General features: G+C 34.5%; 6 protein-coding genes and 1 long non-coding RNA gene across 8 annotated transcripts; 1 reads left to right on the top strand and 6 right to left on the bottom strand.

Moving 5' to 3' along the window:
- Positions 1-17,792: 17,792 nt before the first annotated feature.
- On the top strand, positions 17,793-32,573 carry LOC132598521 (anaphase-promoting complex subunit 11-like). 2 transcript variants are annotated; one of them, XR_009566591.1, is made up of 4 exons: positions 17,793-18,416; positions 20,786-20,815; positions 27,577-27,600; positions 27,681-27,695. XR_009566591.1 is itself a non-coding variant. In XM_060311449.1 (4 exons), the coding sequence occupies exons 1-4, from the start codon at positions 20,736-20,738 to the stop codon at positions 31,931-31,933; spliced, it is 339 nt and encodes a 112-aa protein (XP_060167432.1). In that variant the 5' UTR covers positions 20,721-20,735; the 3' UTR covers positions 31,934-32,573. The 2 variants fall into 2 exon arrangements, 1 of the variants encoding a protein (XP_060167432.1); XM_060311449.1 differs by lacking the exon at positions 17,793-18,416 and adding an exon at positions 31,818-32,573 and having other exon boundaries at positions 20,721-20,815; positions 27,554-27,577; positions 27,681-27,799.
- Positions 23,444-24,184, bottom strand: LOC132598519 (agamous-like MADS-box protein AGL80). Its single transcript, XM_060311448.1, has one exon. The coding sequence runs from the start codon at positions 24,182-24,184 to the stop codon at positions 23,444-23,446; it is 741 nt and encodes a 246-aa protein (XP_060167431.1).
- Positions 30,376-31,657, bottom strand: LOC132598523 (uncharacterized). The gene is made up of 3 exons (XR_009566592.1): positions 31,520-31,657; positions 30,934-31,040; positions 30,376-30,724 (listed from the first exon to the last, which is right to left on the bottom strand). It is a non-coding gene; the product is annotated as an uncharacterized LOC132598523 (long non-coding RNA).
- Positions 32,574-33,248: 675 nt separating the features above from the next.
- Positions 33,249-34,984, bottom strand: LOC132598522 (hydrophobic protein RCI2A-like). Its single transcript, XM_060311450.1, has 3 exons — positions 34,820-34,984; positions 33,746-33,849; positions 33,249-33,546 (listed from the first exon to the last, which is right to left on the bottom strand). The coding sequence occupies exons 1-2, from the start codon at positions 34,898-34,900 to the stop codon at positions 33,766-33,768; spliced, it is 165 nt and encodes a 54-aa protein (XP_060167433.1). The 5' UTR covers positions 34,901-34,984; the 3' UTR covers positions 33,249-33,546; positions 33,746-33,765.
- A 4,352-nt stretch (positions 34,985-39,336) lies between these two features.
- On the bottom strand, positions 39,337-41,937 carry LOC132644570 (uncharacterized). The gene is made up of 3 exons (XM_060361160.1): positions 40,654-41,937; positions 39,561-40,481; positions 39,337-39,473 (listed from the first exon to the last, which is right to left on the bottom strand). The coding sequence occupies exons 1-2, from the start codon at positions 41,935-41,937 to the stop codon at positions 39,753-39,755; spliced, it is 2,013 nt and encodes a 670-aa protein (XP_060217143.1). The 3' UTR covers positions 39,337-39,473; positions 39,561-39,752.
- A 2,949-nt stretch (positions 41,938-44,886) lies between these two features.
- On the bottom strand, positions 44,887-46,270 carry LOC132598524 (hydrophobic protein RCI2B). Its single transcript, XM_060311452.1, has 3 exons — positions 46,113-46,270; positions 45,372-45,475; positions 44,887-45,176 (listed from the first exon to the last, which is right to left on the bottom strand). The coding sequence occupies exons 1-2, from the start codon at positions 46,191-46,193 to the stop codon at positions 45,392-45,394; spliced, it is 165 nt and encodes a 54-aa protein (XP_060167435.1). The 5' UTR covers positions 46,194-46,270; the 3' UTR covers positions 44,887-45,176; positions 45,372-45,391.
- Positions 46,271-56,608: 10,338 nt separating this feature from the next.
- On the bottom strand, positions 56,609-57,710 carry LOC132598525 (hydrophobic protein LTI6A). Its single transcript, XM_060311453.1, has 3 exons — positions 57,533-57,710; positions 56,981-57,077; positions 56,609-56,883 (listed from the first exon to the last, which is right to left on the bottom strand). Exons 1-2 carry the CDS (start codon positions 57,617-57,619, stop codon positions 56,994-56,996), a joined length of 171 nt encoding a protein of 56 aa, XP_060167436.1. The 5' UTR covers positions 57,620-57,710; the 3' UTR covers positions 56,609-56,883; positions 56,981-56,993.
- Between the last annotated feature and the right edge of the window lie 14,379 nt (positions 57,711-72,089).

Raw genomic sequence — 72,089 nt, forward strand, 5'->3', positions numbered from 1 at the left:
CTTGTGTTGAAGATGACTTTGTCATCTTTTAATAGCATATATTGAACTCCCCTATGGGCCTTGGCCGACCACTTGGCCATTTTTTTTTGTATCTAGTCTTGTAATTCATGAAAAATAATTTTCTAAATTCCGAATATGCCCTTAGCCTTCCTCCATATTTTCATGAGTTATCTTACGTATTTCCCTTTTTACCCCTAGCCTTTCTTAATATTTTCACATCAAAATTTCATAAGCAACTTGTTTGCTAAAAAAAATTCAAATATAACCTTGTCCTTAACTTTCCGCGATTATCTTGAATTATCCAAATGTACAAAATGCGGGATATAACAACCCCGTTCATCTTTCGATTATCTGAGTTCGAGATGAGGGGCTTCAAGTAGCTCGCCATGCCCACCGGGCGAGAGAGAAAGCTGCAATCCTCGAAAAGGGTGATCATAGACGACCTCGTCCTCCTCGGCTCCATACTTAGGCCGAAAAGGTTCGGACCAAGCTATCCCTAGCACCGGACTCGGTGGCCCGACCAACCACCCTCGTGGCTTGAGGGATTTGGAAATGTCCGAAACTAGCAGTTTCGCTAGTTGCAGGAGAAGTGTTCGACAACATGTCCTCAAACTAATCCGACCTCGAAGCCGGAGTTGGAGAACCTGGAGCGTCCTCAGCAGTTTCAGCAAAAACAGGAGGCTTCGTAGTTGCAGCAGTCTCATAGTAGGGTAACGGGCCAGTGGCCGTTGGAGCTTCGCTCCCGGGGGCAGGCTCGATTCTTTGATCAACTTCCGTAGCCCCTCCCCCCCCCCCCCCTCCATGATCTACCTTCCCTTTGCAATGGGGTTTCTTCAGAAGAAGCTTCACCTGAAATGTCGACGAAATCAATAGACTTTATAGGAGTCGGGTAAAGAATCCCTTCCGCACCTGTGGGTAACGTCGGAACCAAAGGACCTTCTACGGATGAAGGAAGGGGTGAAACGGTGATACCCTCTTCCGGAATAGAAGTTGCGGAGGGGCCGCACTGATACTCCAGACTAGGAGCTCGGGTTCTGCTTCATCCCGTAAAGTCCTAACGACGCTCCTCTCCTTTCTCTTCATTTTATGACCTTTGTCCGAGGGCCTTTTTCTCTTGACGGCAGCAGCACCGAGGATACGAGATGCATCTGCTAAATTGAACTCTGGTGCCGACGTTGTGGGTTCGGCTGCCGACGCTGGTATGGGATCTACTGAGCCCTTAGGCAAACCTAAAAATTGAAGACACAATGAATATGGGTAGTAGAAGATGCAGTGAACACGGGTAGCAATAGAGTATTACCGTGGTTCTGGGCGACCCATCGACCACGTGACAGGTGGCCCCAAGTCCGGTCGTTGTGGACATGCTGGCTAAGGAGTGTAGTAACCCATTCGTTCAGATTCCGGACGACCGGGGGAATCCATCCATTGGCTAATATAAATAAGAAAAACAGTGAGAAAGTGGAACCAAAGTTTGACAAAACATACAAAAGCAATTACTTAGAGTTCAGGCTTACGCTTATTGTTCCACGTTTTTGGAAAAGGCATGTAATTGTCCGAAATGATGTTTGAGGTCCTCACCCGTACATATCACTCCAACCAGCCCCTGTCTCTATCTTCGTCCATTTTCGAGAAAAATGGATTCCAGCTACGATTTGCGAGTTTTATTACGCCACCTTGGAACAACCTCGGGGAATATAAGCGTATCAAGTGAGCCAGCGTGAGCTCCTTCCCGACATTGTTGGCCAACAACCGTAGGCATGCCACGACCCTCAAAACGATCAGACCAATTTGTGCCAAGGTCACGTCATAGGTCTGGCACATGTCCAAGATGACCGGATCGACCGGAGGGTCAAGCTTGAGAGTGAAAGGGTAAGCATACACATATAAAAAACCTTACCGGTGGTCAGTGACTGATTCACTTGGCCCGGGGGCAAAAAATTGAACCAAACGGGTGTCTCACCCGCAATCAGCCCGGACTAAGTCGAGTTTTTCCTCAGTAATGGATGAGGGATATCGCCTCACATAAAACCCCCTATCAAATACCAAATAAGGTTTTTCGATCTCAAAATCTTTATTGAAGTTAGGCTTGGCTGGTATAATATCCGAGGCAGTGGGCTCGAAGGTGCTTTTTTGCTTTAGTTGGGGAGGCAGGTTCGGTTCCTTGAGATGAAACCGAGGGAATATCATGGAAAGTGGTTTCAGACATTTGAAAATATGAAAATAAGAAGTTGAATGGATTCAAAAAAGAAGTTAAAAAAGAGTAAGGGAACAGACGGTTCAAGAAATGACAGAGTAAGAATCATCAACACTCAAACAAGAGAAACTAATAAAGATGGTGGGAAAGTTGCTTCCTTTCACGTGGTATAAGCAATGAATCAGCAACAAACTTGATATGGAAGACAATTAGATATGGTGAAGATGAAGAAATGCAGTGAAGAGTGAAGATGAAGAGAAGTGAATCGTAAAAATGTTTGAATGAAGAGGTAAAGAGCCTTATATAGGCATGAGAATGGAACGGTTATCGATGCCAGCCAACCAGAGGGAGCCACGTGTCCCATAATTAATGAGGAGTGACCTGAAGCGATGTGTTTTACGGTGGTTGTCAGAGTTGACCATCCGGAATAAGACATGTGGCCGAAGAAAAGGGGACGTGACACAATTGTTCCCGCCAAAATGAGAAGATAACAACGGACAAATGGAGTCGCCGATTTCTTGACGCATCCACTTTCCGTTACTCCGATAAATCTACGATCCGGGAAGTGTGGGGGCTAGCTGTATACGATAAAAATTGGACACGTGCTAAACCAGTGAGACCCGAAACCGGAGGAACGCTTGGATCGGAGCCAAGGAAGGGCATCATTTGATCCAGTTTCCTCATGGTCGAGCTGGTCGTTGCCGTTGGTCCGTTTGGTCGTGGCCGTTAGTTCGTTTATTCATGGCCGTTGGTCCGGGATATCCGTTGCGCGATTGTCACGCGTCGATAACGTCCTGCCATGTTCAACTACCAATCGTACGGGTGTCAGATCGTATGACCAACCTAACCCAACCAAATCCAAGTAAGAGTTTTTCTTTATTTTTAATTTTCTCTTATTGTATGGAGCCCATGAGGTTCAACTATAAATAAGGGTCATTGCCCACTTTTAAGGGGTTGGCTCCTTAACATCAAAAACATTCTTTTGTACTAGAAATATATACAAATCTCTCTCATTATCGTGTTGCAATCCGAATTCATTGTGTTCATCTCTATTACATTTGTTCAATCAAGTAGCACTCATATATTAGTAAACACACAAGTATATAGCAAACCACCGATCGTTAGTCACTTCTTCATAGCACCTCACCCACAAATTTAATTAATTATCCAAATTCGCGGTAAACACTAGTATTTAATAAAACATAACTAATCTAAGAGGAATTGAGGAACACATAATTGATTATTCTTCAATTCCAGGCAAGATTCCGGTTGAACGAATAAATTTCACGGATTTGGTTCTTCATTTGAATTCAAGGCCTCCACAAGAAAGCCAAATTTCCATATACTTTCAATACTCCATTTTATGTTATACTAGTTTCTAATTAAATCATTCAAAATAGATTACCTTTATATTTCTTTTGTTACGCTTAATAAGTGATAACATACGTAAATATCATAACGGACTCCAACGCATAAATTTGGACAGAGGACTAACTAAATAGAATGGGAGACGCCCTAGTCACCATTCAATCTGCACCCGTTAGCAGATTGCAAATGGTTTCCTATAAATAGTAGTAATTAAAATTTCCCAATGCAGTAAAGGGATGCGTCTGGATGGGACTAATGATATTTTTGAAAGAAAATAAAAGGATAGTAATGTCGACATATATGCTGTTAAATTTACTAACAGAAGCATCTTCTTTTGTGTCTGGCTTAGCACATTGGTTTTGCCCTGAAACAATATAATACATTAATATTAATATATATATATATGATCCAAAATTCCAGTATACCTTATCACGTTAACTTTAATTATTATTCATTTAGATTCTCCACGCTACTTAAAATCATACTTCCAGAAAAAAATTGTTGCTCTTGACTGAACGTGACTATGTGCCTGCATGGTATAATGATATTTTTTAAAATTTGGATTCCGTATAAAACTTGCCTTTTCAAAAGGATAATGATACTACTTAAAACACTAGGCACCGGCTTGTATAATTTTTAATGATACCCATTAAGTGAGATTGTTAGTGGAGCTTTAGATTCATTAAATGTGATAATTAAGTATGTTTATGAAGGTATCATTTTTGTATAACACGAAGGAAATGAATTATCAAATACTCGTTTTTTTTTTGTTTTTTTATTATATATATATTTGGTATAATGAAGTCTATCTAATTGCACCAGCCAATAAAAGGTATGTAAAGAATCAATTAACCATGCTTCTCTAGTGCCATACTTTAGATTCAATATTTGTTTGGAACATTTTTATCTTGTCAATAATTAATTGATATGGCGGTAAAATGTGGAGTATCAAACAGAAACAAGCTTTAAAGGAGTACATATAGTGAAAATTCAAATCGACATGCTTTCATTTGTCCCTTTGGCTATAATCTGTTGAATGTCAAACAATAAGCTAATATGGCTAGGAAAGAGACGTCTATTATATCCAGAATGATAAGTTCCGTTTGGGTTATAGTTAGGAGTTAAGTAATATATACTGTCAGTTTAGAAAATTCACGCCATCATGTCATTTTCATTTGTTGTAGCAGCTATCAGATTCCATTTTTAAGAATCCAAATAACACATTTTAAAGAAGCTCATAAAATTATCATTTAAATGATCTAATAGTGTAAAAAATTATATACATTGATTATGTATAAAACTTTGTTAGGATGGGAAGTACGGATAGTGCGCAAATAAAGTCAAGAAGCGTTATGATGATAATAACAAAGATAAAGAAATGGTAAGTTAAGAAAATAAATTAAGGAGATACATGCATATTTAATGTGATTCGTTTAATATAACCTACGTCCCCAAACGAAGAGAAGTAAATTTACTATAATAACCGGTATACAAAATTAGATCAAAAACTCCAATGATCCCCAAAATATATCCCAAGAGAATATCTTACCGTTGTCACTTCAATTAAAGAAGAGGCTCACTCAAAAGTATATATTTCTCAATACTAACTCTATGGGATATACAAGACTCTATTACAAAGAATACTCAAGATACATTCTAAACAATTTATGGTATGATTCAAATGAAGAAAAGAAGATCAATATATTTATTTAATTATAAGAGAAAGTTCTTGGTCCCCCAAGTAAGGGGAAAAAGAATAAAAGAAATTACTTTTATTCGTTGGCTCCAAGATTAACCATTTGCACATGCCCAATTTAGATCATATTTTACAAATCTCCACCTTGTTAGTTTAGCTGATCATGTGCAAATGGAGTTAGCAATTTACACTCCAGACAAGTCGAAACACTAAACTATTTGATAACCCCTAATCCCTTATCATGAGCTGATACATCAACAAAAGAGAATCCGAATTTAAACACACGGTCACACACCTTGCCTTAAAGATATATACATGTAGCTCATCTTAATTTCCAGTATACAAACAGGAAATATATATTCCCCATAATTACACGTTTTATAACACAAGTGTTAAGAACATTCCCGGAGAATAACTCGTGCTTATCCAGCTTTGCTGGCTACCCTCTTTGATAACATATCCTAATAGATAACATAAAAAAATATTGGGTATCGTCTTGAATAAAGTCATAAGATGATTGTAAATAAAGCAGAGTAGCGAGAATACTGAATGCTGTGAGATCAGTTTGCACTTTGGATGGAAATGTTGAAATCCAGAGAAGGCACTGCAGCAATAATGGTACGGTGGGTCAGTGTGTAAGCTTTCAATTTAGTGGCATGCGTTCAAAGGAAACCCCTTTTAGAGGAATATTACTAATTACAAAAGTTGGATGCCCTTTTGATTTCTTCATTATATTTTGGAATCCAATAGACTTTAATCTCTTCCGAGAAGAAGAGTGGTCATTTCTTGTTCCAATTCTTGTGCATGCTACAAGGGACAAACTTTGATTTCTCTAAGGAATGCCCACCTAGAAGGCTATAGAAATCATAAAGCATTTGAGTATGGCCTAATGGTCAATAAGGTGGATCGAAATATGAAATTTTAGATTCAAATTTCAATGAAAGCATATATAAAACACGTTAGGTGTTTTCTATTCATAAATTCAAGCCTTAGTAGGATAATACGTATGTAGGATATAGTGATCACCCTTTATCTATGCACCAGGTATGAGGTTCGAGCTACAAACAAATTGGCCTGGACACGAATTATGAAAAAACACCTAGGAATCATAAAATTTCTCTTCAATTTATAATTCTACCCTCTCTTTTCACTTGATATTCATTCGCTTGATGAGAAGAAAGCTGGGGTTCTTGAAAAGCTTGAATTAAATTTCTTTCTATGAAAAAAATAATTCTATGACGATACTATGATATTAGGTGCAAGCGAACGTGCAATTTCTGGAAATGTTTCAAATGAAGTGACATTAGAGGCCCCCTTGTGTTTGGACTTCATGCCTTCAACAGTATCTTGCCGTGATTTGTTTTAAGTAGCTTTTTGTCATCTAATTATTGGGATTATTCAGAATTGTGCAACTTGCATGAGTTAGGTCCAAATAAAAGATGCCCTGGGTCAGAATATATGTATATATATTGATCTTTTATTTGGTTTACTCTTTCTCTTTTACTAACCTAAATGCATATACTAACTAAACGTAAAAGTTTTACTACTCTTTTTGGAATCTGCATTAATTAAGAGTACCAAGCGATCACCAATAAAAGTTAAACTAAATATATATGTAAAGCTAACACACATTCTAATTACAAGTGAGCGGTGGGGGTGGGGGTGGGGGTGGGGGGAATTTGTATCAAACTTGAGGGGTCGAAATGATCTGAGTTAATAAATAGATGATTATTAACTCGACTAAATTTGTGTTGATTGGATGGGTCATGATTTTATGAGCTAACCTTGCCATCTCTACACTAAACTACTTGGTTAAGTTCAAGTAAAAATCAAGTTCAAGTATTTAACAAAAGGCGTGTAGTCATGAGAGATCTAGCTAAGCATAAACATGAAATAAAACACGTCAAGTAAAACTTTGAGTAACTTTTGAAAGACAAAATAAAGTTGAGTGACTATAATAGTCATTTACTCAAAGTTGAGGTAAAAAATAATGACCATCCAAGCTTCTATCTCATGTTTTTAGCTAATGGTATTTGAAAATAGTTTTCATGATTATTATTTCGGAAAAGGGTCAAAATTATCCCTGAACTTTAAAAAATAGTTCATTTATACCGTTCGTTATACTTTAGGGCCAATTATACCCTTACAGTTATACTATGGGATCAATTATACCCTTATGACTAACTACTGTCACGTGGCATCATCCCAACCCTTCAAAATTATTTTACCCTCAAATAATTTTTTACCCATTAAAATAACTCAACAATTTTTTTTCCAACAAAAATAATACGATTTTTTTTTCTGAAAAAAGTATCCGTATTATTTTTGTTAGAAAAAAAAATCGGGTCGGGTTGAGTTATTTTAGTAGGTAAAAAATTATTTGAGGGTAAAATAATTTTGAAGGGTTGGGATGATGCCACGTGGCGGCAGTTAGTCATAAGGGTATAATCGACCCTAAAGTATAACGAAGGATATGAATAAACTATTTTTCAAAGTTCAGCAATAATTTTGACCCTTTTCCGTTATTATTTTTTGTTAAGCCCGCAAGACTTAGCAGAAAAAAGGTTTAAAACTCCATATTTTTACATTACAGGTAAATTTTGGATTAAAATATAGGGGTTGATTCGTTCTATAGCTCACTCTTTCGGATTATGTAAATCTGTCACACATCATTATCATTTGATGCAGAAACTTAGTGGCATAAATGATGCAGAAACTTAGTGGCATAATATTAAACCACATCATTATCATTTGATGCAGAAACTTAGTGGCATAATTCACTTAAACCAAAGAGTTAGACAGGCTAGAAGATACCTCCATGAGCATTATACTTTAGACTTTGCTATAGGTGTTTTTTTTAATTAATACTTTTTCTCTTATACAGCTGTAATCACTATTGAAATTGATTGGTCCATGTATTGAGGGTTTCTTATTTCTTCTTGTACTGTTTGAAGCCCACGCCCACGCCCACTTTTCCATTCCCTAGTGTTAGTTTCAAGGGTTTGTTTTCACTTTTTATATTTTTCTTCGTCCAATATTCATGTGGAAATTTTTCTTATATGGGCTTTTCAATTTTTTCAGACGACTGAAAAGTAGAAAGATTTTTAATATTTGCAGATTTGTTCCTATCATTTTGGTCTTTGAGAGTACTCCTGAGCTAATAATAATTGCATAGCATATTTCGTAACAATTATTAATATAATAAAATAAAGGGATTCACTTGGAGCACTATATATTATGTCTCAAAACGAGGAAGTCATAGAGAAATCTTTTTTATTCCTTTGTTTCGAATTTAGTAAAGAACATCATCTTATCTCCCCCTCATTATGATTTATACTTCTAATTATATTATATGATAATTTCCTTTGTATTTTGGGAGAATGGCATCGGATTTCAAGCTAGCCATAAATAAATGAAAAAGAAATTTAGTAAATATAAGCCTCTGAGTCCTCCTTTTGAATTTTGCCTAATAAGATTTCAGAAGCTCAAAGAAAGAGAATAAAGAGATACCAAAAGAGCAACCAAAATCTGGGTGGTATAAAAATTGCTTCACCTTCAATGGTGCATGGCCACTTCAGATAACGGCTCTTTTGTTTAGTTTACTGTAGCTTATTCTTTCTCTGCACAGTGTTGGCTAAATTCCTGCTACAAGTGCTAGCCTAGACAAGGATTTAAACTAGTACTGTAATTCATTAAATATATAGCTAAACAAAGAGAATATAAGGTACACTTAGTTCATTATTATTCTTCCAACTCCAAGCAAGAATAAGGTTGAATGAAAAATATCTCACGGGTAGGAGGGGCTCTTCATTTAATTCGAGCCACAGAACATTACTATAAAAGAAGCAAAAATCGACGGACTGCATCGATTTTCAGTGAAAATCGATGGAAAACCGACAGACTATATATCAACGGATTGCATCAGTTAAAATTGACGGAGTCTATCGGTTATGTTAAAAAAAAAAACTAATGGACTCTATCAATTTTTTTTTAGAAAACAATATAAAAAATAAAATTGATATAGCCTGTCAATTTATTTTAGAAAACAATATAAAAAATAATTATATAACAATCTACCCAATTCGTTAATTTTTCAAAAACAAAGATCTAAAAAATCATCGAAAAACCTACGGATTTGCCAGTTTTTTTTGCAGTGGAAGAAGCTAAAATTGTCACATAATATAAAGAGAATAATCAGTCAATGGGAATCCCTAGAACTTATAGCCATTATTGATCAATCTTAGACCTCTCACATCCCGTCACTAGCAAATTCCACATGGCTTACTATAATTAGTAAAATTTCTCAAGGTACAATTCCCAATGTCCCAAAAAATTATTCTTTTTTTTAAGTCTGTTTAAAGAGATTGTTTTTTTTTTATATATTTAAAAATAATTTAATTTTATGAGATAATTTACAGTCATATAAATTTTTAAGGCTTGTTTTGAATAACATATTTTAAAAAAAATCTTTATTTCTTAAATTTTATGTCAAATAAAAAAAAATCTTTTGGGACGAAAAAAGTATTAACCTTTGATATTATCGTTTGGATCACAACAATTAAAATTAATGACTTCGAGCGAATATTGGAGGTGTCAAAAAGGTGTTGTAGATCTGGTCTAGAATATTTGACGGATAAAAAAGGTCAAGTAATAGGTTGTTGGTTCAAATATGTATTCAGTAGTGAATTTGTCACGACCAAAACTCATGGCAAATATCGTCCATTTGGGGCACCGTACAAATTTGTTATTTGGGCTACATCACATAGCTAAAAGCTTTTACTATAAATTACTTTTCTTGGTTAACAATAATTATCGTTTTTTTGATATTTACGGATCTTTTAATTTTATTTCCTCTCCATAAAGGAAATAGGGTAATTCGGTGGTATACCATATATATATATATATATATATATATTAGAACTTCTTCTAATGACTTAAGTATTTTGTTATCATGAGAACTTCTTCTAATGACTTAGGTATTTTGTTATCACGAGAGTTTACGTTATGCCTTACAAAAAAATTTACTTTCCTCTTCCATTTCGACATAAAATTCGTTCAAAGTATCATACGCACCCCTTTTTCATAAATTTGTTAGTCTAAAAACATGTCAAGCCTTCTCTGTGATCTCCCCTGGTTGGCACATCCAACGTCATTTTGCACACCCAACGTCATTTTGCCTAACTCAAGACAATTTCTCAAATAATTTCTTATTGCAATTGGATCACAAAAAACTCTACCTCCTCTCTATCAAATTTTTTATTCGTTATTTTAAGCTTTTAGATAGACAATTAACTACTCTTTATAAGTTGGATAATGGATTGAGAATGATCTACTCGATTTGTTACTCTTTTATTCCTTTCTAGTCCAAAATAACGAGTCAATTAGGATCATTAATCGTCGTGACATCTTTTTAATTAATTATTTAATTGACGCAAGCCGTTGGACAAGTTGGGTGCATAAACTTAGTCTAATTTTATCAACACTGAGAAATTAATCCTTCTAATGAATATAAGCTTCTTTTTCTTAGTGACAAATAGCTCTGTGTAGCTGGAATAAGGTTCTGAGCTTCATTAATTTGACCATCCCACTTGCGCAGTTGCATTACTGAAATAGTAATAGGAGTGTGTGAGAGAGGAACGAATGATATTTTGTAAAGAGAGGATAGGAATGTCATACTTACTATAATAGTATTTGATTATCAAAGTATTTTTGCATGTGGACTATCGGTTGGGTTTTAATTAAAATAAATAATTTTTTGTGTGAGAGATATGTTCCAGAAATGCCAGTATATACGCATTAGCACTTCTAATAGCATCTTCATTCCATGCTCCTGTTTGAACGTGACTTTGTGCCCACATAGATTATAATTATAATAATTTTACAAAAGTGTATTCTGCATTAAAACTTGACGGAGACTTCAAACCACTAGGCAATTAACTTGAGAAATTATTGAGAAAATAATCAAAATACCTCTCTTGACCAAAATCTCAACTACATATCTAACCTTTGCGAGGGTCCTATTACCCCCTGCACAAATTTTTTCAGTATCAAAATGCTCATTTTTTGCTGATGTGGCAGTTCAATATGACAACTCCCAATTATTAACAGGCGCTTGTCTACACACGCCTGACTCACGTGCCACGTCATCATCGTCTTTATTAGGAGTTAAAACAAAAATCACACCAAATCAACTCAAAGAATCACCGACCAAGCAATAAGTAGCAACTCCAAACAAGCAATTTCCAATCAGATTTTCTTTAACAAGATTAGATTTTTCAACTTTAATTTTTTTTCCAGATTTTTCGTTTTTTTTCTTCAGTTTTTTTTTTTAATTTGATTTGGGAAAACAGTGATTATAATCCAAATAAATCCAAATTTGAAAGGAAGCTTCCTAACACCAAATAGAACAAAGTTCATCCATTAATTTGATCAAACAATCAAGAATTTAAAGAAACTCACTTGGTTCTTCATAGCTTTCTTCACAATGGAGTTTAATTTTCTCCCCAAATCAACTCAAAAAATCTCCAACCAAGCAACAAGTAGCAACTCCAAACAAGCAACTTCCAATCTCAAATCTGTTAACAAGATTGGATTTTTCAACCTTGTTTTTTTTTCAGTTTTTTTTTTAATTTGATTTGGGAAAACAGTGATTATAATCCAAACACGCCCAAATGTGAAAGGAAGCTTCCTAACATCAAGTAGAACAAAGTTCATCCATTAATTTAATCAAACAATCAAGAATTTAAAGAAACCCACTTGGTGTTCTTCATAGCTTTCTCTACAATGCAGTTTAGTTTTCTCCCAAAATCAACTCAAAGAATCTCCAACTAAGCAACAAGTTTTGATAAAAAAAAATGGAGATGGGTATTAAATAGGGTGAAGAAGACGATTAAGTAGCCTAAAACTGGAGGGAATTTAAATTATCTACGTGGCATCTATGTGGCGGCTGAGTTGGCGCTCCAAAACACGTCAGATGCTGTTTTTTTAAAGGCTGTCACGCACCACTGGGCGGTGCATTCACGCTCACTGCCACATTAGCAAAAAAAAGACATTTTGATACTCAAAAAATTTGACCGGCGGGAAGGGGGGGGGGGGGTAATAGAACCCCGCAAAGGTTAGGTGTGTAATTGGAATTTTGGTCAAACGTTGAGGGTATTTTGAGTATTTCAATTGAGAATATTAGTCGGGGCATTTTACTTAATTTTCATGTATATGTACTTTGATATTTTTTAAGCTAATGCAAAATCTATCTGCATTCTAAAGCATCAGAAGAAGCTAGTGGCCCGACATTTATGAAATTGTATTTTGTTGCTTAATCCTCGAGTGCTTAATCTATTTTTTTATTATTATTTTATTTTTTAGCAAAGACTCATCCTATTGTGTGCTTTTCCTATAATCCATTGAACATCAAACGGAATATATGAATGGAGGTCAGTATTGCTATCTAAAAAATTGATACACTAGTAATATTTAACTATTGGAAAGGCCTTTACATAAGGATAGATACACTCATAAAAAGCAGAATAGGAAACCGAAGAAACGAAAAAACTATTTGATAATTAAAGACATACTCATTTTCGTCAATTAAAGAAAATTCTTGGGAGAAACTCACGTTTATGCATATTTGATTGCTATAATGTCGTGGATAAGATATATTAATACAAATTAAATCATCAAAAATGTTTGTTACAAATAAGGTTTAAACTTTGATAGTATGATAAGATTATTCTGTAAAGCAAACTTAAAGGTGGCCCGAAAAATCGCCCTCGTGGCTCGAGGGATCTGGAGATGTCCGAAACCAGCAGCTTCGCCGGTTGCAGGAGAAGTGTTCGACAACATGTCCTCAAACTAATCCAACCTCGAAGCCGGAGTTGGAGAACTTGGAGCGGCTTCAGCAGCTTCAGCAAAAACAAGATGCTCCGTACTTGCAGCAGTCTCATAGTAGGGTAACGAGCCAGTGGCCGTTGGAGCTTCGCTCCCCGGGGTAGGCTCAGTTCTTTGATCAGCTTCGGCAGCAGCCCCCCTCCCCACTAGATCTACCTTCCCTTTGCAAGGGTGTTTCTTCGGAAGAAGCTTCATCTGAAATGTCGACGAAATCAATCGACCTTAGAGGAGTGGGGTAAAGAATTCCTTCCGCACATGTGGGTAACGCCGGAATTGAAGGAAGGGGTAAAACGGTGATACTCTCTTCCGGAATTGAAGTCGCGGAGGGGGTCCAGACGAGGAGCTCGGGTTCTGCTTCATCCCGTAAAGCCCTAACGACGCTCATCTCCTTTTTCTTCATTTTATGCCCTTTGTCCGAGGGCCTTTTTCTCTTGGCGGCAGCAGCAGCGAGGATACGAGATGCACCTGCTAAATCGAACTTCGTGCCAACGTTGTGGGTTCACCTATCGATACTGGTCTTGGATCTACCGAGCCCTTAGGCAATCCTTAAAATTGAAGATGTTATGAATACGGGTAGTAGAAGATGCAGTGAACACGGGTAGCAGCAGAGTATTACCGTGGTTCTGGGTGACCCATCGGCCACGTGACAGATGGCCTCACGTCCGGTCATCATGGACATGCTGGTTAAGGTGTGCAGTAACCCATTTGTTCAGAATTCGGATGACCGAGTAAATCCATCCAATGGTTAATATAAATAAGAAAAGCGGTGAGAAAGTGGAACCAAAGTTTGATAAAACATACAAAAGCAATTACTTAGAGTTCAGGCTTACGCTTGTTGTTCCACGTTTTTGGAAAAGGCATGTAATTGTCCGGAATGATGTCCGAGGTCCTCACCCGGACATATCGCTCCAACCATCCCCTGTCTCTATCTTCATCCATTTTTTAGAAAAATGGATTCTGGCTACGCTTTGCAAGTTTTATTACGCCACCCTAGAACAACCTCGAAGAATATAAGTGTATCAAGTGGACCAGCGTGAGCTCCTTCCCGGCATTGTTGGCTAACAATCATAGGCATGCCACGACCCTCAAAACGATCGGACCAATCTGTGCCAAGGTCACGTCATAGGTCCGGCACATGTCCAAGATGACCGAATCGACCGGAGGGTTGAGCTTAAGAGTAAAATGGTAAGTATAAACATATAAAGAACTTACCGGTGGTCAATGACTGATTCACTTGGCTCGGGGGCAAAAACTTGAACCAAACGGGTGTCCCACCCGCAATCAGCCCGGACTAAGTCAAGTTTTTCCTCAATAATGGATGAGGGATATCGCCTCACAACAAACCCCCTCTCGGATACCGAAGAAGGTTTTTCGACCTCAAAATATTTATTGAAGTTAGGCTTGGCCTATATAATATCTGAGGCAGTGGGCTCGAAGGTGCTTTTTGCTTTAGTTGGGGAAGCAGGTTCGGTTCCTTGAGATGAAACCGGGGGAATATCATGGGAAGTGGTTTCAGACATTTCAAAATATGAAAATAAAAAGTAGAGTGGATTAAAAAAGGAAGTTAAAAAAGAGTAAGGGAACAGACGGTTCAAGAAATGCCAGAGTAAGAATCAGCAACACTCAAACAAGAACCAGCTAGTAAAGATGGTGGCAAAGTTGCTTCCTTTCACGTGGTATAAACAATGAATTAGCAACAAACTTGATATGGAGGACAATTAGATATGGTGAAGATGAATAAATGCAGTGAAGAGTGAAGATGAAGAGAAGCGAATCGTAAAAATGTTTGTTTGAAGAGGTAAAGAGCCTTATATAGGCATGGAAATGGAACGGTTGCCGATGCCAGCCAACCAGAGGGAGCCATATGTCCCATATTTAATGAGGAATGACCTGAAGCGATGTGCTTTACGGCGGTTGTCAGAGTTGACCATCCGGAATAAGACACGTGGCCGAAGAAAAGGGGACGTGACGCAATTGTTTCCACCAAAATGAGGAGATAACAACGTACAAACGGAGTCACCGATTTCTTGATGCATCCACTTTCCCTTACTCCGATAAATCTACGATCCGAGAAGTGTGGGGGCTAGCTGTATACGGTAAAAATCGGACACGTGCTAAACCGGTGAGACCCAGAACTGGAGGAACGCTTGGACCGGAGCTAAGGAAGGGCATCATTTGATCCGGTTTCCTCATGGCCGAGCTGGTCGTTGCCGTTGGTCCGTTTGTTCGTGGCCGTTAGTCCGTTTATTCGTGGTCGTTGGTCCGGGAGATCTGTTGCGCGATTGCCACGCGTCGATAATGTCCTGCCATGTTCAACTGCCAATCGTACGGGTGTCAGATCGTATGGCCAACTTAACCCAACCAAATCCAAGTCAGTGTTTTTCTTTATTTTTAATTTTCTCTTATTGTATGGAGCTCAAGAGGCTCAACTATAAATAAGGGTCATTGCCCACTTTTAAGGGGTTGACTCCTTAACATCAAAAACATTCTTTTGTACTAGAAATATATACAAATCTCTCTCATTATCGTGTTGCAATCCGAATTCATTGTTTTCATCTCTATTACATTTCTTCAATCAAGTAGCACTCATATATTAGTAAACACACAAGTATATAGCAAACCACCGATCATTAGTCGCTTCTTCATAGCACCTTAATTGATTATCGAAATTTGGGGTAAACACTAGTATTTAATTAAACATAACTAATCTAAGAGGAATTGAGGAACACGTAATTCATTATTCTTCAATTCCGGGCAAGATTCTGGTTGAACGAATAAATTTCACGGATTTGGTTCTCCATTTGAATTCAAGGCCTCCACAAGAAAGCCAAATTTCCATATACTTTCAATACTCCATTTTATGTAATACTAATTTCTAATTAAATCATTTAAAATAGGTTACCTTTATATTTCTTTTGTTACGCTTAATAAGTGATAACATACGTAAATATCATGACGGACTCCAACGCATAAATTTGGAGAGAGGAGTAACTAAATAGAATGGGAGACGCCCTAGTCACCATTCAATCTGCACCTGTTTGCAGATTGCAAATGGTTTCCTATAAATAGTAGTAATTAAAATTTCCCAATGCAGTAAAAGGATGCGTCTGGATGGGACTAATGAAAGAAATTAAAAGGATAGTAATGTCGACATATATATGCTGTTAAATTCACTAGCAGAAGTATCTTCTTTTGTGTCTGGCTTAACACATTGGTTTTGCCCTAAAACAATATAATACATTAATACTAATACGTATATTACATATATATATATATGATCCAAAATGCCAGTATACATTATCACGTTAACTTTAATTATTATTCGTTTAGATTCTCCACGCTACTTAAAATCATACTTCCAGAAAAAAATTGTTGCTCGTGACAAAACGTGACTATGTGCCTGCATGGTATAGTGATATTTTAAAAAAAATTGGATTCCCTATAAAACTTGCCTTTTCAAAAGGACAATGATATTACTTAAAACACTAGGCACCGGCTTGTATAATTTTTAATGATACCCATTAAGTGAGATTGTTAGTGGAGCTTTAGATTCATTAACATGTGATAATTAAATACGTTTATGAAGGTATCATTTTTGTATAACACGAAGGAAATAAATTATCAAATACTCGTTTTTTTATTATTTTTATTATATATATATATATTTGGTATAATGAAGTCTATCTAATTGCACCGGCCAATAAAAGGTATGTAAAGAATCAATTAACCATGTTTCTCTAGTGCCATACTTTAGATTCAATATTTGTTTGGAACATTTTAGTCTTGTCAATAATTAATTGATATGGCGGTTGTTTACCCCGAAATTGGGAAATCAATTGAATTTGTACGCGGGTATAGGATATATGTTTGAATCTCGATATATTTGATGGATACAAGATTCGTATGGTTAAGATGTGAAGAAAACGATGATGCTTAGAGGACCACTGTGGATTTATACATCTACTAACATATAAGTATTATTTGTTTGAACAAGTAATAGAGATGAACACAATGATTCCGAACCAAATTCTAATATTGAGAGAGAGATTTGTATATATCTTCGAGTACACAAATGTTGTTGATCTCAGGGAGCCAGCCCTTACAAAGGAAGGGGGGTGTGTGTTGACACCCAATTTTGTCCCTCTTTTATTTAATTTACTCATGTTTTCTAAATTTTACTGACGAACTAAATACTTTATTTTTTACAATATTTTGTTGCTACTACTATTAATATCACTACTTTTATTTTCAACATTACGAGCATTACTTTATCACAAATTTTAAATGTTCGTCATCGTTTCATTTTTCGGGTTTGGACTCGTTAAATTAATTACAAGACAACACTTTGTAAAACCCTTATTTTTCTACACATTAATTATTAATTGCCTTTACATAATATATATTATACCAATTATTAAATTAGAAGCCCAAAAACGGAGGAAGGATCAACAATTTTCAGCCAAATTAATGGCCCATTAATACAAATACAATATTATCCCCTACCCAAATAATCAACCCACATTTTAATACCCAACCCATATTTTTTCTACCCAGACCAGCCCACATCTTACCCGGTCCAGCCCAAATGAAATTGACCCGACCCGGCCCATTTTCTTTTATCCCCTAAAATACCTTACCCTAAACCTTTTTCTCTTTTCTTTCTTTTTTTTCCCCAAAACCCGCCGCCTCTCTCTTTTCCCTTTTCTTCTTTTCCGCCTCTCCTCCTTGATTCTCTCCCTTTCCCTCATTCTCGCCGCTCCCACTCACCCCGCTTTCCCTCCTTCTTCTCCGCTCCCCACTCACCCTTGTCCCCCACTTTTTTCTCTCTCCCGCTCCTCCTTCCCTTTTTTCAGTACAAAAACAACGAAAACAAACCTATAAAAAACAGTAAATAACGACAACAAAGGGGTGGAGAACAACGAGGGGGAAGAAAGAAGAAAGGAAATCAACAAAAAAAGAAACAGAAAGAAAAGGAGGGGATCAACAAATCAAACGGGGTTTTGGGGAAGAGACAAACAGATCGACCAAGATCTGGAAATCAAAAATCAAAGAACAAAAAAAAAAAGAAAGAGAGGAATCAAAAAACCTAATCAACTTTAGAAAAAGGAACCACGAAAATCCCCAAGTAAAATCGACAAAAACAGCCAACACATCATTCTATTTTTTTTATTTTTTTTGGGTTGGAAGTTTAGTTATTTCAATCGGTTTCGGGTTCGTCCGAGTTCGAGCGTAGATTCGACGACATCGACACCCCGTTCATTGCACCTACAAAAGGTCAGTACACCTTTCCCTTTTCTTTAATTTTTAGTATTCTGCGTGTTGAGTTTTAATTTATGATGATGTGTTAGTTAACAGCTGGGTTGGCAGTGATTTGGTTTAGTCGAACTTAGATTAGTTAATATAGCGTATTCTCAATGATTGCGGCACTCGGGTATGTTAGTATAGCCAAAGACGTTTGCTGTAAATCATAATGTTCAAGCGTGTCTTATTTGTGTAAGTTTTGATTTTCTGCTTGAGAGTATGGGAGTTATACCTAAAATATACTAGATGTATACAGTTCCCGCATGCATTTGAGCTATAAGAATTTGTATATTGGATTATATATCGTGTATATCAGTTATGTAGACTCTGAATTATTAGCTTGTGCGTCATAATGATATTAAGTTGGATCTGAACTTTAATTGTTTGCTTCATTGGATTGCTCATTATTAGTTTCTATATTCTGAATATCGTGGGTATCATTTGGGTTTTTGTCTTGTTTATTAGGAATCTAGAACTATTCAAGCAAGGCTGGGTTTTACGAATTTAGATATTTAATGTCGTTTCAGTTTACAACATGTATGCGAAGTATGGATTTTGTTGCCCTGTTCTGTTTTTCATCTCTATGTCATTAAATATATCCATTTGCAAACATGAATATCCTTGTCGAATGCGTCTGTTTTATGTGAACTGGGGTTGATTACTGGTTTTAGTTCATATTTGGTTTAAGTTTTAGTCTGCAGATGCTGTTTTGGAGGATAATCTGGTCTCCTTCTGTTTTGTCTAACAATAGCAGTATAGACATGAATTTTAAGCATAAATTATTGTTCCAATGCACATTCTAAGGGATTGGAACCAAAGGAATATGTTACGAATAATTAGTTAAGTTCCAGCTCTTGTCTTAGCGGTTTTAGAGAAAAATACAATGACACATCATTATTTAAGCTCAATCTAGGTTAATAAGAGTGCTACAGACTGAAATGCCCCCGATATACATTATTTGAATTCTTCACATGTTATTCATGCAATAATTCCTTATCTCAATTCTGTAAAATGATTGAATATTGCAAGATATATCTAATCCTTACCATGTGCATCTCTGTGCGAGTGAAGTATGTGTTATTCAGTCCTGCATGTATTCTATGTCATCAGTGCACATTCTGTTTAAGGTCTGCATGTGTTGCAAGCATATCTTGTTGCATATTTTGTTTGAAATGCGTATATAGGGCCTAAACTACATTTATTGATCCAATACTTTAAGTAAAAGACTACTTGTGTTTTACCCGAATGACTCATGCTCAAACCACGAAGCCTCCGCCATTAATGTGTTGTTAGTATCAATACTACAGATTTAGGACATGTTAATAAGGTTGAACAACATCTTAGACTCGGTTTCAGTGTCTTCAAACATATGCTAAGGACTCTGCTGAATTCTGAAAACGTATTTGAGAGTCCCTGTTGATAAAATATGCTAAGTATATGCTATATGATCACTCCCTGTTCAGTTAATCTGTTTAAGTTATTTATAAGCATTGTATGAATCATATGAGTACACATCTTTAGGGTATATTCGTTTGAGCCTGTACGAATTCTGCCTCTATTATTTGCATATTTGTGTATATATAGAAGGATGATGCCTGCCTTCTGTGCCTCAACTGTTTGGGATATTATCTTTTTTTTTCTACACATGTCATTTGTTGTATTTTGAGAATTAGATTTAGCGAAAAATGTAGTTTCGATTTGTTGTTTGTTTGAAGCAGGCATTAGTGTCTGTTTTCCATATCTAAAACTATATGATCAGTGTCTTGACAATTTGGAAATTAAAGGACAAACTTGGGCTGACCATCCAGCCCTTTCAAGTTTTACAACAGACTGGGAAAGATGCAATCACTACTTAACAAGAGCATCTTCAAACTAAGACCATCCTGCAGCCATTTTTCGTGTAAGAAATTCATCAGAACATGAAAGCCCTTTAAAAGAGTCTTAAATCAGTTTTAATATCTACAAATGTTCGTCCACAATCATGCTAAATTTAATAAAGTCATAGGATGTTTTCCCGGACAACGAACATACTAACTGCACTCCATATGACTGTTTCTTGGGTAAACTCGAACCCATTTAGGCGTTGTGGGCATTACATGAGTCAGTTATATTAGAGATTGAGTTTGCCCTTGCTCTATTTATTTCTTCAGTTGCTGGAAACATGATTAAAGGCCTGGATTTATTTTTCTCTAATTGTTTTGTCGGTGTGAGCTTTATTGCCCATTTTAATTAAGTTCTATATGTCATCAGATTAGGCAAGTGGGCCTTGTCTGGACAATCATCATTTATGTGATGTTTTCCCTGTTCTCTTTTGAATTTTCGAATTCTTTTTTTTTTTGCAGAGAGCGAGCCAATGAAGGTCAAGACTTTGCGTATCCTTTTTGTAGTTATTTCACTGATTTGAAGAAGGCTACGTTATTATATATATATGTTGATTGAGCAGATAATAAGTACAGTGAATTATATCCACTGTTACCAAAATCATTTCTGATACGAAAGCATATTTTTCTGCTTTGGGATATGTAATTAGTTATTGGATATGGCTTATCTTGTGATATTGGGATTTTAATATCATTGGAGAATGTACAACTTCTTATGATTAAAAATAAGCATTTTTTACTACCTCTGAAAATCTACTTCAATTTAATAGTAGATCGATTGTTTCACTTTTCCTATGAGGTAGCTTGCATTTTCTGATTTTTTAAGTAGACCCTCCATCCCAATTTATGTGGCATCATTTTGACTTGACACAAAATTTAAGAAAAGAAAAGCAAGACTTTTGCAATTTGTGGTCTTAAATAAACCTTGGATATTTGTGTGACTATAAATCACTTAATTAAGTGTAAAAAGGGAATTTTAAAGTTAAGTTATTTCTAATTATTGAAAGTTGTCATTTTTTTGGATAAGGATGCGACGGAGGGAGTAAATGGAGGGTAAGCTTTATATTGCAAATTGATTAGTTGCTTTGACTAAAGGATATATTGACATATTTCTGTGAGAGGGACTATTTCATGAAGTTTCCCTTAACCTGTTCGATTTGGTGTTTTGCTGGGATTGTCAATAGAGTATGTCCTCTTCATGGCATTTGTTATTTTAATAGCTGTCGGATTTTAGACTAGATGGTATGGCTACTTCATCTTACTTTTTTTTTACTTCCTTATGCATTGCAGATGGCATGCAGTTTCTTCATGGACATGGGACGCTCAGGATGAAACTTGTGTTATATGTAGGATGGCTTTTGATGGTTGTTGTCCTGATTGCAAACTCCCCGGTGATGATTGTCCACTAAGTACGTCTGTTTATCTCTTCCTGATACTTTCCTCAGGCATTTAAGCTAATGAATCACCATTATCATGTAAACCAAGTGTATCTGAATATCCAATGAGTTACACCAATTCTATCAGGCACGTGCAGGACCGTGACATAGCTACCATAGGGACAATGTTTGGTTTGTGAATTTTGATATATCTCGGATTCAGTTGTAATATCTTGTGAATTGAAAATATCCTGAAGGTGTTTGGGAATCTGATTTCTGAATTCTGGTGTTTCCTCTTTTCCATGCTATTCCCTTTTTAAATCTCCGTAACATTGCATTCATCTTGGTTGTGATTATGGATAGGAATGTCATAATAGTATTTGATTATCAAAGTATTTTTGTATGTGGCCTATCGGTTGGGTTTTAATTACAATAAATAATTTTTTGTGTGAGAGATATGTTCCAGAAATGCCAGTATATACGCATTAGCACTTCTAATAGTATCTTCATTCCATGATCATGTTTGAACATGACTTTGTGCCCACATATATTATAATTATAATAATTTTACAAAAGTTTATTCTGCATTAAAAATTGTCGGAGACTTCGAACCACCAGGCAATTAACTTGAGAAATTATTAATAGTTCCAATCAATTGAAAATATTTGTCGAGGCATTTTACTTAATTTTCATGTATAAGTACTTTGATATTTTTTAAGCTAATGCAAAATCTATCTGCAGTCTAAATCATCAGAAGAAGCTAGTGGCCCGACATTTATGAAATTGTATTGTGTTGCTTAATCCTCGAGTGTTTAATCTATTTTTTTTTTTTACCAATGACTCATCCTATTGTGTGCTTTTCCTATAATCCATTGAACATCAAACGGAATATGAATGGAGGTCAGTATTGCTATCTAAAAAATTGATACACTAGTAATATTTAACTATTGGAAAGGCCTTTACATAAGGATAGATACACTCATAAAAAGCAGAATAGGAAACCTTAGAAACGAAAAAACTATTTGATAATTAAACACATACTCATTTTCGTCAATTAAAGAAAATTCTTGGGAGAAACTCACGTTTATGCATATTTGATTGCTATAATGTCGTGGATAAGATATATTAATACAAATTAAATCATCAAAAATGTTTGTTACAGATAAGGTTTAAACTTTGATAGTATGATAAGATTATTCTGTAAAGCAAACTTAAAAGTGGCATTAAGAGTTCATTAAGATATGTCAGACATGGTCAGTTGAAAAAAGACAGCCTTATGCTTAAATTAGGTATGATCCTTTGAATTAATGGGCAAATCAAGCTCATTATTATTTATTCATCATTATGTCCAAGATCTCATAATAATGCAATGAATTCATGGTGAGATCATTCTTTAGAATCATGATATCACACTTTATAAGCTCTCATAGATCTTGATCTCTTACTTTGTGTTATATAAATCTGTACATACTAATTCGAGCTTTCGACAACTGATCACCTCAAGTAATAAAGAAATACGACCATGAAGAACTGAGCAAAGTTCATGGATAGCCATTATTTGGACCACTATTTAAATTTTAACCAGAAATATCAATAATTAGAGAACTTTTTCAACAAAAGTCCAGACAGTCTATGTAATAACCATAAAAATATTTGAAAATAACAAAAGATGAAAAGGGCATGAGCAAAAATCTAGAAAAGAAATTCCATGCAGAAGGGGATCACATAACATAAAAAATAAATCTTAAGGATAGAAACCATTAGACCACATACTAGCATTGTGGTTATCATTAAAATTGGGCATCATCATCTCATCTCCATGTCCAAAACCAAGTTGCTGATCACTTGTGTTACTATTCATCCAATCAGTAAACCACTCTGCTTGTGTCCTCTGCATCCCCTGATCCAATCCCAATTCCACCACAGGCGGCTTCTGCTCCACCACTGGTGGAGCAGCAGCTGCCTGTGATACTGCAGCAGCATGCGATGCTGCAACAGAAGAAGTGGAAGCTCCTTTTTTAACCGCCTCGATCCTCTTATATATCTCCTTTAAATTCTGATCAATAACCCAACCAAGATCATTTAAATCACCCAAATTCAAATTCTGCAGCCCCTTCCCAGTCAAGCTTTGGTACATTACTTCAGTCATTTCCTTTTCTCTGTTCTCCTTGCTTTGTTTCTTCAGCTGCTCGCTTGCTTTCGCGATCCTTTGCCTTATGAAACTCTCTTGATTGACCATCTTCTTGCTTTGTTCCATCTCAGGCATCCTCTTGAACTCAGCGAGCACGCGCTGAGCTCCCATGGTGTTTGGCCACACTTCTGGTTGGTTCTCATAAGGGCTATAAATAATAGCACAAGCATCAATACCACAAAGGGTGCTCAATTCACTCACCTTCTTCATCAGACCCTTCTTCCTTTTCTTGAATGTTGCTTTTCTTGCTGAGTCATTAGTTATGAAAGCTAACTTCACTTTCTTTCTTGTCATTTTTTTTGGCTTTCTTGGATGCAACAGATATGCAAACAAGGTGGAAAAATATGGTAGATGTAGAGTTCTGTGTTCTTTTGTTGCTTGGAATGATCATGTTATATACAAATATGAAGATGTTCTCTAATTAATATGGAAGATTTTGCATTTGTTTGCATAGTTGGCAGGAGACATTCATGAGCCACATATTTGGAAAGAATTTAGTGCCCAAATATTTACGATATTGATACATTTAATTACCTAGGAGAAATACAATTTCTGTTGTTCCTCATGATCTGGGGCAGAGTTATGGTGCCACAAGGGGTTCATCCTAATTTTCTTTGTTGAAAATTTAAGCGGTATATACTTTTTTGTGCTGCTGAAGTAGAAAAACACTAAACTAGATAATAATAATTAGAATTTTTTTGCAACCATATCTGATACTCAATTTGTCAACCTGTTGAGTTGCTATATTATAAGCTAAGTTTGTATAAAAATATAAAAGATGAGTAATAAGATTGTTAGTAACACTTTCATCAGTAGAATAATAGTTGAAAAAGTGTTTATAAATTTAACTCTAAGAACTTGGTTATTATTTATTTCATATGAAGCGATTAGCTAGTACGCAAGTTTTTTTTTTTTGAAGGACCGAAATAAAATCTGCATTATTTAAAAGCAAAAAAATAGCTAATGTTTTATCTACCCAAGAAATATATCAAGAAAATCTTTACAACGGTTCTACTGCGGCAAAATACTAGTACTTATTATTAAAAAAAAATCGTGAGCAGGAATTTGTCATTTTACTTATCCATAGGCTTTAACATTATCAACAAAATGTGTGGTGTTCAACTTTCATACATCTTACGCCTAAGGTACATGTAAACATTTTAATGGATGCGTTGTATACAAGGAAACATTGGTGAGCTATAAAATCAAATTATAACTGTTATTTCTATGTGATCTCATGTAGTCATTAGATACATGGACAAAAATGTAGTCAATTGATTTGGAAATTAATAGATAAATCATATATTTCAAACACTGCATTTCTTTCTTATTAGAGGTCACAATTTTATAGACAAACAATAAATTATAATTATGTCTAGACATGCATTTCACTTGCTGAAAACGGACAAAAAGAGTAAAGAATCGGGGTGAAATTTAAATACACTTAGTGTCTCAAGTTATATACTTAACACTCTTTTCGTTTTTAAACGTCATGTTAAGAAACTCCCTATTTATATACAATTCTTAGAAATTTCAAAATTTTAGATTCATTAAACTATTTACATTTTAACTTGTGACGTATTTCTCTCTTTTCATCTGTTACTTTAATATTTTCTTTTATCAACACTATTGTATCATAATAGTCAAATCAGTAAGTTAAATTATGTATCCAATCAAATATCATCAGATATAGTAAATTAGAGATAGTAACTACAAAATTAACAGAAACAACTTAAGTGACCATACACATACGCAATAGAATGAATTTTGAAAATACTATACGAGGTTTGAAACACTAATTTGGAATAGGTTCATATGTTTGAGCGAAATCTCGTCAAGTAGGGGGATCAAGATGTTAAAACAGAACAAATAGAGGTATTTGTGTGTCTATTTCATCTTAATTTTATTTATATCATCAGAAATATTTACCCTTACAAAAGAAAAGTGCAAAACAAATAAGGGAGAATTTTCCTTAACTATGATCAATTAGCCGACAAACAAAACAATTCGTATCTAAGGATTCTATATATTTGCCTTTCTATTCCCTCTTATCAAACAAAAGTGAGAAACAAACACTTGCTTCTTTGGCTTTTGCTTATGGCTGCAAATATATTTACCAGTGGGTGCTAAAAGTCGAGGACATAAAGCTTTGACTTGCTTTTACATTACAAATTTATGTATAGCATGATGAATTAGTTTAAGCATATGATGCTTAAAGAACTATTTTAGCCAAAATAGACTTGACCAGGCTCCCCTTTAAGACTTTAATATAAAGAAATTGCACGGTTTTCCCTTCAAATGGGATGGTCTTTAATTTTTGTCCTTCAAAATCGTGCATATGCCTAGCAGGTCATAAGTTCTTTAAGAGCCCCGACATTACTTGTGGGATATTTTGATGTGAAAATATAATTTTATACCCCAAGAAAAAATTATTTGTCTTGAGGGACAAAAATTAAAGACTAGCATAAATTAGGGACGAAAGTGCATTGAAATCATTAGCGGGCTGTGTGACAACAATGGGCTAAGCCGAAGCCTGTGAAAAAAAATTGTACGGTGGCTCCTTCAAATGGACTGGTCTTTAATTTTTGGCTTTCAAATGGACTAGCCTTTAATTTTTTCCCTTCAAAATCGAATTTATGGCTAGTAGAGGCTAAGCTTTTTAAAACCCTTGGTATAACTTGTTGATGTTATGATGCGTAAAATTCGATTTGGAAGGACAAAATTAAAGACCAGCCCAATTGAAGGACATAAATTAAAGACCAGCACGAAATAGGGAAGAAGTGCAAATGACCGGGTCGGCCCATAAGATATTTTTCACAAGTTTTTTCCGCCACTTTCCAAAAAGGGACATTTCTCGCACCCGCAGATTAACGTCATATAAAAAGGTTAATTTCTCTTCCAGTATACAATTTTCGAATTCCCATTTTTTTGCAGAGAGCGAGCCAATGAAAGTCAAGATTTTGCGTATCCTTTTTGTAGTTACTTCACAGATTTGAAGAAGGCTACGTTATTATATATATATATATATATATATATGTTGATTGAGCAGATAATAAGTGCAGTGAATTATATCCACGGTTACCAAAATCATTTCTGATACGAAAGCATATTTTCTGCCTAGATATGTAATTAGTTATTGGATTTTAATATCATTGAATTCTGAATTTTGTTGGAGAATGTACAACTTCTTATGATTAAAAATAAGCATTTTTTACTAGCCCTTTGTTTTTTTACCTCTGAAAATCTACTTCAATTTATATTAGATCGATTGTTTCACTTTTCCTATGAGGTTGCTTGCATATTCTGATTTTTTAAGTAGACCCAATTTATGTGTCATCATTTTGACTTGACACAAAATTTAAGAAAAGAAAAGGAAGACTTTTGCAATTTGTGGTCTTAAACAAACCTTGGGTATTTGTGTGACTATAAATCACTTAATTAAGGGTAAAAATGGAGTTTTAAAGTTAAGTTATTTCTAATTATTGAAAGATGACATTCTTTTTGGGACGGAATAAAAAGGATAAGGATGCCACATATAAATTGCGACGGAGGGAGTAAATGGAGGGTAAGCTTTATATTGCAAATTGATTAGTTGCTTTGACTAAAGGATATATCTGTGAGAGGGACTATTTCATGAAGTTTCCCTTAACCTGTTCGATTTGGTGTTTTGCTGGGATCGTCAATAGAGTATGTCCTCTTCATGGCATTTGGTATTTTAATAGTTGTCGGATTTTAGACTACATGGTATGGTTACTTCATCTTACTTTTGTTACTTCCTTGTGTATTGCAGATGGCATGCAGTTTCTTCATGGACATGGGACGCTCAGGATGAAACTTGTGGTATATGTAGGATGGCTTTTGATGGTTGTTGTCCTGATTGCAAACTCCCTGGTGATGATTGTCCACTAAGTACGTCTGTTTATCTCTTCCTGATACTTTCCTCAGGCATTTAAGCTAATGAATCACCATTATCATGTAAACCAAGTGTATCTGAATATCCAATGAGTTACACCAATTCTAACATATTTACATGGATAAATTATTATGTTTTGTAGATTGCATATTGATAGTGCCTTATATGACTGTACTTTGTCTTTTTTTTTTTTTTTCGTGGTTTCAACTTTGAGATACATTGTTGATGTAATTGGTGAAATAATTCAAGCATCAGAGTATTTTGGTTCCTAGACTTTGTGACTGTGCCTTTCAGTTGAGGCTATAAGCCTGCTGGGCTATCTTGCCAAGAGAACAAAAGTGAAATTGTGCAGTCATCATGTCTTTGACAAAATTGGAGAACTCCCCCTGCATTAGTTTCAAGGTTTACATATTTCTGCATTGATATTACTAATGAACACCTACCGGAAACAGCCTCTCTACCTCACAAAGGTAGGGGTAAGGTCTCATACATCCTACCTTCCCCAGACCCCACTTGTGGGACCACACTGGGTATGTTGTTGTTGTTAATGATGTTACTAATGAACACAAGAAGAGGTATAAAGTGCTCCTTGACAATTTTTGTAGTCCTTCATTCTAGTGTTACCTATCACTGCCTTACTGGATGACATAATTAGTTTCAATTCGTTTGATTTGGTGTAAGAGTGGACAATGATATAGTAAATGGTACAATTTCTTAGATGCATAGTACGTGCGTTACTGAAAACATGGATATTCTCAAAACGTAGCACTACGATCTTATATAAAACCCCTTTAGTCGACAGTATTTTGGTTAAGCACTCAACGGAGAGAACAGTACTACTTTAATTGCACACTGGTTCTATTACTGTACTTACCTTAGTACACTACTTTCATTAAGTCCTGTGCTTGTCAGGAGTCTTTTTTGTTTGATTTTATTACTAAACACCTAGTCGGTGTCAAAACGTTTTGCAAATAACGTATATGAATCGAAATGAGTCATCCACATGCATTAAACCACTTTGACAGCTATATAAACAACATGTTATTTTATCTTTACCAAAAATATGAATGAAATAGAAAAGAACTTTTAATGCTTCTACATCATAGTACTTTGAAACAATCTTCTGTTTCTTTCGTTCCATAAAGTACTAAGAAGGCCTAGTAAGTAATGTCTTTCAGGCTGCCCTCCTTTAACCGTTGATTATCTGAAGTGAGAGCAGTTGGTCCTATGAAGCATGAGCGCTTGTAGGAGTTTCTCATAGCCACGTTACATGAAGTTTCAGAGATAACATCATGATCTTATAAGGGTTTCGTTTGTCCCTGTAAGATTGTTAGTAGCTGTATCAGAGACAACTTTACAATTGAAACTTGTGATACATCTGGAGCTGTCCAATTATCCTCCATTGCATCATCTCTATTTCTGGCATAAAATACGCCAACAGAGACTTTCTCAGGACAGCTTCTCCCCACTATTTGGATTTTTAGTTAACAAAAGTGCACTTTTAAGATATAGATTTATAAAGAGTGTTATCACCATAAGCTGTCAATATACTACTACAATTACTTGCCATGGATCTTGTATTCTCTGAGAAATCAGTATTAACATATTATGTGTCTCTGTGTTTTAGAGCATTTCAGCTGCTTCTACATCTTGCTATGACTAGTTCATATTGCTTTTGGATATAAATTGTTAAGTATCATTTCATTTGCCCTAGTTATGAGATGCTTTTGGTATTGAATCTATTTGTATCATGCTTTTTTCCATGGAAACTAATGTCTATCTACTCTGATGGAAGCTTGAATAATCACTTTGTATCACTATCAGCCAACTGCAACTTTTATCCATTATGCATGTTAGAGATGGAATTTGGTTTTAGGGATAAAGATAGGCTTTACGTGCCTGTAATGACTTGAATAACTTCCCATAGAAGCAGGAGTTTTTAGAAAATCACAACTTCTCAATTGTTTCTACAAACGTTTTTTTTTATTCTCAAGTCAACTGCCTTGAGATATTGATAAAGTGTGCTTCTCTTAATTTCCAGGCAGATTTCTTTGCCACTTTAAGTTTCTGCAATACAAGAAAAAAAAATTATTCTCTCCTTGTTTGGATATGTAATATTGTTGAAGTTGGATAAGAAAAAGAAAAAGTAAGGATAAATTATGGTAGTTATTCATAGAATAAAACCAGTATAAAGTACTATAAACTACTTTTCTCTGTTTTTTTCAAAAAAAATCCTGCTAGCAAGAAAGGCCAATCCTAATGGCCATCGGTTATGGAAGAGAAGAGATCGGGTTATAGGGCGAGACGTTTTTCTTTAAAAAAATCTTTGCCAAGTTCAGTGGTGAAGCCGACTGGCTCTTCTCCAAATAGGTGTTAATTGTGACCTTCTGGCTGTTGAGTGTACCTCGCAAAGGATCTAGTATAGCGTAGATTTACTTATAGGGTTAATGAAAGAAAATGGATGATTCAACTAGGTTTAAATTGTGACCTTTGGCCGTTAAGTTAAGTAGCTAACTGTCAAAGGGTACAGTATTGGAATAGAGTTTCTTATAGGGTGAACAAGGAGAAGACGGACAATTCAACTAGCTTTAAATTGTGACCTCTTGGCCGTTAAATTTAACTGCCAACATAAAACTACAGTATGTCATTTCCAGTCCTACACAAGTTGTTCATAGTAGCCTTACTAAAGAACAAAAAAAGGATAGAGAAGTGATATATGTCACAAGAATTCTAGACACCAGGTTACAGATACAAGAACAAGCAGAAGTTCTTTCTTGAATTAATCTCTTCTCTATGGACAATTTCTCGAAGAGTTTGGGCACTTAATTCTTTCTATTTCTGGACTATTTCAATGAGTCGATTAGATATCAGCATGACACTTAAACGGATATTATGTCGAAACGGGGCCTTTACATATCCACCTGTCAAACAAAGTAAAAAAAAAGAATTAGATACTCTTTCTGTACAGTAGAATATATTGTATGAACTCTAGAATATCTTCTAAGCAAATTGAGAGAATCTTCAAGCTGTTAGATCTTAGTTGAATACTCCTCCAAACTAAAATGATAGAATTATCTTGTACCCTTTTTCTATTTGGGAGTGGAAAGAGATGCACTTTGAAAAAAATTACCATAGGAAAGGTAGATCACTTGATGAGGAGTTGAGGGCCCAAAAAGCATAGATAATACCAGGTAGCCAGTCAAGGAGAGTCAGCGAGACATAGATCCAGAATTCCACCTGTTTCCCAGCAAAAAAGAAAAAGGTTCAGAGACCACGTGAAATCTGCACCTTCGTTATACATTTTCCCAATATTTTAGAACAAAAAGTAAAATTTTTACTTGCATTTGCATCCTAAACTCACAAACCCTTAGCCCTGGCCACCCTTATACCCAAAAAGGAAAAAGAAAAGAGGAGAAAAGAGTAGCCTCTGGTATCTCTCTAACAAGGCTGGTGGTATAAAAGGGGATGAAACATTCCCACCCAAGCCGGATTTGGGAGTGGCAAATCCATCAGATGCCATGTTTTTATAGGAAATACTCAAGTTTTTGTCTGTAGTAGTAGTAAGTTAACCGGAAGGAAGTCTTTTATTTAGTCGATGTATGAATTTAAATTAATCGGCCTAGAATTTGATTACTGAATATCCAAAGCCAAAGAAGGGGAAAGATTTTACTGTAATAAGTCAGTAGGAAGAGAAAGAAGGGAGAAGGAAGTAGTACCTTGCAACTAAACTTGCGGAAAACAAGGGGAGGCAAGATGATTGCCAAAAGAATCTCTACACATGTCATTGTGCTGTCTCCCATTCTTCTTCTGTTTCTGTTTCTCAAGTGTCACTGGATTTTGAAAATGAGAAGGAAGCAATTGCCATATATACAGAATGAGAACTGTGACATTTGACCTTTCAATATGGTTAGGGTTCATCGTCTTTTTGTGGATGGTGTATTAACATGGCCTCTCTGTAGTCTGGCCCCTTTTTATAAGGCTATTAATGCTTTGATAATTTACTTGTCTTTGCAGTGTGGGGGGCTTGCAACCATGCATTTCATCTTCATTGTATCTTGAAGTGGGTGAATTCTCAATCTGGTCAAGCACATTGTCCCATGTGTCGTCGTGAATGGCAGTTTAAAGAATGAAGAAAGATTCTGTGCATCTTTTGCTCATGAATGGCAGTAGAAGGTGAATTCAAAATTTAGTCCACAACTAGGATTCTCTGTTTCATCCCTCCTGAGAGAAGGGGTAAAAAGTGCTTGTTTTCCATTGTATTATGGTATTCTGGTGTCCGTGTGTGATACTCTAATATTCTAGCAAGCATAGCTGTGCTTATATGTGCTCATCCCTGTATATCGTTATTAGTTTAATGCCAACACTAGGCAGCGTATCTGTGTCAACCTTGGAAGCAGGTGTAGATGTTCTATGGGCATTCCATTCTCTGTCTTCAATACATCAATGGCCAACCATTGATTGAGAAGAAAAGGACATAGACACTTGCTTCCGCTCCAAAGTAGGCTGGCCTTTACAAACTTGCATCTCCCCCATTTCTGCCCACATGAAATTGGAAAACAAGTATTAATTGACTCTTAACATATTAGTGCCTTGTGACTTTCCATTGGCCATGTCCATGAGCTATCAGGCACGTGCAGGACCGTGACATAGCTGGCATAGGGACAATGTTTGGTTTGTGAATTGTGATATATCTCGGACTCAGTTGTAATATCTTGTGAATTGAAAATATCTTGAAGGTGTTTGGGAATCTGATTTCTGAATTCTGGTGTTTCCTCTTTCCATGTTATTCCCTTTCTAAATCTCCGTAACATTGCATTCATCTTCGTTGTGATTATGGATATTTCATTGATTTGCATGTACAATGCATTGTGAATACCTGATGACACTTTTTAGCCTGTGATGGAGATGTATTAGGGGGTGATAGGTATATGTCTGTTCTGACTCCTGGATTAGTTTATATATTTTAAATCGATTGTCCCAAAATGCATCAAGTCATTTTGATTTGAAATAGAACTTTGTCCATTATAGTAAACACTTATTTAAGAGTCTTATATGCTTCTTTTTTTTCTCCTCTTTTGGGAATGTCTGGAGTTAAGAATATGAACGAAGAGAGTGATTAGTGAGAATCCAAAGCATAGTTATTGGTGGATAGCATAGTAAGAAATGATTTAGACATAGTCAGGGCTATATTTATCATCCTAAAGAAAGGCACCACCCATTGTCGCTTGCTGCTTTGACGATGATTGATTTGTTTCTACTCTTTGTGCCCATTTTTGTTTTCTTTGTAATAGTGTAGATTACGACCACCCATTACAAATTTGTAAGTTAATAATCATCATAAGGTTTGTGGATGAAATCGGACGCGTCTTATTGAAATACCCTACCTACCAAATAGAATCAAGTTATAGACTAATGCCAGCTGTAACAAAAACAACATAAGCCACATGTTTAAAGGAGAAATCATAGTATAATAGTACTAGCAATTATTGGTATATCCAATAAAATACAGAATGGTAGTTACATTACAATCCCAAATGACTTACAAATGAAGACATATAACACGGTAAATATCTTCATCAGCAATCTATCCTAATTTCTCTATTGAAAAGTACACGAGAAAATAACCAAAAACAACTAAATATCGAGGGGGTAAACTCGGAAGAAACATATCCAATAATAAAGAAAACAGCAGCTAGATACACCGTTAAGTGAAGATATTTAGTAACGGCCTTCACACATCCACCTGTCAAACAAAGTAAAAATGGAATTAGATACTCTTTGTATAGAATATATTGTATAAAAATATCTTCTAAGCAAAGTTTTTTTTCCCTCCATACTAAGCAAAGTTGAATACTCCTCCAAACTAAAATTAAAAGACAGAATTTTCTCATACCCTTTTTTCTCTTTTAGGGTGAAAAGAGATGAAATTTGAGAAGAATTACCTCAGGGAAGGATGTAAAAATCACTTGGTGAGGACCCAAATGGCATAGATAATACCAGGTATCCATCCAAAGAGAGTCAGCAAAACACAGATCCAGAACTCCACCTGTTTCCCAACACAGAAATATAAACACACGTATTCAGTAAACGCGAACAACGAAGTATAAAATTTTCGAAGACCATAGAAATATGCACCTTCTCTGCAAATTTTTCAAATATTTTTGTACTCCATCAGTTTCTAAATAAATGATGTTTTAGGTTTTTTCATTTTGTTTCAAATACATGATGCTTTAAGATTTCAAAGAGAAATTAATATATTCTTTCAAAATTACCCTTATTTATACTCCCTCTGTCTCAAAATATTTGTTACATTTTTCATTTACGTGCCTATTAAAAAAACATTTATAAGAATAACATTTTAACTATTTTATTCACTTAATCTATTTCATTAAGTTCTCTCTCCTAAAAAAAATATGTATTCCTTTAATGATGAAATCTATTAACTGTTGGTATGTGAATTCACAAAATCAATCCATTGATGTAAATTAATGGAAGGGTAAAATGAAAAAAAGCAATTTAATTTTATCTTGGATAATAAAACGATCAATATTTTGAGACGGAGTGAGTATAATCAAGAATTATTAAATAGTTTTTTTAGAAGAAAGATAACTTAGAAAGAGGTTTGATTAGGAGTATATTAGGAACACTTCTAATTTTCAAGGTTTTTAGGAGTATAATTTCTTGATGGACGCGTATAAACTAAAAACATAACTTATTACGAAAGAAAGGGAATAACAAACCTAATAAGTACAGTAAATCTTTTACTTCCATTAGAATATCCAAAACCCGAGAAAGTTAAAACTTTACCTCACCCTCCCCTTAGGTCTAACCTCCCTTAAACCCAAAAAGAAAAAATAAAATGTTTCTAGTTTTTGTGTGTAGCAGTAGTAAGTTAAGAGTAAGGAAATTTTCGCCACTTTTGAATTAATCGGACTAGTAAATTTTGAATACTGAACGTCCAAAGCAAAAAAAAATATAAAAAAAGTAAGTTTAACAGGAGGAGAAAGAAGTAGTACCGCGCAGTTAAATCGGAGGAAAACACCAAGGGGAGGCAACAGGATAGCCAGAAGAATATCTATGAATGTTGCTGACCCCATTTTTCCCTTCTTTCTTTTTTCTTCTGATCAAATTCCAATTAAACACTAAATTTAGGAGTGTATTAAAATGTATTTTAAAAACAAGAGGAAGTAACTGCCCTATATATAGGCTGATGAGAAGTAGACAGACCTTGGTGTTTCTCTATTTGAGGGCTAGTTTCGTCCTTAATCACGGTTGCTTCATCGCTTGCTTTGCCTTTAAAAACTTTATTTGGGATTTACGAATAGAATTTGCACAGCTTACGTGCATGTCGACTGTAATGGATGGGCCCTTCCATGGAGTGTTTTTCACCCCCTCTCCACGTGGAAAGTTGGTGTTCACACTAATGGTCGACCTCTGGTCCAGCTAACACTAATGTTCTAGTTTGGCTTTCACTTTACCATTGTTCATATGACAAATAAGTTTGGGACTTGTAATTACCTTAGCAGAGTAAAGGTAACATTTTCAAATTTCTCCCCTTAAAAAATTATGCAACACAATTTTGTACTCCCTCCGTTTTAATTTATGTGAATCTATTTAATTGAGAAGGAAATTTAATGTTGGGCTAAAACGATCCAAAGATGCTCTTAACATGATGTGATATTGTCCACTTTGGGCCAAGCTCGCACGGTTTTCCCCAAAAGGCCTCACGTCATTAAGAGTATCCAACTCCTTATAAATAGCTCCCTTTTCTTTTCAGCTATCAATTTGGTACTTTGTTCGCACACCCAACAATCTCCCCCTCGAACTAAGTTCCACGTGACTCATTATCATACCACGAGTCAGAGATTCAACATATCTGTGTGCCATTCACATTGTCAGAGTATTTACGGTCACCGAAGCCCAAAGGCCGGGCCCCACTTCACACTCCACCATCTTCATACTTGTCCCGCCAAACCATTGACTCTGATACCAGTTGTGGGGCTAAAACGGTCCAAAGATACTCTTAACATGATGTGATATTGTCTGCTTTGGGCCAAGCCCGCACGGTTTTCCCCAAAAGGCCTCACATCATTAAGAGTATCCAACTCCATAAACGACTCCCTTTTCTTTTCAGCTATCAATGTGGTACTTTGTTCGCACACCCAACATTTAAGAAAGAAGAGAAAACTTTTAAACTTGTGGTGTTAAATGAGTCGCATACAAAATCATTGAATAAAGGTAAATTGTTTCCATATATAGAAATAGGTCATTCTTTTTGGCACGGACTAATAAGCAAATAGATTCACATAAGTAGTATACTTTCGGGTAATACAAAAGGTGAAAATAGTAAGAATAGTTGAATCACGCTATTACGTAGTACTATTTAAAAAAAATTGTTTTATTACATGGGGATAGGGTAAGAGGAAATGGGGGAGGGGATTACAACGTGGGATTCGAACCCTCACTAACAAGGTGAAAGTTCAGGCAGCCAACCAACTGAGCTACTAGATTCCTACTACATAGTACTATTAAAGATATGCAACAAGTAAATTGTATACACATAAATGTACAACGTACACACCTGCTGAATATTTTGTAAAGATTTCCCCCTAAATATATATGGAGTGTAATATTTTTTAAAAGGGAAAAGGGTCAAAAATATCCCTCTACTTTAAGAAAAGGGCTAAAAATATCCTCCGAACTTATTTTGGGTTAAAAATACCCTTTCGATTACGAAACTTTTCACCTATGCCCTTCTGTTAACAAAACCGTCCAATGCCCCAAAAGAACCCAAAATTTTGACCCGACCTGAATTGTACCCGACCCAAATAAAATAAAACCCCTTAGCTTCCAAACACGACTCAAACCTTCATCAACATCAGAGAGGGAGAGAACACTGTAGAGAGAGAAAAGTGGCGGTTCCATCTTTCTACTAGGGTTCCGCCGATTTGCTCTATTACAACACCATAAAGGTATGATTCTTTAACTACCCACCTTCTATTAAGTGTATTTCTCTTCATTTGCTGTAAGTTTTTGAAGTTTTGATGAGGTAGGGTTTTTTCTAAATGGGTTCCTAAGTTATTGTTTGATTAATGGTTTCTAATTTTTGTTAATTTCCCAGTAGGAGTTATTCGATTTATTTGTCTTCAATCAATTACGGGAAATGTTTGAAACAGTAGCTAACTTTGAGAGTCTAGACTTGGAAGATTTTGCTGGCACAGTGAGTGGACATTTTATATTCTTCCTAGAACAATGAGATTTTCACTTCTGTATGTTGTCCATGCTTTTCTTTCTTCTTTTTTGTAAACCACTTATGGTATTAGGCACACAATTAACACATAGATGCTTCAATAACTTTATATGTTTAGTTGTTATCTTATATTTGGATTATCTTTTAATTAATCTTTTTTTTTTGTTTATTCGTTTATATCGATTTCAGATTATTTAAGATGGTTTTGGTTGATTTGGTGTTTCACCATGGTGGTGTATGGATAAGAGAACCTTTAGCAGGGGCACTAGTTTTACGAATAGACAATGTAATTTCGGCATTAAAGCTACCCCGCAACTCTGCAAAATGTCGCAAAATAGTTGTTCGTCGCAAAGGATGTGCAATTGTGGTTTGGTTGCAAAAATTTGACATCCACCACTCCTGCTAATCCGGGAATAAGATTTTTCAGATGTCCTCATCCAGATGTATGTCCATTTAAAAGTTTTGTTTTTCAGTTTCGGTGAACTGATTTTATATCGATTAATCAATTAATCTCTTTTTATGTTTTTATATTGTTGCTAATCTAATTTTGATTGTTGTCGACAACATTCCTCATGTGGATATTGGGAATGGGAAGACCAAGCTTTCCCGGAGAAAGCTTACATACGAAATTTAGAGGAGTTGTTGAAAGACGTCAAGATTAAACGGGACGTTTTGAAGATTGAAATGGTCAATTTGAAGCGTGAAAGTGACAATTTGAAGAATGAAAGGGATTTTTTTGTCGGAAGTGGTTGCTACCTTGGAGGCTACTAATGAGTTGGAAACGAACAAAGCTAGGACATTTGAGGAGAAGTATTCTAAGGTGAAATTCAACCTTATGATTTCATGGGCTGATTTTGTTGGGATTTTGGTCGCATTGATGACAAAGTGAATTTCGAGATGTAGTGTTAGTTGTTAGTTTTTTTATGAAGCTAATATGTATGTGTAGTAGTTGAGAAGAACCGATGGTAGTTGTTTTCTCTTGTTTTTATCTTGGAGGTGTAGTGAATGTAATAATTTGGATGTAATGTTTGTAAGGTCCTTGTTTGTAATGTATGGATGTGGAACCTACAAAGGTCTATTTGTTTCATCTTTCCGGACAAAGGTTACTGATAAAGTGCCATTTCAATGCTATACATGAACACTAATGAATATTTTATCATTCATGAACACTAATGAATATTTTATCATTCATGAACACTAATGAGTATCCAAGAGAATTACACGTGATTAAGAGATTTTTTTTTTAGCTTACCAATGACCTAAGTCCTATACTACACTATGAACCTCTTCTCGTTTTTTTGCTATAGCTGATCAAATAATAGTGTTTGTAGTAATGAACAAACCAATTCCAAATTCCAGCTAAGTTCACCTGATAACCAATTTCTCTAATGACTCAACTGTAATAATACACAAACAAGAAGAACAAAATCAGTTTGTGACAAAGCTGCCTCATCAATATCACATTAGCTTGAGCTTTCTCACACACATCAATATCACATTAGCTTGACAATGTGCTGATCACCAACTGAACCAAAATAAGACACTAAACCAAAATAAATCAGTAGTATACTTGAACCAGATCAACAACCAACTGAACCAAAATAGAAGGAAAAAGCATTATACTAACAACTTCATATATTAATTGGGCAGCAAATCTAAAAGTTTGTTCATTACATGAGGGATGTCATGTTATAACCCCAAAAAGATGCAACAAAAAGTGATAAAAGGACATCCCATTGCCACAATCAACTACTGAACCATGATCGCTAAGTTTGTGCCATCAACAACACTAATTACATCAATGAAAGTTTTAAAGTTTTCACAAAAATACACCAAGTTTCAGTTGGTACATAACTCCTTCACTGTTGTGCCTTCCCATTACCCTTCCTTGCCTTAATTTTCTCCACTCTCATCTGCTCTGTCTGTCTTCCAATAAGAGATATATTACCATTCGATGAGAGACCTTTTGGTGCATACAACTCACTTGGTTTGCTTAAACCTCTAGCATCACCAATGAAGCTGATTTGTCTTGATCCAGTTAGTATGGGTTGCTTCTGTCTTTGTTAGAGTCTAGACTTCAACTCTGACACACCTCTTGGCCTCAAAGGTAGATCTTCTTCAAGTTCAAGTCCAGGATATTCAAAATCATGATCGCTAGGGGATGGATCAAATATGGACTGACTAGGTTGTGGAGCTGACAAGGGCAAGTCATCCACTGTTGCAATATCAAGGAATATAAGAGGTCCTTCATCCACAACTTCTTCATCGACTAGTCTCATTTGTATGTTCATTGGTTGCTTGTCCTTGCTTGGCCACTTCATTGGTTGTTTGTTCTTGCTTGGTCTCTTCATTGGCTTCTTGTCCTTCTTACCCTTCAACTGGCCACTCTTAGAAGTGCCTTCACCATTCATTTTGTCCAACTGATAAAAGAAGAAGAAAATTAAAGTGCTAAAAAAATCATATCACATTCTAAAACAATTGACTACTAATTTAAATAGAAAGATTACCTTTCCACAACCCCTAGCATTATGTCCAATAAGTCCACAAGTTGAACATGTCATAACTCTTCCTTTCCTTAGTGCAACCCACCCAGTTTGCCTCTTAAGTGCTTCATCTTTGTCTCTTTTTCTTTTCTCTCTAGGTCTGCCAGCCATGTTTACCAAAGGTGGTGGTTCCATTGCTTCTGCTGGATCTATTTTCTAGAACTTTGGTCCTGGAACTGGTTGTAACTTGTGATGATAAGTCAAGAGATATGCTTCTTTTGAGTACCACCAGTGGATCTCTTTCAAGGGATCAAGCTTCTTGTAATGAAGTGCCTTGATTGCATGGGGACATGGGATTCCAGTGAGGTCCCACACCCTGCAAGTGCACTTCTTAATAGACAAATTGACAATGTGCTTGTCATTCCCTTCACTCACCTCAAACCCATAATCCCCATTGAAATGTAAAGTACACCTAGTAGCAATCTTCTGAAATTCATTGTACATTTGTATAGATTCTGGACTCCATTCAGTAGCCCAAGTCAACACCTCTTCTTCATTGTTGCTCACCATCTCCATCACCTTTATTCTTATTTCCTCAAGCATCCCAATGATAGCTTTGTGTCTAGGTACCAATATCCAGGAGTTGAATGATTCAACCAAGTTGTTTTCCACTTTCTGATTCTTGCAAACTGTGTCAAAGAAAGTCCTACACCAAGTTTCTATTGGGTAATCCAACAAGTGGTCTTTGGCTTCTTCTGACAAATCACCCAATGTCTTCAGATGACCATCCAACTCCTCTCTATAGGTGCTCCATACACACCACCAAAGAACCTTAGTCATTTCTTTGGTTTTCTTCCCTTTCTTTCTCCAATTAGCTTCTATGTGTTTCACACAAAACCTATGCAAAGCAGCAGGTAGAGCTTGTTGGACTGCCTCAATTAGTCCCTGATTAAGAATCACAATTAAAAAAAATTAAGCCATATATAAACTTAAAACAGTGAACTGAAACAGTGCGTTGTTCAGCCAAAACAGTGAACTGAAGCAGTTCACTTCTAAGCAAAACAATCACTGTTTAAGTCATTAATATGAAGAAAAAAAAAGTAAAATAAATATTTACCTTTTGCATGTCTGAGACTAATGTGATCCCTTCTCCATTGTTGAAGTTTAGAGACTTCCCAAGCAATTCCAAGAACCAAAGCCAAGCAGCTTTGGTTTCTTTGTAAACAACAGCCCAAGCAATGGGATAAAAGTGGTTCATTGAGTCTTGAGCAACAGCAGTTAATATTTGACCTTTGGCTTTACCTTTCAAAAAGGTCCCATCCAAGCCAATAAAGGGTCTCAGTCCTGCTCTAAACCCCTTCTTCAGAGCATCAAAACAAATGTACATCCTCAAAAATCTTCGTTTGCCTTCTGCAAGTGCAGCTTTTGAAACCTTGAGGATGATATCACTTCCTGGATTACTCTCCTTCAAGGCATTTACATATCCAACAAGCTTTTTATAATCATCAACGAAACCACCTTCCAAATCTTCCAAAATCATTCTTTTGGCTCTCTTAGCCTTACCAAAGGAAGCATTAATGTTAAAAGTTGTTTTAAGATCAGCTCTCATATCTTTAATCTTATATTTGGGGTTACCTTGTACCTTTTCCTTGAAGTAGTATGCAATTGTATTTGCCTTAACACTATGGTTTTCAAAGGAAGGTTCACACTTATGTTCTCCTTTTAGTGTTTTCACACTAACACCAGCAACATTTTTTTCACCAGAAATTAGACACACAAAGTTGCATTCTTTTTTACAGGTATACCTAACCCTTAATGGATCACTTTTTTTCAAAGTAAAATTATAACCATGGCACAATGCATATAAGCTCATGTATCTCCTACCTTCATCTATACCTTTGAATGTCATAAATTTGTGTAAGTCCTTATAATTAGACAACTTTGCATTGATTGTTCTATTTCTTTCTTTTGCAAAAGCCTCCATCTGTGCACTATCATAATCAGATTCATCAGCCCCATCATTACTACCATTATCAGTACCATAAGAGCTACAGTCTATAGCTGCATCATTAACCTTTATGTTCTCAACATCAACAGACAATTCATTATCCTCAACAGCAAATAGGTTTATCACATCAAACTCACCATTAACAAAAGACAATAATGTCCTAATCCCATCATCACCTTCTATTTCATAATATTTTCCAGAAGGGACAGACACAATCAGTTGTTGAACACCCACAAACCCTAAACTATTTTTGTATTCATTAACGATATCTATATAAGATAAGAGATCAGGATCATAACCTTCCCATTTGTGAACATTCTTCATAGAATATAGCAGTTTTGGATCTCTTATCCATACACCACCATGGTGAAATACCAAATCAACCAAAACCATCTTAAATAATCTGAAATCGATATAATTAAACGAATAAACAAAAAAAAAGATTAATTAAAAAGAAGTGAACTGCTTCAGAACTGATTAACCAAAACCATCTATGTGTTAATTGTGTGCCTAATACCATAAGTGGTTTACAAAAAAGAAGAAAGAAAAGCATGGACAACATACAGAAGTGAAAATCTCATTGTTCTAGGAAGAATATAAAATGTCCACTCACTGTGCCAGCAAAATCTTCCAAGTCTAGACTCTCAAAGTTAGCTACTGTTTCAAACATTTCCCGTAATTGATTGAAGACAAATAAATCGAATAACTCCTACTGGGAAATTAACAAAAATTAGAAACCATTAATCAAACAATAACTTAGGAACCCATTTAGAAAAAACCCTACCTCATCAAAACTTCAAAAACTTACAGCAAATGAAGAGAAATACACTTAATAGAAGGTGGGTAGTTAAAGAATCATACCTTTATGGTGTTGTAATAGAGCAAATCGGCGGAACCCTAGTAGAAAGATGGAACCGCCACTTTTCTCTCTCTACAGTGTTCTCTCCCTCTCTGATGTTGATGAAGGTTTGAGTCGTGTTTGGAAGCTAAGGGATTTTATTTTATTTGGGTCGGGTACAATTCAGGTCGGGTCAAAATTTTGGGTTCTTTTGGGGCATTGGACGGTTTTGTTAACAGAAGGGCATAGGTGAAAAGTTTCGTAATGGAAAGGGTATTTTTAACCCAAAATAAGTTCGGAGGATATTTTTAGCCCTTTTCTTAAAGTAGAGGGATATTTTTGACCCTTTTCCCTTTTTAAAATGAGTATTCCTTGCAATGGACCTCTTCTCAAATTTGCCTTGAACTTTTTCTGTTTGGTGTTTTGCTGGCATCATGAATCATGAATAGAGTATGTCCATTTCAAACTTTTGTCAACATGGTCAGCTGACTTTGAGTTACTTATTACTTCGTTGCATGTATTGCAGATGGCACGCTAGATGTTGCTTGATGGACACGGGATGGCTTTTAATGGTTGTTGTCCTGATTGCACACTCCCTGGGGATGATTGTCCGCTAAGTAAGCCTATCTATCTAAGATACTTTTCTGGGGCATTTTAAACTAGTACTAAATTGTAATTCACCATTCACATTTAAATGAGTTACCCCATATCTAATTTCGTGGATGGACTAAAGGGTTCTGTTTTCTAGATTGCATTTCCATAGTGCCTGATTCGTCCATACATTGTTATCCTTGAGATATGTTTTTTATGACATAATTAGTTATAGTTCATTTGATTTGGTGTAAATTGTAGAGAATAGCATTGGAAAGGGTACAATTTTTCAGATGCTACCCTGCATGCTTTCATATTGAAAACATGAATGTTCCTTAAAATTTAGCGTAGTATTCTGTACCAAACTGGTTCTTGAGGCATTATCGTCTGAAGCCTGAAGGTGGTGTTTTGTATATTGTTAGTTTCTCCTTCATCCTTGAAATTCACAAAATTCAAATATTTTTTGTCTCATTGGACCTCTAAGTCATACACCATATAGCATTAGGACTGGCGTTCAATTCTAGGCTCTTATCTCTTATTTTGGCATGTCTTACATCAACAGATAGTCTTTCAAGAGAGCTTCTTCTCCCTTTCGAATGCATATTCTTTAAGCTTAAGTGAACTTTCGAAGGGTTAGTTATAGAAAGAGACTTCGAAGACAGTAGTTAATATAGGGATATGTTAAGACATGTTACTTAAAATTATGGTGAAATATGTTCTTCATAAGCTGTAAAGTCAATTTAATTTGCCTTAGATCTTAGTATTCTCAGAGGACAATATTAAAAATCACGTGCCATGTGTTACAGAGAATTTCAGGATGTACTGCTGACTTAAATTTGGATAAATATTGTTAAGTACCAATTTGATTTATCCTTCGTTTTGAGATGCTTCTGATCAATAATTTATTTCTATGTTGCTTCTTTCGATGAAACTAGTGTCAATATATACTAGGCATAATACATAAATAGACTCTCAAATTTGATCTTATTTTTTAAGTATGCCCTTCAACTTTGGGTGTGCACAAGTAGGCACCTCAACTTGTCTCCACTTTGTCAGTTGAACACTTTAACTTACAAAATGATCATCTAGACACCTTCAAAATTATGTGTCACATTAGCTCCACGTCAGCATTTGTGTTTATGTGTTCAACTTTTTACAAGTTGAGGTATCTACTTGTGCATATCCAAAGTTGAAAGGCATACTTATAAAATGAAGTCAAGTTTTAGGGCCTATTTATGTATTATGCCTATATACTATTGAAGATGGAATCTTTAATAGTCTCATTGTATCACCATCCGTTAACTGCATCCTCAATGTTGCTTCTTTCGGTACTCCATGTTTTATATTATTCCTTTTCGTTAAACACTTCTAAGATAATACGATTGAGATCATGGGCTCGATAAAATTAGAACGATATAAAAAAAAAAAAATATGAGGCGCAGGGATAAAACGCACAAATCGAGAAATGGTCCAAATTTGAATAAAACAAATATTAACAATTGATATTTTGGTATCACATGTGGACACTGGCCAGTCTCCAATCACAATTGGTCACCAGCTCTCGAAATTTCGTTGTCTGTTTAAAGAAGAATAAAGCACAACGTACATCTGCCGACCTGGGTGCCTAATGTAGCGTAACGTAAAAGGATTTAAACTATAACTCAAAAAATATCTCAGCACCACCATTGTCGCTTACTGCTTTGATGATTGTGATTACAAGTTGTCCCCACTCCGCATTATTCTTCTCTTTATAAAATATAAAATTATGACTTATTACAAGATTAAGTTGATAATCATCATAAGGTTTGTGGATAAAATATGACACGTCGAAATATCCTACCTACCAAACCACCGTAGTTAGACTGCACAAGCAAACATATATAAGCCACATTTTAAAAAGAGAAACCGTAATATAATAGTACTGGAAATTATTGGTATATTCAATTCAATTAAAATAACAGAATGGAAGTCACATTACAATCCAAAGGACTTACAACCAATGTAATGAAGACCCTGGAACACATATCTTCAACACTCTATCCAAATTTCCCAATTGAATAACACAAGAAAGAATAACCAAAAAAAGAAAAAGAAAAATGAGGGGATAAACACACCATCAGAACTAACCAAGAATAAATTAAAAGCAGCTAGATACTCCATTAGCGGAGGTGAACATATTTAGTAATGGCCTTCACATATACACCTGTCAAACAAAGTAAAAATGGGAATTAGATACTCTTCCTATGTACATTATTGTATGAAATATATCTTCTAAGCAAATAGAAAGAATCTTCAAGCTGTTAGTTCTTTAAATGAATACTCCTCCAAACTAAAAAGAGAGAATTATCTTGTACCCTTTTTCTATTAGTGGAAAAAGATGAAATTTGAGAAAAATTACCATAGGGAAGGATATGATGATCACTTAGTGAGGACCCAAATGGCATAGATAATACCAGGTAGCCAACCAAAGAGAGTCAACAAAACACAGATCCAGAACTCCACCTGTTTCCCAACACAGAAATATTTAATAACGCTAACAGACCAATGCCGGGACCTTTTTTGTACAATTTTCAAATATTATTCGAACAAAGCATAATAAATAAAATTTTCACTTCCATTTATATCCTAAAACCACAACATTAAATTTTTACCTCACCTACCCTTAGCCCATGGGCCACCCTAAAACCAAAAAAGGGAGGGGGGGAATTGTCTGCAGTACTACGTTAACCGGGGGAAAGCGTTTTATTTAGTAGGCATATGAATTTCAATTAATCTAACTAGTGAATTCGAATATTAAATGTCCAACGTCAAAAATAAAAAGCAAGTTTAACAGGGGTAGAAACAAGGTAGAACGGAGTAAAATAGTGCTTCCCCCACCCCAACTTAAGTGCTTAATTTGATTAGGTATAAAGTTTAAAAAATAAAGAGAATCTTTCTAATTTTATGATCTTAAATAATTTAAGATATATATAATATACAGTATTAAAATGTTCTTTAAATCTTCTAGTTATAAACTTGTTATATAGGATGTTTGAATGAATAACTTACTAAATTACAAAAAAAAAAAAAAAAAAAAAAAAAACTCTTTTAGAAATACATAAAAAAAAAATATGATATTTAAATTGGGACAAGGGAGTACCTCGCAGCCAAACTTGAGGAAAACACCAAGAGGAGGCAGGAGGATGGCCAGAAGAATGTCTATGAATGTTGCTGTGCCCATTTTGTCCTTTTTCTTCTGATCAAATGCTAAATAAACAACAGATTTAGGGGTGCTTCAAATGTATTTTAAAATACAGGAGGAAATAGTTGCCCTATATATATAGCTAGGCTAAGAAGTACACGCGCAGCTCATCCTCATTTGGAGCGACACGTGGCATGGACCCATGTTTTCACCCTCTCACATGGAAAGTTTGGCGTTTACACTAGCGGTCTACCTCTAGTCCAGCTAACGCTAATGTCCTACTGTTGCTTTCACTTTACAATACTATACTTTACTCCGTATGAGACAGTAAGTTTGGGACTTTTAATTTACCTACGCGGAGCTAAAAATATTACCGACTTACTTTTAAATTTCGTCCATAAAAGTTATACTCCACAAGACAACTTGGTACGTGGTCTACTTTTGGTATACTATAAACAGAGGCAGATGCGAAGTATCAGTACTGAGTTTGAGTTTAGTATTTTCAATAAGGACATAATTTCTTTGTTAAATCTACAAAAATTGTAGTAAAAAATAATATATATGAACAATACATAATTATAAAAATACAATGAGTTTAATGCTAAAAATGCTAGAAGTTGAATCCATAAAGTTTAAATTCTAAATTCGTTTTTAAATATAAATGTATTCAATAGTAGATTAGTTAAGTTCGGATTCATGCCGGGACGCTCAACTACAGAAGCCATCCATCTTGTGAGGAGACTGGTGGAGCAGTATAGGGAGAGGAAGAGGGACTTACACATGGTATTCATTGACCTAGAAAAGGCTTACGACAAAGTTCCAAGAGAAATCCTATGGAGATGCTTGGAGGCTAAAGGTGTACCTGTGGCGTACATTAGGATGATCAAGGACATGTATGAGGGAGCCAAAACCAGGGTAAGGACAGTAGGAGGAGACTCAGAGCACTTTCCAGTTGTGATGGGGTTGCATCAAGGATCAGCTCTTAGTCCGTTCTTATTTGCCTTGGTGATGGATGGATTGACGCGGCAAATTCAAGGTGAGGTGCCATGGTGTATGCTTTTCGCGGATGACATAGTCCTGATCGATGAGACTCGTAGCGGAGTTAACGCTAAGCTGGAGGATTGGAGACAAACCCTGGAGTCTAAAGGGTTTAAGCTGAGTAGGACCAAGACAGAGTACTTAGAGTGTAAGTTTAGTGAAGCACCTCAAGAGGCTGGCTTGGAAGTGAGGCTTGGTACCCAAGTCATCCAGAAGAAAAGTAGTTTCAAGTATCTTGGGTCTATTATGCAAGGCAGCGGGGAGATTGACGATGATGTCACACATCGTATTGGGGCAGGGTGGATGAAATGGAGGCTTGCTTCTGGAGTGCTATGTGACAAGAAGGTGCCACCACAACTTAAGGGAAAGTTCTACAAAGTGGTGGTTAGACCGACTATGTTGTATGGGGCGGAGTGTTGGCCAGTTAAGGTTTCTCACGTTCAAAAGATGAAAGTTACTGAGATGAGAATGTTGAGATGGATGTGTGGCCACACCAGGAGTGACAGGATTAGGAATGAGGATATTCGGGACAAGGTGGGAGTGGCCTCGGTGGAAGACAAGATGCGAGAAGCGAGATTGAGATGGTTTGGGCATGTGAAGAGGAGAGACACGGATGCCCCCAGTGCGGAGGTGTGAGAGGTTGGCCATGGATGGTTTCAGACGAGGTAGGGGTAGGCCAAAGAAGTATTGGGGAGAGGTAATTAGACACGACATGGCGCAGTTACAGCTTACTGAGGACATGACCTTAGATAGGAGGGTTTGGAGGACCCATATTAGGGTAGAAGACTAGTAGATAGTCTCATTACCCTGCCTTATTAATAGTCGCATTATCGTAGTATAATTTCTTGTACTCTAATTTATGCTATTATCTGTTATTTCCCGTGCTTTGATTATTCTATGTTATCTGTGTCACTTGCGTTACTTCATTTCCATATCGCTTTGAATCTCTTAGCCGTATCTGACTTCTTTTTATGTTTTTATTGAGCCGAGGGTCTCTCGGAAACAGCCGTCCTACCTTGGTAGGAGTAAGGTCTGCGTACATTCTACCCTTCTCAGACCCCACGTTGTGAGATTTCATTGGGTTGTTGTTGTTGTTGTAGTAGATTAGTTAAATCACACTGTTATATACAACACATATACCTGCTAGAATTTTGTAAACGTTTTCTTTATCTATCATACTTTTGTCGGGCATTTAAACAACTAAAGTGTAATTCACCATTCACGTATAAATGAATTACCCCATCTCTAAATACTTACATGGATGGACTAAAGGGTTCTGTTTTCGAGATTGCATTTCCGTGGTGCCTGATTTGTCTATACATCCTTATCTTTGAGATGTGTTTTTTATGACATAATAGTTCATTTGATTTGGTGTAGAGTATTGTAGAGAATGGCATTATAAAGGATACAATCTTTCAGATGTTACAATGGATGCCAGTATCAAACTGCTTCTTGAGGCATTATCTTCTAACCTCACGGATGCTGTTCTGTATATTGTTAGTTTCTCCTTCATCCTTGAAATTCACAAAATTCAAATATTTTTTGTCTCAATGGACCTCTAAGTCATATACACCATATAGGGCATTAGGGCTCTGGCGGTCAAGTCTAATATCTTTTCTATGTGTTTGGCAAGTCTTACATGTGTCAACAGATAGTCTCCAAGACAGCTTCTTCTCCCTTTTGAATGCCTTATGCTTTTAGCTTGAGTGAAGTTTTTAAAGGATAGTTTTAGAAAGAGAACAGTTAACACAAGGATTGTTATACTAACATGTTACTTAAAATCATGGTGAAATATGTTCTTCATATAAGTTGTATAAGTCAAATTTATTTGCCATAGACCTTGGGAATATTAAAGTATCATGTGCCTGACTACGTCTTGCTATGACTAGCATGTACTGCTGAATCAATTTTGGATGAAAATTGTTAAAGGCCAATTTCATTTATCCTTTGTTTTTGAAACCTTTCTGATCTATAGGCTTCAAGTGCCACTTATGACTTCAATAAGTTTCCAGATACTGGATCTTTTTTAGAAAATCACAACTTCACTTTCCACACAGCACACAACAACTCATACTTGTGTTTCTCATCTATTAAAAATTTCCCTTTCCCTTTGTGGTCCTTTGAAGGGAAGACCAAAATATCAATTCTTACTAATATCCCATCAACCAATAATTTCCAACTGAAACATCTCCAATATTACAGGTTAAAAAGAATAACTGGCACTCGTAGCCACTGGCCAGTCACAAGTGGTCACCAGCTCTCGAAATTTCGTTTGTCTGTTTAAAGAAGGAGACATCACACCTAAATTGGAGACATCTGCCAACAAAGACTTGTAAATTTGGAGTCCGGAGCCAAAATGGCTTGTTTTTGGAGCTAATAGCCCCAAATAGGCTGCCTTTTTTTTTATACCACAATGGGTATTTCGTTGGATAACCAACGAAATATCCACACAACACTGTTCCGGTGCCGAACTAATAAGTTGCATTTCGCTACACTTGTAGTGAAATGTAACAATTTTTTTTTTTTTTTGCATTTCATTAGTATATCAATGAAATAGTATATATATTTTTTTTTTTTGTATTTCGTTTATTAAAAAACGAAATATGATTTTTTTTTAATTTCGTTCATATAAAAACGAAATTGGATTTTTTTTTTTTTTTTTTTTTTTGCATTTCGTTGATATATCAACGAAATAGTATATATTTTTATTTTTTTTGTATTTCATTTATTAAAAAACGAAATATGAATTTTTTTTTTATTTCGTTCATCTAAAAACGAAATTGGAAAATATATATATATATATATTGCATTTCGTTGGTAGATCAATGAAATAGGATAAAATATATATTTTTTTGTATTTCGTTGATATACCAACGAAATAGGAAATTATAATTTATTTATTTTTGCATTTCGTGTATTAAAAAACAAAATAGGATAAAAAAAATTGTATTTTTGTATTTCGTTTATATAAAAAAATAGGAAAATAATTTTATTTTCATTTCGTTTATATAAAAACGAAATAGGAATGCATATATATATATATATATATATTATTTCATTCATATACCAATGAAATAGGAATCCGGAGCCTAAAAGGTATAAAAATACACGATATAAACCAAAAGGGGGTAGCCAAAAATTTAGAGACCAAAACGGGTATAACGTGGACTGATCCACGTTATATCCCAAAAAAAAAATTCCATTGTCAAACATATTCACGGAAAAATTTAAAAAAAAAAAAAAAAGGTATAACGTGGACACTGCCACGTTATACAAATAATATGTGTAAAACGTGGACTGATCCACGTTATACAAAATTATTTGTATAACGTGGATCCGTCCACGTTATACATTTCATTAAATTTTTTCCCCCGGCGTTTTACAAATACTTTGTAAGACGTTGCCTCTATTTAAATCATATTCGGCTGTGTTTTTAATTAAAAAAATTATTGATTTTTTTAATTTTTAAAGCATATAGTTAATTTCAGTGATTAACTCAAATAAATATTTTAACACATGCAATAATTAAATATGTGTTATATATGCGAACAGAAATAAAAAATAAAATATAAGTTAAATAAACGTCACACATTAACTGAGTAGTAAATGTTAAATTACATACTAACTATTAATTAAGACATAACTTTATTTTGAATATAAATATAATTCTAAAAAATATAGGAGAAAAACTAGTTGTAAAATGGTCAAACTTTAGATGGTCATAACTTTGCGCTCGGACGTCCGTTTTACGCGTTTTTTTTTTGAACTTGCGTATTTTTTTGAGATCTACGCGCACAAACCGCCATAAGGCCGAGCCGATTTTTAAAAAAACACCTTTTATTCCATTCAATTTCAATTTTCTCCCAAATAGGCCTGAAATTTTCAGTTTTATGTAATTATAAGATGATGATACGCAATAGATTTCAACGTAAAAATCCCGAGGTAATGTAGCTCTGAATGTCAATTTCACTTCTGCGGTTTCAATTTTTGAAAATAAGGCTGACTAATTTTCTCGACATATAATGTTGACTAAAATAACCTTACGGTCAAACACTAAGTTTTTTCAAACAAAACCTACATCAGGTTCAATAGCGCGAACTACAACTAGAAGGAGGAATGAAATGGATATAGCTCCTCCTCGCATGGCTAGAAAATGTAGTACGTACAAGCAAACAGGTCATAACAAGAATCAGTCCACGTTATACCCGTTTTGGTCTCTAAATTTTTTGCTACCCCCTTTTGGTTTATACCGTGTATTTTTATACCCTTTAGGCTCCGAACTCAATGAAATAGGATGAATATATATATATATATATATATATATATATATATATATATATATATATATATATATATATATATATATATATATATATATATATTGTATTTCATTTATATAAAAACGAAATAGGAAAATAATTTATTTTTTTCGTTTATATACCAGTGAAATGTTTTGTTCCATTTCGCAGGTATATAACGAACCCCCCCCACCCCCCCCCCCCCTTTTTTCATCGGTATATGAATGAAATAAAAAAAAAAAATATATATATATATATATATATATATATATATATGTATTCCTATTTTGTTTTTATATAAACGAAATTAAAATAAAATTATGTTCCTATTTTTTTATATAAACGAGATACAAAAATACAAAAAAAAAAAATTATCCTATTTCGTTTTTTAATACACGAAATGCAAAAAAAAAAAAAATTATAATTTCCTATTTTGTTGGTCTATCAACGAAATACAAATATATATATATATATATATATATATATATATATATATATATATATATATATATATATATATATATATATATATATATATATATATATATTCCAATTTCGTTTTTAGACGAACGAAATAAAAAAAATTCATATTTCGTTTTTTAATAAACGAAATACAAAAAAAAAAAAAAAAAACTATTTCGTTGATATACCAACGAAATGCAAAAAAAAAAATCCAATTTCGTTTTTATATGAACGAATAAAAAAAAATCATATTTCGTTTTTATATGAACGAATAAAAAAAAATCATATTTCGTTTTTTAATAAACGAAATACAAAAAAATAATTATATACTATTTCGTTGATATACCAACGAAATGAAAAAAATATATATATTTGTTACATTTTGCTACAAGTGTAGCGAAATGCAACTTATTAGTTCGGCACCGGAACAGTGTTGTGTAGGTATTTCGTTGGTTAACGAAATACCCATTGTGGTATAAAAAAAAAGCCAGCCTATTTGGAGCTATTAGCTCCAAAAACAAGCCATTTTTGCTCCGGACTGTGTAAATTTGTCGACATAGGTGCCTAATTTGAAAAAACGTAAGGTTTTGTTTAGCCTAAAGGTGGCAACCGGTTTTAACCGGTAACCGGACCGGTTAAACCGTAACAGGAACCCATAGAACCGGTTCCGGTTAACCGTGTAATTGTTTACCGGTCCGGTTCCAATATTTTGAAAATCGGAACCGGACTGGTTAAACCGGTGAAAATTTAAATTAAAAAAAAAAAAAAAAAAAAAGAGCCGTTGGGCCTTAATGGACCGTTGGCAACGGTCCATTTGCAAAAATGGTCGTTGCCAAACGGTCAGTTTTTTAATTTTTGGCCCCCATTTTTTTTTTTTAACACTTTAACCCATCCCCACCCCCATATAAACCCTTCTTCATTTTCATTTTAATTCACATCAATTCATCTTTCTCTCAAATTTCAATCTCTCAATTATAGTTTCTTTGCAATAATTAGCCACAAAGTCTTATTATAGTTTCAACTTTCAATTATTAATTTTGCAATTATAATATTGTTGGTGGAGTTGGTGATTTTGCAACAATCCGAAGTAGCTTTGGTGGATTTGCAATTCTAGCCGCCTTCACTTTAATTATAGCTTCGTTCCAACTCTATCTTTATTTTTCGCAATTTAATTCTAGCAATTTATTTTTCGCAATTTAATTTACGCAATTTAATTCTAGCAATTTAATTTGTTGTAATTTATTTTCTTGTGATGTAGTTGATTGTGATTTAAATTAATTCTATTTAATAATGTCAAAGAGATTAAGACGTGGTGCTGGTAGTAGTAGTCGTACTGTTAGGGGTGCGCTTAATGAGGAAACATTTGTGGAAGAAACACCTAATTTAAGTATTGATGTTGGTGGAAATAATCCACTTTTAGGTCATGAGGCAATGCAACAACATTTTACCGACACTTTTAATGAAGACTTAGATGATGATGATGAAACACAACCCCCCGAAAATCCCATAGGAGATACATGTCCTGCACAATCACATACACAAGACAAACCGCCTAGAACTCGTAAGCCAACAGCTAAAGTTTGAAAATTTATGACTAAGAATAGGGAAAACCAAACAGCTACGTGTACCCTATGTGGACAAGTATTTAGTTTTAAGCAAGGAACTGGTAAGGATGGTGGAACGGGTACACTAAATAGTCATATGAGAACCAAACATATGGATATTTGGGGAGAACAAACGGGTTCAAATGTGGGGGGGATTCAAATGACGATAGATCCACGAACCGGTAGAAATTTTAAGTATGACAAGAAAAAAGAACGCGTAGAAATAGCTAAAATAGTAGCTTATGATTGTTTACCATTTTTCTTTCCCTCGGGTTTGGGGTTTGTTACTTACATTCAACGTTGTTATAACCCGTTATTTGAGGGTATTCCTAGAAGTACTTGTAGAGCCGATGTTATAGATTTGTTTAAAAAATATAGATTTTATTTGCGCCATGTATTTAATTCTTTAAATTGTAATGTTTGTCTTACCGCTGATTTGGGTCTTAGTATTAACCATTTAGATTTTTTTGCTATTACATGTCATTGGGTTGATGACAACTGGGTTATGGAAAAAATAATTATAGTTTTTTTATATGACGAAGGAAAAGGTCGTCACGATGGAAAATTTTTAGCCGATTCAATGTCTACTATAATGAGATTTTTTAACATTTATAGAAAAACACTTTGTATTGCTTTAGATAATGCTTCTAATAATACAAAGGCAATTGGTCTTTTAAAAAGAGAAATAAACCCTCCTCTAAGAAATATTTTTCATGTAAGATGTAGTTGTCACATTTTAAATTTAATTGTTAAAGATGGTCTTGTGCATTTTGATGATTCTGTTCAAAAAGTTAGAAATGTTGTTGCGTTTCTTTTTTGTAATGCTAATAGGGAAAGAATTAGAGATTTTAAGAATGCTTGTGTGAAAAATAACCTTAGACCTAGGAAAATTCAAGTAGAAATTGAGACTAGGTAGAACTACACTTACAATATGCTATAACAAGCATATGAGTATAGGATTCCCATACAACAAGTTCACAACAAATATAATACTGATAGTGAGGATTGGTTAACCTTTAGGCATTGGGAAAATGTTAAAGAATGTATCGAACTCTTAGAATTTTTTTATAATGCAACTCTTGCTTTTTCTAGACAATTTTATCGCACGGTAACCGAAATTTTAGCCTACTTAGCGGAAATAGCTAGAGTTTTACAAGAGTATAAATATAAACCCGATTATCAAGTAACTATTTTTGAAATGATAATCAAATTTAAGAAGTATTTTTTTCCCATCCCAACTTTATTTATATTGGGTTCCCTTTTAAATCCTTGTTTAAAAGTGTCTTATACTAAAAATTTGGTTAGTCAAATTTATACATTTTTAGAAATTGAAGAGCGAGTTCAACCATCTTTAGCTGAAGCCGATCTCGCTATTGATGATGAGTTTAGAAGAGTTTTTACTCATTATTCTAGTTTGGAAGAACGTGCTACACTCGTTGCTCCACGCCCTACTACTTCTCAGAGTAGCAAAAAGGGCTTGTCGGGTTTAAAAGTTTTACATTCACAGCCTACTTCTTCTTCTACTGCAAACTTTGATGAATATAACTTTTATTTGATGCAGCCAAATGTGGATATCAGCCAACTGGATGAGGTGGACGTCTTAGCATGGTGGAAGAAGTACAAGGCAAGCTGTCCGGTACTTTCAAGAATGGCTCGAGATATCCTTACGGTTCAAGTATCAACCGTGGCTTCGGAGAGCGCATTTAGCCAAGGAAGACAGCAAATTGGAGACCATAGACATTCATTATCCGGCTTTAGCTTGCAAGTACTAGTGTGCATTCGAGATTGGATTAGATCGGAGCGACGCAACCAAAACTCAGAAGCGGAGAAAGGCGAAGAGGAAGAAATTGAAGATTTGATAGCTAGTGGACCGGACCAAATGGAAGACTTTGAAGATATTTCCATGACCAAATATGATGTGGGGGAAATTAACGAAATGGTTCGAAATTGGTGATTTTATTATTCTATTATTTTTGTACAACTCATGTATTATTTGCAAGTTAAAAAAAAATACAATTTGCAAATAAATGTTATCCAAGAATGAATAAAATATATGGCTCATTGAGCTTTCTTCTATTTACTTGTGTTCATATTTTTACTTTTATTAAGTTAGGAATATACCTAAAATATACTAAGAATATATTTATAAGTATATTAATATATTAAGTTATATAGTATACTTAAACATATATAAATATATATAGTACATATAGAAAAAATAGTATATATAGTATATAAGTATATATAGTATATATAGTATATAAGTAAGTATATATAGTATATAGTACATATATATAAGTATATATATTAAGTTATACACATATATAAGTATATATAGTATATAAGTATATATAGTATATATTATATATACATATATATAGTATATATATATTAAGTTATACATATATTTAGTATATATATTAAGTATATGTAAGTTATACATATATATTTATACGAAAATCACTATTCTGTATTGCTGACTTGCGGTTAGGCGGTTAGTCAGTAAATATTTAAACTTTAATTATAAAGTTGTATAACATATGTAAATATACCTACAATATACAAATAAATACTATAATATATATATATATATATAATACAAAAAACAAAAAAAATAAAAAATTTAAGCACTCCAAACCGGACCGGTTCCGGTTTGGAGTTTAAAACCGGTAAACCGAAACCGGCCGGTTAACTAACCGGTTACCAGTCCGGTTCCGGTTGGAACCGGTTAACACCTTTAGTTTAGCCATGGTCAGGACTCTATTATCTTATAATCTTAAAATTAAAGATATGCACCACTATTGTCGCGTACTGATTTGATGATGATGATTGTGACTGCAAGTTGTACCCACTCCCCTATATTTCATTTCTTTATAATAAGAAAGAGAATAGTATCTACAAGATTATTAAGTTAATCATCATAAGGTTTGGATTGTGGATAAAATGGGACACGTCACACGTCTATTGAAATATCCTACCTACGCAACCACCTTAGTTAGACTACACACGCAAATGTATATAAGCCGCATGTTAAAAAGAGACACCATAGTAATTAAAATAACAGAATGAAAGTCACATTACGTTAATCCAAAGGACTTACAACCAATGTAATGAAACACGATAAATATCTTCATCAACACTCTATCCAAATTTCTCTAATGGAATACACAAGAGAGAATAACCAATCAAAAGAAAAAGAAAAGGGAAAAGGAGGGGATAAACTTAGAAGAAATACACCAACAGAACTATCCAAGAATAAATAAAACAACAGCTAGATACTCCACTAGGGAAAATAAAGAGACTTAGCAATGAGCATCACATATCCACCTGTCAAAAAAAGTTACAAAGGAATTAGATACTGTTCCTAGAATATCTTGTAAGCAAATTGAGGATTATCCCGTAGATGAAATTTTAAAAAAATTACCATAGGATGATGATCACTTGGTGAGGACCCAAATGGCATAGATAATACCAGGTAGCCATCCAAAGAGAGTCAACAAAACACAGATCCAGAACTCCACCTGTTTTTCCAACACAAAAATATACAGGTATTCAGAGAAATATAAAAATTTCAGATACCATATGAAATCTGCACCTATGTACAATTTCCTAATATTTTAAAACAAAATTAGTTAATTTTTCACTTAAATTTGCATCCTAAACCCACAGAAATTGGATCTTACTGCTTTACCTCACCTACCCCTTAGCCCTGCTCATCCATAAACCCAAAAAAAGGTTTTATCTGGTTTCACAAAAAAATTCAGGAGCTTTTATCTGTAGTAGCGGTGGTGGTAAATTAAAAAGGCAAACTCCAATCGCGGCTAAAAGATGCTACTATGTGATTCTCTTCTTGATTGACAAAATTATTCTATACTAGTAAAAGGTAGCACATATTCACCAAATGAATTAGGCACGATCAAGTTGATCGGACACCAAGCATAACGTTACGAAAATAAAGGAGGGAAAAGGGGGTTACCTGGCAGCCAAACTTGAGAAAAACACCAAGGGGAGGCAAGATGATTGCCAAAAGAATGTCAATGCATGTCATTGTACTGTCACTCATTTTTCTCTTCTCTTCTTTTGTCTCTCAACAAATGCTAATTAAACACCAGATTTAAGAATGCTACTGAATTTTGGAATGGGAAAGTGGTTTCCCTATATATAGGCTGAGAACAGTGAAGTAAGCCTAGGTTTTTCTCTATTGAGGGCTAATTTGGTATTTTCACATCGGAGGCTCGGTTCCTTAACCGCGTTAATTACTTCATCAGTTGCATTACCCTCTCTGTTTTCTTCACTTTTAACATTATTATATTAATTTTTGTGTAATATACGACAAAACATTACATTAACGGCTTTTGATTTCCCTTTTTTTGGGATTTGTACAGCTCATATCATTTTGTGGGTTGACACGTGGCAAGATTAACTGTCATGTGGGGTCCATCCACTACCCTCTCCACATGCAAAGTTTGGCATTCACACCAGTACTACTATTTTCCAGTGTCCCACCGTTTGTCTGTTTTACTGTTCATCTTGGAAAATAACAAACGATTACATGAAAAACATGCAAAGTATTTTTCGCTAAAAGGTCAAATATATCCCTGTATTATTAGAAAAAGGTTAAATATACTCTCGTTATATTTTAGATCCAAATATACTTTTTTCATTATACTTTGAGTTTAACTATACCCCTCTGTTATACTTTGGGTTCAAATATACCCCACTTCCATTAAAATTATCTAAGGTGAACATGAAATCTGACATAACGCTGACAACTTGGTGGGGTGGACACCCCATGGCATGCCACCTCACCACTCTAACCCATCACCTAGAAGAAATATAAAAATCAGAGGGAGAATATAAATAATGTTGGCTCTTAAAAACAAAAGGGAGACGATTGATTTTTTATAACATAGGAATCTATTTTTACTAGTAGTTGTGACGTAAATTGATGGTATAAAATTTAGAGAGAAATAACGTAAACGACTTTCATCCATAAGTGAAGAAAGTCAATTGGTAGAAAACGTCTTCTTTTAAAAGTTTTTAATAATAAAAAGCAAGACCTATTTTCTTGAAAAATTATCTAATAGTACAATATATTTTTGGCCATACCAACCATACTTATGCAGTTATGTGTATCAAACTTTAAAAAGGTAAGAGTACAAGCACTACGCTTTAACTCTCACAAAGGCTAGGGTACAGTGAATCTATTTAAGGATTTTTTCTGGAATGCCCTGATAATATTAGGAATGTGGTCCTATCTGATTTTATTTATTTTCGTTCTTAGAGTTTATAATGAAAATGTAGAAGCCGGTGAATTAATCTTATCTGTAAAAATGCTCTTCTTATGAGATAGCAACTGAAATATCATTGGCTCCATTTCCAAGTCTAATGACGAATATTGACGTTCCAAATGAACTTAGAAATTTGTCTTGATCTAAATTGGAAAAGGATTATCTTAACTGAAACCTGTTTCAATTTTCAAATTGTGGGTTCAAATTTAAATTTGAAACTTTGTGCTAAACTCGTTTGAAAGGGCCCATTTGGTGTAAACTTTGATGAACTAACAAGTCCAAAACTAAAGAAAGCTTATCTCTTTCACTACTTTTTATTTGTTTAAAGCAAAAAAGTTTGTAACTTTTTATATTTGGAAGTCAGAAATTTTTTCCATATGTTAAGCTGACAATATTTTTCCAAATATTCCAAAATCCACGTTCACCTGGAAAATTATCTCCTAACCAATTCGTCTCTCTCATTAACATTTCTGTTACATATTCGATCATTCTCCAAAATTGGAGCCCTCCGTCATTCATGTAAAATATAGGAGTATGGAATTGGAGAAAGAAGTTCTCTAGAGACTTCTTCCATAAAAGATTAATACTCAACCACCATAGGGGTAGCCAGAATTTAAAGTTTATAAGTTCTAAATATGTCAATCATGAATCCATAGCTCGTTTTAGTTATTGAATTAATAATTAAATATTTATAGATATGTAATGAATGGTCTACGCAAAAGGTATTAGTTTGTCCAAATCCATACCCAATTTTGTAATTCCGCCCCTGCTTTCCCTATGGAAGGAAATCAATTTTCTTCGATTGGGATATAATTGTTGATGAAATACGTACTCTTTTTTCGAATGATAAAATACGTACATAGAAAAAATTGTATCTCTCTTGGTGATCAAGTGTTGAATGACTTTCTTGATAATAGGAAGTGCTCCACATGGTCAACTAGCTGTAAGTAAGAACCAAATTGTCGAAAGTTCGAAAGAAAAAGCTGCTGGAAAAACAACTCATTACAGATCAGTATAAAAGAAAAGGTTGATGGAAAGAAGAAAAGACATACGTAATAAAGAAGATTTTTGTTTGTTTTACCATTTATTTTACTTTTTCTTGTTTACCTACAAAGTTTGGGTCCTTAATGAGATCCTCTATCGGAAAGAATCAAGTTTCAAATAAAAAACTTTTCCTCAATTACTCTCGATTTTATTAAACATGATAAGTGTCCAATTGTCTCAGGTTAAATAAGTTTGTAATTTTGTCATTCCTTTCGGTTCTAATCAAGTCGAATTTGGGAAAACGAATTCATAATAAGAACTGTTCAACTCAAACTCTTAATATACGACAATAGATACAATCAAAATACCTAACTCTGATTTCCTTTTGTCTCTTCCACCATAAGGAAGATATTTCTCAACATCTACCACGTAAATAGAATATTTATTTATTTTTGAAGTATAATCGCGTGCATGTGTTTCATTTTTTTTTTTCATACCATGTGATTATATCGTGCTATTTTCTTGTCAAGAAACGTAAATTAATATAGTAAAAGATTGTGACAACTGACAAGGAAAGAATGAATAACAAAAAGAAAAAAAGATGGTGTTGATATTTAGCTGGGGGCACGTGACAAGTTAATTAGTTAATATTACCCTGTTGATAGGGGAGCCGTCCACCCACGTCTGGGAGAATCACATTCCACGTGTGCCAGATAATGAACCCATGTTTGCTTTTTCTTAATGCCAGATAATTACTCGAATCTTCTTCTTAATTTGCTAATAGAATGTTAGGTTCCCAAAAAACCGGTCTAACTTAATCCTGATTTCTGCTTTTCAGCTGCGCATCTATTCTTTTTTGTTTGAAAACGGACTATAACGATTAATTTAGTTTATTCACTTATGTTTTCATGAAATTCCTTAAAACTATACGTGAATATCTATCACACTTAGCGCGCGTTCATTTGAATTCCTTGTTAGGCATAAATCACTTTATGTGTCAGTGTTAGTTGGCAGTGATGTAGACCTTATTGATTTGATATAACTATAAGTAGGGGCGGAGCCAGGAATTTCACCAAGGGTGTTCATATTTTAGGACAGGGGATGTGTGAAGGAAAAAAAAATAGCGCATAAAGAAAACACACAGCCGAAATTCAAACTCGCGTCCTCAGCAAGAATTCACACACCCTTAGCCGCTGGGCTAGCCGCTGGGCTATCCTTATTTTTAGTGTCAAAGTTGTTCATTACTAATATATATCCACAAAGTTCTATATTTAATATAGACATCCGATAATTTTTTCCAATGAAAGGTGTTCATATGACCACCCTTCAATGGGTGTGGCTCCGCCCATGACTATAAGAAGGGTCATTAAGTCAAGGCTTGATGCGTCAGGTTCTAATCTCATCTTCTCAATCATAGGCAAGTGCTCCATTCAATTGCCAACTGTAGGAGCAGCATGAAAGGAAGATTTAGCCAAAAGTTATCGTATCTCTCTTTTATAATAATGTTATTGATATATGCAATGGTCTTGGTGTCACATCCCATTTTTATCCGGATTAGGTTAAAATTAGAAGTACGACATATTGGAGATTCCTGTTTTTGTTGTTTTTAAGGAGTCGCCACCTAATTATTTATGGTGAATTAGGACACCTAAAGTTTATTAAAGTTATGTTTAAAGTCAACTCTGTTTAAGGTCTGCGAAACTTAAGATTCTAGGTAAGGGTTCAATTAGTCTAAAGGGAAGGTATTAGGCACCCTTTAAGACCCATTAACAATGGTTGACCGACCGGACTTATAATTAATTAGGCTAAGTGTAAATACAGTATTGTATGAAAAGAAAGTAGTTTTGTAAGTATGACTAAAGTTATAGATAGATATATAAGAATGTTATTTAAAATAGAACTTATAGAAAAATAATAATTTGTATAAAAGAGTACTTTTAATGCTATTTTTTGAAATACGATTTATAAATGTTGTTAAGATTTTTAAACGAAAGTGTAATAGTGTTGTTTAAAATAATACTTGTAGAAAACATAATAGTTTGCGTAAAAGGAAGGTTCTAAAGGTTAAATGAGATTTAAAGATATTGCTAAGACCTTAAATGAAAAAATAATAATATTATTCAAAAATAAGATTTGTAGAAAATAAGATAGTTTACGTATGACTAATAGCCTTTTAAAGGATAATTTATCAAATGTGATCTTTAGATAAAAATGATGTTATATGAATATGGTGGTGTAGAAATGCCTAGACTTATGTTCTTAAATATGATGAAAAGTCCATAAGTTTCTTTCTATTTTTTTTCACTCTTTATTTAACCAATTTCGACTAAAAATATGTATAATTGAATAAATCTTGAAGATGTTTATAAAATATAATTGGATTCCTATTTAACGACGTTTTGAAATTCATGAGATAGTAAGAATGGAAGATGATTCATTTAACTCAAAAATATATAGTCATATTATTTGAAAATCAATTACTTGAATAGACGTTATAGATACTATAAATAGTTTAGAAAATACGAGGGAATGTAATTTTGTGGATTTAACTACCCATTACTAAACTAAAACCCTCAACATCACTAAGGTTTATCTAAATTAACAAACAAAAATGTTAGTCATATAATACATATCAAATGCACACAAAAAATAAAAATAGAGGAATAAGTATGATGTAAATGGGCTCAGCCCAGTTTAGACTGCTGTAATCTGCTCACGCTATTGGGCTTTGGCCCAAAATTCGTTTCTTTCTTTTCTGTATATATGCTGCCATATATTCTGCCATTTGGGTCTCGGCCCAGAATTTTATTTTTTGACGCGGGTGGGCTGACTCGAGAGGAGGATTTTGTTGGGCTTTTAGCCCAACATCAAATGCTGGAGAGGTGTTCGTCGGACTCGTGCAGGGATTTCACATGCAAAGACAGAGAGAGAAAAGGAATTAATAAATGAGCCCAACTATAATCAATACTACTCCAATCTAAATTCAGTGTATCATATTTCAGTCAGTATTTTCGTTAATCTTAGAAAGGCTATTTCCCCACAAATGTCAAATGAAGGTACAAAATTTAAATACCTACACGAAAACAGTGCTATTATGCAATATGCGCAAATTGCCCATAAATATACTGCTGCATATGTCTATTAACTCATTACACGTGGATTAATTATTCTTCACCCTTTATAGAGCATAATTTTCCCTAAAATCCTATTGGCATAAATTGGTAATCACCTAACCTATATCGATTAAGGGGAGGCTAATCTACATTCAGCAACATAGCACGTCAACTACCACAAAACTATGGATACAGATTATATACAACCCTGAATCAGCCGAGAATCAGCTCTCCTAAGCTTCAAGACTACGTCTTTAAGATGAATAAAATTCTAAATCCAAATATTTAACTCTTCAGTTAAACTCATCTCCCAACCAAGCAGAGCGCATCCGGAATTTGTAGGCAAATAAAAATTTTACAAGACATAATAAAAATGTCGTAGCATGCAGTTATTAATATCAAACAAACCAGAAGTGTGCTAGCCATTTTTTAGACAAACATAGAAACCAATTAGCAAACTGGAAGGGATGATGCTTATCAGGAAAGGTTCTACACTAAATCTTCCACCAGCTCTTCAAAACAGCATGAGAATGAAACTATTTCATTTGTGCTAAAATCTTACTCGTTGTTTAAATCATTTTTGTCAATATAATGGAGAGTTTTCCAATTCAAAATAGACTTTCAGGCAGTTACCACTTGATTGAATAAGTCCATTGAACTTTCCACAGAATTGAGTTATAACAGCAATGAAAACTTTAAGTAGGACCGCTGACTGCTATCATATGAGGACGCACAGAGATTGATATCAGAAATTATAAACATGCGAGACACCACTGCTACTATCATAGATGGAATGCACTTATTCCCAAATGAATTATGGACTATCTTAATAGATTAAGAGTGACTCTGATCAACACATAAGAACGACCTAAACACTTCTAAACGATCACTGAATGCATCACAGACCCCAAGACTTCAGATTAACCAAAGAAAACAAGGTAGGGAATGTTCATTAAAGGACAAAAATCTCTTTACTCAGTGTTAGACAAATCCCAGGCAGTTTTTTTCATGTCAAACTGGATGAAGACAAGTTTAAAAGGTTATGTTGCAGTCTTAAAACGGTATTTCGAGTTGGTGAGAATCCATGGTCCGAGAATAACAACAAAGATCACATGCATACAGGAAGAAGGAATAACAATAGGGATCACATGCATACAATAAGTTTTATGTGTTCAAATTATATAATGGCAGCACTCAGATGGAAAGGAAGAACAAAGGAAACATCGCGTAAATAACAGCATCCCAAACAGAGCTCACTGGAGAACTGGGGAACTGGAGACATACAGGAATAAACAAAATGGGCAGAAGGCTCCATACCAACAGGCAATTAGAGGGAAACAAGCATAGATCCAAAATCGTATCCAAACAATCAAAGCAACGAGTAAAAAACAGAGCAGTTTCAGCTTCCAAGATAAGTGATTCATGCATACACCTGATATACTCTCATACATATATCCTAATATATACATGATGTTTCCTATTCATGTGGTAAGCAACTGCCAGTTTTCATAACCTACGATAATCCTCAAATCAGTAGTTCAGTTTAAATATTTACAGAAACCAACAGCGACAGAAAACAGTAAAGGATGAAGATTTGGGATTCTAAATGACGAACGAAAGAACTTGGCTAATCAAGGATTTAACTGATATTCAATTTATATTTGATGAACCTAAAACAACATATTTTATTTTGTTCTAAGGAATCACTCAACAGATTTTAAACTTCTAAGTTCATAGAAGGAGCCAACATTCGAGAGATATCAATTGATTTTGAAAATATATTAAACCGAACATGTATTTAATGATTTGTAAAACAAGGATAGCTTGAAGCAGACACACCAAATTCCATGCACACAGTTCTGGAATTTGGCTTTAACACATTCATGTAATCAGTTGAACTTCATCAATCTAGTAGCCATACAATAGGTCTCTTATGGGACATCATGTTGATCCAAGCTACTTTCATCTCACAGCCTTTTAGAACATATGTGATCTTAACACTAATCTAAAACATGCTTGTATTGTAAACTGTGATTGATATGTTGATAGAACATTCACAACACATCCATGGGCAACCAAACAGCAGATGTAACTAACCACTATGTAGACATGGACAAACATAGAGAAAAGTAATCACCAATTGTTCTAAGTATGAATATGTATCAGACCACACACATATTTGAGAAACCCAGAACTAAACCCAAAGGGGTCAAGATACCTAGACAGATTACCAAAATTATGCCTTAGACAAATATAAGCAATGCTTCAGGGGATACACATCAGTTCATGTGTTACTCATGGTGTCAACATACAAAGTCATATGAGGTAAACAACCGAGATCAAGTCATACACAAGAGGTTTAAAGCTGGCAGTATAACAACAATATTCAGACCCAATGAACACAACCCTTGATTACCATAAATCAGAATATCAACACATAAACATCATTTAACTAACATAGCCAGCAAATAACTTAGCAAACATCGTCGACTAACCAAATTACCACTTTAACTAATTACTCAGTTCAAACCAAATCAAATCAACTTGATAAATATAACTAAACACATTAAGCTTAAACTGATACTGAACTTAGCAATGCATAACTAGAAATCCAATAGAACAATAAACAGATAGGAAATTTACCTCTTGTGGTCGCAGTGAGATGGGTGTCGATGTCTCGAATCTACACTCGAACGCGACGAACTCGAAATCGATTAAAGAAACTAAAGTTTTCAACCAACAGATAGAGTAATCGTTGGCTGCTTTCTTGGAATCTCTCTATATTTGATGATTAAACTTGAGTTTTGTAGGGAATTTTTTGTGGTTCCACAAAAAATAAAAAAAATCGTTGATTCGGGTTTCTTGCTAATCAAATCCTCTCTCTTCTAAACAATCTCCTGTCCCCTAAATGATTCCACCCCGATTCCATTTATAGGTTTTCTGTTTGTATAAAAAAAAAGAGGGGGAGCGTGGGAGAGAGATGAAGGACAGGCGTGGGGGAACAGGGAGGTGTGGAGATGACGATGGATGGCAGAGGCGTGGGGAGCAGGGAACAGGCGTGGAAGAAATGGCAGGGAGCGTGGGTGTGGTGGAGAGGAACGTGAGGGAGCAGAGGGATGAGGGAGGCGGCGGGTGAAAGGGGAGGAAGAAGAAGGGAATGAAATGAAACCCTACTGGTTTCATTTCATATTGTGGGACGGAGCGGGTCAAAAAATGGGAAATGGGCTGGACGTTATGGGCCATAAATTTGGCTAAAATGTGGGTTGAAAATTAGGGTTGGGTATAAAAATGTGGGCTTGTTTATTTGGATAGGGAAATAATATTGTATTTGTATTTCGGGTCATTAGTTTGGCTGAAAATTATTGGTCCTTCCTCCGCTATTTTAATTATTTTTGGGCTTCTAATTTAATAACTGGTATAATATATATTATGTAAAGACAATAAATAATTAATATGTAGAAAAAAATAAATATTTTGCAAAGTGTTGTCTTGTAATTAATTTAACGATTCCAAACCCGAAAACGAAACGATGACTAACTGTTTAAAATTTGTGATAAAGTAATGCTCATAATGTTGAAAATAAAAGTAGTGATATTAATAGTAGTAGCAATAAAATATTGTGAAAAATAAAGTATTTAGCTCGTTAGTAAATTTAGAAACCCGAGTAAATTAAATAAAAGAGGGACAAAATTGGGTGTCAACACTTGGTTGTTGTAAATCAAATTACATAAAAAAAAAAAAAAACATAAAAATCCAAGGATCAGCATATAAACTATTGAAAACCTGTTTTTAAACTTTATTACATCTTGGTAAAATCACAAAAATAACACAACTTTCCTTAATTAGTTAGTAACAATTCTGGAGTAATAAAGAGGGACACATGGCCCTTCCTAATATATGCATGGAATGGGCGAGATTAGGCTTAGCCCTTTTGCCTTTACCAAGAAGGCTAACCTCCTTGGGATTAACTTGAAAAGCTGTCAAAACATAATAACATAGCATGTGGCGTGTGTATATATATATATACACACTAGTAAACTATACCCGTGCGATGCACGGGATCCAACATGATTAATTTGGTTACTTAATTTAGTTAATTTTTATGGTTTGTATATTTTGCAAAGTATATTGCGATTCTCCTTAGTGAGTCTCCATATTTTTTATTTATTTTCCTCTTATTTTTTCCCTTAATTTCTCAATTGTTGTTAAAATTTATCTTATTTTGGTTATGTCCGCCTCTTTTTATATTTAGTAAGTTGACAATTCAAATATCTTACATGTCAAGTTTATAATCACAAGATTCAAAGGATATTTTATTATATTATACACTTTTTTAATTTAGAATCACAAGATAGTCTATCTTTATTTCTTAAACTCCGTGTCTAGTCAAACTTAGACACTTAAATTGAGACAAAGGGAGTATATGCCAAATGAAAGAAATGAAAGGACAATTGAGACACTGTGTACACGTAGGGACTTAAAAAGTAAACACATAAGAGGTAGTATTGATTTTAAACTTCTGAAATGTACACATGTTAGTCCTGGCTTAGAGTACAATTTTAGTTGCTTTTTGTACAACTTATTGTTGTTGTATTCGTCCACTTGGGAGTTTGTTGTTAAAAAATAAAAATTGTCTTTTTTTTGTTATGTCCGCCTCTTTTTATATTCAGTAAGTTGGCAATTCAAATATCCTACATGTCAAGTTTATAATCACAAGATTCAAACGATATTTTATTAGATTATACACATTTTTCATTTAGAACCACAAGATTTGAAAGTCTATCTTTATTTCTTAAACTCCATGTATAGTCAAACGTAGACACTTAAATTGAGACAGAGAGTGTAGACACTTCGGACCTGTGGGGACTTAGAAAGTAAACACACAAGAGGTAGAATTAATGTTCAACTTCTGAAATGTACACATGTTAGTCCGTGCTTAGACTACAATTTCAGTTATTTTTTGTACAACTTATTGTTGTGTGTTCGTCCACCTTGGGTGTTTATATATAAGAAGATAAGAAGAAGAAAAATATAGAATAGAAAATTAGACATATATTTTTAGTAATGTGGCCAAGTAATATAAGACGAAGGGAGTACTCATTTTTATTAATTCTTGAAGAACGTGAAAAGTCAAGTATAGTAATGTGGTCAAGTAATATGGGACGAAGGGAGTACTTCATTTATTAATTCTTAAAGAACGTGAAAAGTCAAGTAATGTGGCCAAGTAATATGGGACGGAGGGAGTACTTCATTTATTAATTCTTAAATAACGTGAAAAGTCAAAAGTGAACAAGTAAAAGGGTACGGAGGAAATAAATATGGGTCGGAGAATTAAAATTGAAGTGCATACATGTATACATGAGAAGAGAATAAATATTCGGCAAGAACGTGAAAAGTCAAAAGTGAACAAGTAAAAGTGCAAGTCGGAAATAAATATGTGTCGGAAAATTAAAATTAAAGTGCATACATATACATATGAGAAGAGAATAAATATTAAGTACTATGACATATATCTACATGGGATTTATTAATTCTTAAAGAACGTGAAAAGTCAAAAGTGAACAAGTAAAAGTGCACGGAGAAAATAAATTTGCGTAGGAGAATTAAAATTGAACTACATACGCCTATACATGAGAAGAAAATTAATATTCAGTAAGAACGTGAAAAGTCAAAAGTGAACAAGTAAAAGTGCACGGAGGAAATAAATGTGTCGGAGAATTAAAATTGAAGCGCATACGTCTATACATGAGAAGGGAATAAATATTAAGTACTATGACATATGTCCACGTGGAATAAAAAAATAATTGGGTAAAGTGTACAAGTTATATAGCTTATGATACAAGCATTCATTGTGTGTACAATTTGTAAAACTTTTGGTACAAGTTGGGTATGTTGTGTTCGTACCTGCAAGGCACTTATATATATTACTATCGCACGGGCCGAACGTGTTTATTCACTTTAATTAACCAGTCTTTAAGGTGTATATTTTGTAAATAATTTTTAAAAATTTGTCATTGTCATGACAAAGAAGGTAGTTCATCGATGTGAAAAAAGAAAATTAGTAAGAAGGTGAGGGAAAATTAATATTTTGATCCTAGATTTTTTCTTTTAAATTCTTTAATATCTCATATGTATACCGACAAGTTAATATCCATCTCAATTAATTAATTGTTCAGATCCAAACATAAGAACCATTGTGTTGTATAAATTGGATTTTTTAAAAGCAAAACTAATAAAATATTTTTATTAAATTAATTAAAAAATATTTTTTATATTAACAGTTATAGATAAAAAGAATTATTGCAGAGAAATCAAAATTAGAAAGATATATGCTATATCGTAAATCACCAAATTAATTCTTAAATAACGTGAAAAGTCAAAAGTAATTGTCCAAGTTAACATATCAAGAGAAAGAAATTTTTCTTCTTCTTATTTTACCCTTCACATTAATTACTGATTTTCAAATCATTCTCTAAGGCTACTGAGACTATACTACACTAATAAATATGGATATTATGATAAAATATATACTTCATTTATTAATTCTTAAAGAACGTGAAAAGTCAAAAGTGAACAAGTAAAAGTGGACGGAGGAAATAAATGTGTAGGAGAATTGTTCGTCCTCTCTTCACGTTTGAAGTATTGAGAAAGAAGGAAAACGGGAATAAAAGTTGTTCCCTTTATTAGAGAGAGATAGGAGTACGATAGTAGAATACATCTTTTATTTATGATTTCTTAAGTGCCGTGTAAAACGGAAAGTGGGCAAGTAATATGGGACGGAGGGAGTATATATTTTACCGTAATATTCATATTTATTGGTGTATAATGTCAATAGCCTTGGAAAATAATTTGAAAATGAGTAATTAATGTGAAGGGTAAAATTAATAATAAGAAGAAAAATCAACGTGGACAATAAAAGTGCACGGACGGTGCATATATGTATACACGGGAAGACAATAAATATTCAGTACTATGACATATGTCCGCATGGAATTAAAAAATAGTTGGTTAAAGTGTACTATTTATTGTCCACGTGGAATTAAAAGTAGTTGGTTGAAGTGTACAATTTATATAGCTCTTGGTACAAGTATTCATTGCGTGTACAATTTGTAAAGCTTGTGGTAGCATTTTATGTTGTGTTCGTCCACTCACCACACTTATATATAATTGACTAGACGGCCTATGCCCGTGCTGCGCACTGGCGCACGGGCCCAACTCTTTAGATTATAGTGCATATATGTGTATGTAGTTGTCTTTGAATAGTGATTATATATATATATATATATATATATATATATATATATATATATATATATATATATATTATGTTCAAAACACGATTAATATAACATTGTAGTTTGTGGTCCGTATCTAAAACTTTATTATATTAATGTTTGTTACGAATACAAAATCGGCAAAGTTATTAATATTTTTTAAAAGAGAAGACTTGTTTAAAAGGAAACTATTTTCCTCTCTTTGATATAAAACAATAGCAATATTTAAGCATCAGTTGATACTTTCAATTTTAATTCGATTAATTTAAAGGTGTAAAATACTTATTATTTTTTATCAAATTTTGATTTGGATAATTCTAATTCAAATTATTAAATTAATTTTACATGTTTAAAACGAAACAAAGTAGAAATTGATTTTTTATTTAAACGAAGAAATACTATTTTTTAATTTTTGGTAAATATTCTCGGTTTAGCTCATTTTACTTGTCATGTTGTCTTTTGGATGGTTTTTAACAAAACGTCGATTAGAATTATAATTTGACTAATTTACCTTATTCATTATTTGATCTCCATTTGATTTTTTTTTTTACGACATTAATCTCTTTTCACATTTATTAGAGTAAGAACTGCTTAAAACTGGGACATAATTGTATCAACAAGAACACTGCACCTCCCCAACAACAAAGGGTTCATAAACAGCAGGCTCACCAACCAAAGAAGAGGAAGCAACCAACTCAACAATGGCAGACTAGAGAAGAGCAGCAGCCGGTGATTCTAGGGCCAAACTCTACTGATTATGCCATTGCCCAAACTCAGCTAGATGGGGAAGGCAAGAATGAAAATGATAGCCATAAGGAAAATAATTTAGGACATTCAGGGGAGGCTAATACATCACCTAGTATGTGTATTCAAGAGACTATGTTAGCTGATAGTGATGAAACCAACAGAGCACCCCTGGAAAATCCTTTATCCTGTCCTAGTTCGGAACAGGGAGGGTCGATGGAGAAACCAAAAGACAATGCGGTGATGGCAAATTTATTTCCTTCCGATAAGGGAGGGGGCTTTTCCATACAAGTTTGATGGCTTGGCTAGGGTGGAATATAAGGGGTACCAATAAGAGGTACAAGCAGAAGGAGTTAAGTACCTATATTAAAGAAAATTCTATCAAATTAGTAGGATTAGTGGAGACTAGAGTTAAAGAAAATAATGCAGCGGGTATAGCTAATAGAATAGCGCCTGGTTGGAAACTGGAACATAATTATACAGCAGCTGGTAATGGGAGAATCTGGATATTATGGGATGACAGGGTATATGATGTTCATGTCATTGCAAAGGAGGCTCAATATATACACTGCGAGGTACTTAGTAGGGATCAGCAACTTAAGTGTGCCATGACAGTCATCTACGGCTACAATACCATAGAACAAAGAAAGCAACTATGGCAGGCTCTGAGGCAGCTAGGACCTCAAATAACTAAGCCGTGGGTCATTTGGGGAGACTTTAACGCTATTCTTCAAGCTCAAGATAGGCTATATGGAGCTCCAGTGACAAGGGTGGAAATCAAAGATTTCTCCGAGTGTATGCAGCTACTTCAACTGAATGAACTGTCATGGATGGGGGAATTCTACACTTGGTCTAATAAGCAACAAGGAGGAGATAGAGTTTATAGCAGGCTAGATAAAGCAATTGGGAATGATGATTGGATGCTTCAGTTTGGGCACCTCAAGGTGGATTATAGACTCCCTTTTATATCTGATCATTCCCCCATGATTCTAGACATCAAAATATCTAATCGGAGCATTAAACCACCATTCAAATTTTTTAATGTCTGGGCGAGTCATGAAGCTTTTTTGCCCTTAGTCACAAACACTTGGCTTGAGGGTAGGAAAGGTAAGGAAATGCAGGATGTT

Source organism: Lycium barbarum, chromosome 6, assembly GCF_019175385.1.
Source record: "Lycium barbarum isolate Lr01 chromosome 6, ASM1917538v2, whole genome shotgun sequence".
NCBI classification, from domain to species: Eukaryota; Viridiplantae; Streptophyta; class Magnoliopsida; order Solanales; family Solanaceae; genus Lycium; species Lycium barbarum.

Coding starts and splice junctions, on each gene's coding strand:
- LOC132598521 (XM_060311449.1), top strand. CDS start 20,736: ATGTTTTCCCTGTTCTCTTTTGAATTTTCGAATTCTTTTTTTTTTTGC. Junction 20,816..27,553: donor AATGAAGGTCAAGACTTTGC/GTATCCTTTTTG, acceptor TGTTCGATTTGG/TGTTTTGCTGGGATCGTCAA. Junction 27,800..31,817: donor TGGTGATGATTGTCCACTAA/GTACGTCTGTTT, acceptor TTGTCTTTGCAG/TGTGGGGGGCTTGCAACCAT.
- LOC132598519 (XM_060311448.1), bottom strand. CDS start 24,184: ATGACAAGAAAGAAAGTGAAGTTAGCTTTCATAACTAATGACTCAGCA.
- LOC132598522 (XM_060311450.1), bottom strand. CDS start 34,900: ATGGGGTCAGCAACATTCATAGATATTCTTCTGGCTATCCTGTTGCCT. Junction 33,850..34,819: donor TCCTCCGATTTAACTGCGCG/GTACTACTTCTT, acceptor GTTGGGAAACAG/GTGGAGTTCTGGATCTGTGT.
- LOC132644570 (XM_060361160.1), bottom strand. CDS start 41,937: ATGGTTTTGGTTGATTTGGTATTTCACCATGGTGGTGTATGGATAAGA. Junction 40,482..40,653: donor TAGTCTCAGACATGCAAAAG/GTAAATATTTAT, acceptor ATTCTTAATCAG/GGACTAATTGAGGCAGTCCA.
- LOC132598524 (XM_060311452.1), bottom strand. CDS start 46,193: ATGGGCACAGCAACATTCATAGACATTCTTCTGGCCATCCTCCTGCCT. Junction 45,476..46,112: donor TCCTCAAGTTTGGCTGCGAG/GTACTCCCTTGT, acceptor GTTGGGAAACAG/GTGGAGTTCTGGATCTGTGT.
- LOC132598525 (XM_060311453.1), bottom strand. CDS start 57,619: ATGAGTGACAGTACAATGACATGCATTGACATTCTTTTGGCAATCATC. Junction 57,078..57,532: donor TTCTCAAGTTTGGCTGCCAG/GTAACCCCCTTT, acceptor TTGGAAAAACAG/GTGGAGTTCTGGATCTGTGT.